Genomic DNA, 70,513 nt, shown 5'->3' with positions numbered 1-70,513 from the left:
GGTCAGGAAGTGCCAAGGACAGGAAAACCACACTGAGAATACCTGGCAGGGCCTATGGGACATGTGCTATGAAAGATGCAGTGTTGTTTTATTATTTTATTCGATTTTCGTACAGTGCTGTGCAAAAATAGACAGTAAACCTAGATTTGCTTGCAAACAGACCATTTGAATAAATATGATCAAAGATTAATACAATACAGTGTAATATGATGCGTGTGTGAGCCTGTTGGCTTATGTTGTGGAGTGAGGGCCTAGCATTACCTCTGAAGTTTGAAACCTGCTGTCGTTTTTGGAATTACACCTATACATTTGGTTAACGTAGCACTAATTGACTACAGCAGATTACAGTGGACTTCACATTGAAATAATGATTTTACCAGTGCAGTGTCACACCACAACAGATCCCATCCATTTTCAATGATGAAGTTCCAACAGAGACGATCCACTGCCCAGCTGGTGGGAAGCCCAAAATCAAATCCCTATCCCAGTTTCACTTCCCAAGAACCCTTTGGAAGTTATCACACACTCTGCTACACTATTAACCAACCCTGCTAGCTATTGGTAAACTGTATTAGTCTGATATAAACCTGGTAGCTAAGATTAGCTTGCATTAGATTTAGACTATTACAGTTAATAGCTGGGTTGGTCAGTATTCGTAAAACATTTTATCATGCTAACGCTGTTAGCTTGCATTAGCCCATTATGGATTGCATTAGAAAGTTATGATTTCTTCCTTATGGAAGAAGGGATGGAACAGGACAATTTTTATTACTCAAAGTTTTGAGTCCAGGGTCGGCTTCCTTGTGGTCTGTCCATTAAGCCGGACCCCCTTGTTGGCGTGGTGAATAATGTAAGAAAGAGAGGAGGCGGAGTGGAGCTGGGTGCGATGTACCTCCACTTATATTCATGTAGTGAAGAACATATATTATTTATCACTAGTATAACGCTAATGCTAGCACCTATATTAATTACACAGTGTTATGTTTGCATCAAGCTAACAGTGCTGCTTATTTTGCCAGAGTGATTTTTGTGTCTGTAGACTTGGACTCCGGACCATCCACTGATGGCTGACTAAACTCATTTATTATTAAATGACTGTGCATTTACTGATGACTAAAATGCTGAGGATTAAAATCTGACATTCTGGCTTAAATCATAGGTCATCCTGCTTGCCATCACTAACCGGAGTCTTGGCCTTGCTCTCTCAGGGATGGGTTAAAGGCACTTCCTCCCCACATCACTCCCAGCTGTTGAGCTGGGGCGCCATGCTTTCCTCCGAGCGCAGAAGCTACCTAGCAGTGCTGCATTAGTGTTGCATCAGTATCCTCCTAGTGTTGAGGCATTGCTAGTGATAGGGGGAGTTCTCCCAGAAATAAATAATCATAATACCAATACTAGTCCTACTATTAATACCTAAAATATGATGAAACTCTGTGTTACCACTGTTAAAAAAGTAAAAAATGCATGCAGAAAAAGGGTGCAGAATATTGTAAAAACAACACCTCTTCAACATTTTAGCTCAGGGGTGGGTCAATCATGTTTTGGGCTTGTGCCACAGCCAGTGGCATTGGGAACATTTCACAGGTAGAGGGAAGTGCTCTTGAACTACTTCAAGAGGCGTAAGCTGAAAATGGTGCCATGGCGTAAACATCACTGAAATGTGTGCATAGATCTTAAAAGATCCACAGTTTCCCATTCTACAGTGTGTTGGTCAGTCCAATGAGCACTGAATAGAAACAGTACAACACGCTTAAGGACAGATCCTACATTAGAGCTATAATGCTCCATCTGTCTTCCTGTGTTGAGTGTCTTTTTCTAGTCGTTATGGTAGCAGTCTGAATGTTGCCTGAATACTGCACAGTCTGTTCCAACACTGCTTTCATACGCACAAGTTGTAAACTGTTTGTATCAATTCTCAAAGCCTAACTTGCATCCATTTCATTCATGTTAACCAATGACTTGTGAATCTAGAAATGCTGCTCAGTGTGACTGTTTTGGACCTTGGCTAGCCCGCTCTGTCAGCAGGACCGGATGGGCTTAGGATGTTCAGGCTGAAACCACAAGGCTCCGGCACTTTGAAGCAGGCCACCTCGAGCCACCCACTGGCTGACATTATGCTTATGTTTTTCACACACTTACAGGATGTTGCAAACAAATGCAGTAAACACACACTGCAGCCCCCCTGCCACTGGCTGATTGACAGCAGTCCCTATCCTTACGATATACCCTACACGTTTTTTTCCTTCCCTTTTGTTCATTCCATTTTTTCCTCTTTCTTAGTCCTCTTCCTTTCTTTCACTTTCATTTTATTTTCTTTTTCTTCCTTTCTTGTTCTCTCTCTCTGTTGTATGTCAAACCCCCTCCATGTAAGCACCCCTTACCGACTGTTAAGCATGGGGGTGAATTTGTTAGTCTTTGGGTTTGTCTGGCAGCCAGTGGCACACTGAAAAACATTGCACTGCTAGATGGTAAAAATGCATTCCACTAAATATCAACACATGTTGGAAGCAAATGTGACACAGTTAGATAAAAACCCTGACGCTGAAAATAGCTGAAGAAGCTGGCTTCTACAACACGACAAGAATGCGATACATACCATATAGATTTCTTAAGAAATGCAAGCTAAAGCTTTTGGAGTGGCCCTCATAGTCCCCCGACTTGAACATTATTGAAAAGTTGTGTGGAGGATCTTACACATGCTGTGAATTGTGAATACAAGGTTGGCCAAGACTATTAGAAAACTGCGTTCTGCAAAGACATGTGGGTGAAAAATCCTAAAACAAGAACAGGAAGACTCTGAGCTGGGAACAAAAAGCCCTTGTAAGCTGTGATATCTGCCAGGAGGAGAGTTATAAGGTGCTAATCTACTAGGCTGCCCAAACATTTGCTCAAACCCACAACCCTGTTATCAATAGCCCAGCGCTCTAACCGCTGAGCCACCACTGCTCAGTGCTAGTAGTTGTTGTGTAGGGGCAGTGGTGGCTCAGCGGTTAGAGCGCTGGGCTATTGATAACAGGGTTGTGGGTTTGATACCCGGGCTTGGCAATCTGCCACTGTTGGGCCCTTGAGCAATGCCCTTTACCCTCTCTGCTCGCCGGGTGCTGGAGTTGGCTGTCCACTGCCCTGGGGGTGTGTGTACTCACTGCCCCTAGTTCACACAGTAGTGTGTGTGTGTGTGTGTTTTCACTACCACAGATGGGTTAAATGCGGAGGACACATTTTGCTGTGCACTGTACAGTGACAAATACGTGCACCTTTACTTTTTTTTTACTATGTGTGTATATATTATTTATTTATTTAATTATTATTTTTGTGACATTTGCCAAAAAATATTTTGATGCAGAGGTTGTTTTTTTCCCCCTAAAATCACGTGACCAAAACACGTGGATAAATACGTAAATTCGTGAAATCGTAGATTATTTATCAACAAATTACTAATCATTTAATAACACATTGGTGTTAAATTTCTTAGAATAACGTCTGAAATCAAGCTCATGAACTTCGATCTCCACTAAACCACTAATAAATAAAGAATTTTAGTTTGTTAGCAATGCCAGCCTAGCTTAGCAAACTTCAGACAGAGTAACGGTTGACCAACCGTGTCTGGAATTACTGATAAATCCTCATCTTTAGATTTTTCTCACGTTTTTCTGCATTCTTGAAGATGTAAACCAGGTTATTGAGAGTGGTGAAGTAACTAAAACCGTGAATCGCCATGAATATCCATCTCCAATATAGCCAATTTTATTGGCTGTCCAAAAATGACCATGATGGTGAATAGTGGTACATCATTCTGCTTAACAATGCGCATATCAGGCAGCAGTTTTTACACTACCTCACAGCAAACCCCTCTCAGTGACTTTGTTTACATTATAACCATTTGATTCCACTTTAATATAACATATAACACGGGATTTCAAACTGTTGAACAGTAGTCTACCACACACCACCTTCAAGACGCTACCAGTTTGCACTGACCCATGACTGTAGGAAGCGCTGACATGCAGTTCTGCCGCCATCTAGCGGCTGTTCAGGACATCACACGTTACCGCACAGTTACGACCGAAAGGAAAGAGTGCACAGAAAGACGGAAAAGACCAGCTGTAGCTGTCTGCATAGCTGCCCCACCTGCTTGCCAATCTAAATAACCCGTCCTTTGGAATTTAGCCCGGAGCTTAATCCAAGCTACTGTGATTGATTAACCATGTCTGAGGCAGTAAAACATTAAGTCCCAGCGCCAGACAGTTCAGCCGAGTCTTTGGAGCGCGGAGTAACAGAGCCGGTAAGTCAGGCAAACGCTCCTGAGCCCTTTCCCTGAACTCAGAATGGTCAGTTGGTCTGTTCGTATGGACTTGCGTGCTGCTAGCTGGCTAGTCTGCGGCTGAACTTGGGGGCTGTGTGTGCCGGTGGTAGATCACGTGCTCCTCCTACTGAAAAAGAGGTCCTGCTCAAGACTCATTCTTTGCTGGTAGCAGGTTTCTAAGCTGGCCATCCAGACCAAAACCAGGCCAAATCCAGGCCCTCTGCTGGTAAACCAGCTGATTTTGGCCTTGGTTGTCAAACTGGCCGTAGTGGTTGATCATGCTGGTCAACCACTATGGGCAACATGGTCATGCTAGTGAAGCACCTTAGTCATGCTTCTGACTAAGTGGTAGACCATCTAACATCTATAAAACTATGAAAGTGTTCCCATCCATAAGGGGAATTGTGGGCTGATAACCAGTGTATCCAATATTTCAATATAAGCTGCCAGTGTTGGGCCCTTGAGCAAGGCCCTTCACCCTCTCTGCTCTCTGGGCGCTGGAACAATGGCTGCCCACCGCTCCAGGCATGTGTGTTCACTGCACATGTATGTTAAAGGCAGAGGCCAAATTCCATCGGTGTCCAACAACAACAACAAAAAAGTCTTGTCTAGTTTTCAGACTGTTACAGCAGTTTCCCAATCATGGCATTTCTCGTGCATTGCTTTCTCTATTTTTTTAATAGTTTTGGACAGGTGTTGCCCCCTTCTTCAGTAGTGTTGTGTTTGTTAAATGACTCCCCCTATAGTTTGCACCTATGGACGGAGGTCCCCAAAACAACACCTAGGAGTGGCCCAGTGTACCTAGCTACATATTCAAATACTAAATGCTTGAATCTCTACTGACTACATAACCCACCCACCAGACTGACCACCAGGCTCCCCTGCTATCCGTGTCAGACTAGCTGTCCACCCTCTTGCCACTGCATTTACATGGACTCTGCCACTCTAACTATCTGCCACTATTATCACTATTAACCCATTAACCATCATTACTCTCATTTCTCATACCATGCTTACTATGATTACATGATCATCTACTATGATAATTAGTTATATTATGATTTTTTTGCACACATGAGCAGTAGAACAGTCTTATGTGGTGGTACAGTGACTTTTATCATTTATTAATAATTCTGATCAGAGGAGGATGGTCCGCCTTGGTTTCTCCAGCTCTGAGGGAGTTTTTCCTTGCCACTGTCGCCCTTGTCTTGCTCACTGGGGGTCTTTTTTGTGTTGTTATCTCTTGTCCTCTTACTGATTCCTGTATAGCTGCTTTGTGACAACACCGGTTGTAAAAAGTGCTATACAAATACATTTGATTTGATTTGATAAAGTACTCCTCCTTTCTCAGAAGAGGAGTAAAAAAAATCCACACTCTTTCTTGCTGTTGTCTTCCATATGGAGAAACCCACCATCGGACAAGAGGGCTTCTTTCTGAGAGCAGTCTTTGCCCCAAACTCAAAGCTGTTGTGAAGGGTGGGGTAGGTGTGGACCATCTGGATATACCTCTGATCAACAGCGTTGACGACACCACGACAGACATTGGTATGGCTCTGATGTTGGCATCTGCCAGGCAAGTCTGATGTTTTGCACAGAGAACTCTGTGTGGTTTTTAGTCTCTTTAGTCTTTGATGGAAAAAAAAATAAAATTGTCGTTACCTTTCTGGTATTAGCTTAAATGTTAAAATATAGTCCATCCATGCTCTTTTACTATATCCGTTTTGAAACTTAGCAAATAAATAAAGCTTCGTGTGTATCTTCAGCTAGACAAGAGAGATGACAGTCCAGGTCCAGTGTTTGTTAGCAATTTTAGGATAGCCTTTGTGCTGTGAACTCAAGAAGCAAACTGTAGATATCAAACATGCCATGGCTGATCGATTCCAACTGCAATAAGCCATAAATCATACCCCCCCCCCCTCTCCAAAGTATTACTTTAAGAAAAGGTATTCAGTTGTTTGGTGTGAAATGGTTAATTGTGAAGCTTACAGACTCTCTTCACGGTGGTAGTATAATATAAATCATATACATTGCAATGTCTGCAACACAAATATATAATTTATCATTTTTTATTAGTGTTTTTGTAGACACACAACATGAAGTTTATAGAGGCAGTTTTCTCCAGAACGCACACCAAGACAGGACAAGACCGCCATATTCACCATTTGGGCCTCCGCCTTTTACCCATCCGTGCAGTGAACACACACATACACGCTAGTGAGTGAGCACACATGACTGGAGAGGTGGGCAGCCATCGCTGCGGCAGCTGGGGAGCAGAGAGGGTTAAGGGCCTTGCTCAGAGGCCGGACAGTGGCGGCTTGCCTAGCCCGGCTATCGAACCCACAACCTTGTCATCAGTTGCTTTGTGCCCATCAAACCAAACCACTCTGAATGATTGTTTTAACCATTTATTTATGCAGACACTCTTACAAATGACCAATTTTCCAATATGTCTAGGGATTCTAGATTTTGTATTGCTTTCTTTGCTCCCAACACACCTGATGCTCATCAACAAGCCCTTTCAGAGTTGCAGGGCTGTCCTCAAGACCAGGGCTGAGAAACCGTAGTCTGTCACACACAGCCAATGCGACTCCATCAGTTGTGGAGTCCACTGAATGACTGGAATCGCTAACGCGCCCTCTACAGGGCACTACACGCTACTGCAGGGTTAAGGCTGAAAGGCCAGTGTAAACAGAAAGACCATAAGGACGAGCTGTAGGAATGTGTGCAGAATTGGCGACGCGGTTCTTCCCACCGTTCTGCTCTGTTAACATTTGATGCATTTGTAAATGACCCCTTGTCACTTTAGTGCCCTTTGAGTTTAGTCCTGAGTTTAATCCGAACTGTGATTGATTAACCATGTCTGAGCGTATAAAACATGCGGTGCCAGCGCCAGACAGTTCAGTTCCGAGTCTTTAGAGGACGAAGTAACAGAGCTGGTAAGGTAGTCAAACCCTCATCCTCCTTTCTGAAATAAAAAATGATCATTTAGCATGTCTGTAGTGGTGTAAGTGCTGCTAGCCGGTCAGTCTGGTGGCTAAACTTGAGGGCTGTGTGGGCTAGTGTTGGGTCACGTGGTCTCCCAGGTTGCCATCACTGAGGTTGTGCTGTCATTCTGTTTGTCAGTGAATTGCCCATATTAGAATCACTGGGTCTAAGCTGGCTTTTCTCTATGAGCAAATGAAATGACCTGTTTCTTGATGTTGTCTTCCATCAGCCCAGACTATGGAGAAACCCTGCATCCTGGCCACTATCGGACACGAGGGCATCTACCCGTGTTTCACGGCATGCATCGAGAAGCATTTCACCGTTGTTTCTTACAAGACGTTTGCTCAGAAAAGAGAGCACTTTGCCGACAAGATCCAGGTCATCTTCGTGTGGGGTGGGGCCTTCAAGGTTGACCGCAGCCTCCTGCAGTCTTTGCCCAAACTCAAAGCCGTTGTGAATGGTGGGGTAGGAGTGGACCATCTAGATATACCTCTGATCAACAGCTTTGGAGTGAAGGTTGGTAACACTCCTCATGTTGTCGACAATGCCACGGCGGACATTGGTATGAGTCTGATGTTGGCATCTGCGAGGAAAATCATTCAAGGTAAGTGTCAGTGTTGCACAATGTATTATTTGTTAAGAATCATCATGATTTGGGCCTTTGCAATACTGGCTGATCACAGGCTGCGATATACAGATGAACCCTCACAGTCATGTTGGTCTACGTATTATGTCTATAACCCAATGTATTTACATTTATTTGCCTAATAAGCAGACAGCAGTTTAGTCCCTCCCATTCAGACTGAAGTTATAAGGAGTGTTCAGTATAAGGAGTCTGTACTGTTTTTGAATGGGCCACATTATCGTGCAGCCCGTCAGAACAGAAGTCATTTACATATCTTATATCATATCAGTCTTAAAATAACAGATCCAAAACGGAAACGATTGGAAAATTGTCAAATGTAAAAATGAGTTGTCTTAGGGCCCAAGTGACCTGGCGCACTACCACTTATAATGCACAACCACTATGGCTCAGGGGTCGTGAATTAGAATCCCGAGCCATGCAGCTTTGCCATCAGTGTCTGGAGTACGAGAGAGCACAACTGGCTATGCTCTCTTCGGCTGGGTAGATGGCACGCTCTCCCTTAATCACAGTGATGGTTCCTGGCACAGGCATCTGTTAGCTGATGCTGTGAAGCTTGGGAACGGCGTCTTCCTCCAAGTGTGCTGTCTGCCCAGCAATGCTAGAAGTCTTTGAATGTATCGGAGGAGACGTGTAAAATCCTTACCCTGCTAGTTTCAGGAGAATTGCTAGGGCTAGGGGGAGCCACGAACCGGTGGGTTAATTGGCAAAACCAAAATTGGGGGGCAAAAAGGTCAAAATAATTTGACAAACAAATAATAAAAAAACCCAACAAAACAATTATAACTATTGTTATATAAAACCACACAAATGTCAGTAAGTATGAACTTACAGTTCAGAACTTAATATGAACAGGGCATATTCAGTATGTCGCAGTACTAGTATTTTGTCTATATTGTGCAGCCATATAGTGAGTATCCTTAGTTTTCTCATGTTAGTTTTGTCTACTTGGTGCATACATAGTGTCAACTTTTGTTTTTCCCATTTAGGGGATAACTTTTCCAGGCACCGTGAATCAAAAGACTTGCGAGAGTCCTCTTTGGGTAATGATGTGAGCGGTGCCACCCTGGGTATTATTGGTATGGGCAGAATAGGATATAAGGTTGCCAAGCGAGCCCATGGTTTTGACATGAAAATCCTCTATCACAACAGGAATCGAAGGTGAGGACTCTTTTGGGTTGCTGTCTAAAATCACAGAAAGTATGTTTACATGCACACAGAAGCCCAACATGTAAATACATCATGAGTTTAAACATTTACCAAAGAGCCCACCAGACATCTCAACACCTTTATCAGTAAACCATCTTCACGTCTACCTGGGTTAAACTCTCCCTCCTGAGAAAACACAAGCAGCCCTGAAAATGAAAAAGATATGAATAACTGTGCTCTTAACTGTATGCATACTTAAAGTATGCAGACACTTCACTTAATGGTTAGCCATATTGCTGCACTGGTTGACCTAGCACGTCTAAAAATCCCTCACTGATTTAATTTTACTGTGATTTCAGGAAAGAGGAAGAGGAGAGAGCGGTGGGAGCTGTGTACTGTGAGAAGCTGGAGGAACTGTTGCAGAAATCAGACTTTGTCATGGTGGTGGTCAATCTGTCTCCTCAGACACACAAACTCATTGGTGCTAAAGAACTGGCCATGATGAAATCCAGTGGTACCCTCATCAACATCAGCAGAGGTAAAGAGGCTTCCTGCATTCACCTTAAGAAGGGTCATAAAAGTGTACTGATTCTTGCCAAAACAGTAGCATGTTTGGCACTGACAGTTTACCCATTGGTTTGTAACTCTCCCTAGCACTAGCTCTTGAGACAAGGAGGGTAAGGACTTCACACATCTCCTCTGATACGACGGACTCTAATGTCTCTTCTGTTACATGCAAATTCAGACCTCTCGTCCAATACATGCAAATTCAGACACTGTCTCTTTTCCATCTGCTGCTGTTTGTGCTTTGCCAGCCAGCTGACACACTCTCAGAAAAACACTGGGTCCCTAGTTCCACTGCACCAGCTAACAGACGCTTGTGCTGGCCAACATTGCTTAACAGTGATGAGAGGTGAGAGTGCCATCTACTCACCTGGGGAAAGTATGGCCTATTGTGCTCTCTCTGACTACTGCCTCTGATGGCAAAGCACCAATGGCTTTGGATTTTAATTTGTGACCCCTGGGCCTTATTGGTACCGTGCTAGACTGTTGATCCGCTTGGAGCCTCAAACAGTACCATGTTTGCCCTATAATCAAGAGATCACAGGTTCAGTTCAAAACCATACGTGGCCAGGACTCCCAGCTAGCAAAGTTGGCTTTGCTCTGTCTGGATGGCGCCCCCTCTTTCCCATTGCTAAGCAGTTGGATGTTCCAAGTGTGTTCAGCTGTCCAGTGCTGTATTAGCAGCAAGTCAAAAATGAACTGTCAGCTTTGCCAAACTTATTCTCTGACTTTTGTATTATTCTCAGCTTTTCTACTAACAGTCAGCAACCACTGGCCCTTAGAAGCAACTTTCTAAAGATCTGAAAACCAAAGTAATCAGTGCCCACAAGGCAGAGGGTGGCTTTAAGAAGATCCAAGTAAGAAATTACAGTTCAATGGGACTGTGGAGGTCCAGATGTGATCTGGAAGCACAGGAAAACTCTCAGAGAAATGGTTAGTAACATGAAAATCAAGACCTTGATATGAACGTCAAGAATCTGCAGGAAGGTTTAGCTGAGTCAGGAGTGTTAGTGCATGTGCCACTGTGCAGCCTGCTTTGCTTGCACAGAGATAATCTTTATGGAAGAATCGTGTTGAATCCGCTACCAGCTCAGTTGCTCACTTTTGTAAAATAAGAAACATTGATGTTCTATGTAAACTTTGTTCATTACTGAACATGCCATTCACTTCATATAAGTTCATATAAGAGTGTTTCAGCTCTGCCTGCTTTTTGGCACAAGACACAATACTACTCAATATCACTTCAAATACCACATCTAATGTCACATGCAACATGTAAAGCCTTAAAAAAATAGCTTCCAACCTGCACTATAAATGAAATGACTCTATATTTGAGAACTCAATAAATGACCATGTATACATTTTTGTTTTTCAAGGACTGGTTGTTGACCAGGATGCTTTGGTTGACGCCCTCCAGAGGAAAGCCATAAAAGCTGCAGCCTTGGATGTGACATACCCAGAGCCTCTTCCAAGGTAAATTTAGAAACTACTCAGACTAAAGTAACAAAAACAGAACTCATAATTCACACCACCAATCTGTGCATGCGTTTTGCCTGTCAGGTCTGCTGTGATCCAGCACATTGCTGGAGAATATGCATTGCATTATTATAGTGAATGTAGCCACTGGCACGTGCAAGAAATGCAAAGGGCTCCAATTTCCGATTCTCAACTTTTGTGAGTAAGCTAACTAACATAAAACCTAACTTAGATAAAGCTAGTAACCAAAGTTTTATACAGTTACAGATCACACTACTTAAACTTCAGCTGGATTAGCTGTTAAGATGACAGCTACAAGCATTGCAGATGTTTTATCCTATTCCTTTAGGCATCCCGCTTGATTCCCCAGTGTCTTGTACCTTGCCTCAGACTCTCACCCCCAGGAACATCAAGAATGATACCAGATTTGTTTGTGTTGTTTAAATGCAAACAAAAGAATATGTGAACCCCAAAGCATTTGTAATCGCAACACTAAGGCTGAAGTGGTACATTATTTGTGCAGTGCAGGGGTGTCAATATTTTGCCCATGATTGTGTGATTATGTATGGTTGTACTTCATCAATGCCTAATAATAATAACAATAATAATAATGTTAAAGTTCATTGTCACGTTTTTCAAATTTCATTTATGTCTACGGCCTTGCAGTGAAGTAGGGCTGGGTGGTACAGTATATCATGGTATTTTAATTTATTCACATATTTATGTTTGCCAGGAACAATTGACCACTGAATTCTAAATTCCTATTAGAACCAGATAAGAGGGGGCTTACTTTACTACTAATACACATTTAACAGCAATATATTTAATATTTTATTGTGCATTGAAAGTTTATGAGTGAGAGTGAGAGTGTGAACGAGAATGCTCCAGTTTTTGTAATATTCTGCTGTGGTGTCTCTCACACTCTGCTGGTTGAAGTTTTCCAGCAGAACAAAGTTCTAAATTACACAGCGCAACAATGTTGTTGCACTTTGTTGTTGCATAACAATATTACGGTTTGTACAAAACTTTGACCATAGGACATGTTTTAAATGGTATAGATGGGTTTCTCTGCAACATCACAGAGCTGTGCACACAACCAGGGGGCAGAAAACAGCGAAAAGCAGCACTCGTCACACTAGCAAGCAAAAATGACACGGAGTAAACTGTACCAACCACAGAGAAAATGAATGGAAAATGTTCTGTGGGATCACATCCTTTTGTCAAAAATCATATAAAATAAAAAATTAACAAAAAAACAAAAAACAAATGGATCCAACTCTGAAACTGACTTTACAAACAGTACGAAATCTATGTTGATTGCAGCAGTTGACTAATATTACAACCCACAACTGGCTATGTTTTCAAAGCGCTTTTGCCACTTGGTCTATCCCGAAAGAACAGTCATACTGCCCAACACTACGCTAGAGTAATATTGCAGAATTGTACACAAATATGACTCGGGTTGTGCAGTGTTATGCATTTCTTATGAGACATGATTTTGAGCCAAGAAACTGTTTAGTCTGCTGTATGATACCTGATGCTGTGGTCTGGGTAACGTGCACCGTACCATACGAACAGCTTTTTTTAAAGAAACCAACGTATGCTTTTCCAAAAAACGTGGTGTTCATTCGGCAAGAAAAAAAAAGTTAAGTAATTGTGTCAGCTTGATCCAATTCTATGTGGACCTGTCATGATTGATTGTAATGTGCATTGTTACAGAGATCACCCCTTGCTGTCGTTTCCAAATGTGATTGTGCTGCCTCATATGGGAACACACACAGTGGAGACGTCCCAGATCATGGTGGAGAGAATGGTGACCAATGCCCTGGCAGCTGTGAACGGGGAACAACTTCCTAATGAAGTGAAGATATAGGACGGGCCTGGGGATCATGACGCACGTCTGCCCCCTTGCTTGACTTTTTACCCCAATTCCATTACTACTTTAAATCAGCACTGTGTTGAAATATGTACATGAACCCTGTGATGAGACTGTGATTACTTTAAAAGACTCACAAGTCACATCTACTATGCAGTAATTACAAGAACTGTATGATTTATGTAGACTACTTGGGTAATAATAAGGATTTTGGGCCTCTAAGCACATGGCCTACAGGCCTTCATAAAACCTATGGACTATTTTATTATTTGCTTACAATTGCAATTTTTTGACGTGCCTAATTATTTTAAAAATCTGTAGTGTAGCTTTTTTTCTGTTTGGATCTTTGAGGCTTCTTAACAGTTTTTCTTTTCCATTTTAACTGATTGCATCCATCCATCTTGTTGCTGGCTGTACTCTTCCTTTTTTGCCTTCAGCTGTTCCAAGCATACATAATCTTTTCGTAAGAACTTTTCACAATATTCCTAGAATAGGTGCTTCAGTTTGGTTATCTGGGTTTTTTTTGAGTAAGAGGTGAAGCTTGATTTGGTCAAACGTCTTTGCGAGCACCAAGGCTCCTCAGAAAACCACAGAAAAGACCACAGACTGGACTTTTAGTTTGTTTATAGCGTATGTAATATAAGTATTTACAACGTGTTGTTATGAAATAACTACATTTTGGGAGGAGGAACATGCCTGAAGCCTCTCCTCCCTAATCTAACCTCCTATAAATTCCATCTCTACCTTGTTCACGTGTTTACGACAAGTCTGCACAACCTTTTACCAACATGTCACCCCCACCCACTCCTCCCTTTTAACCTTGTAATCTATCTCTTCTCGACCAACGGGGGGAACTAGTCTGGGAACTAGCTTCTTACCACAAAGCAGGAGCCACCCAAAGTGTTCAGCTCAAAACTGCCCCCTCTCTCACGGTCTTCTCCCAATCATTATAAACTGAAGGCAATGTCCGAACTGGCAAAATGCAGCTTGAATAAATATTGTCACCTGGACCAGAGCACAGCAGCAGACAAGTGCTCTGTCCTGTAGCGCCTCCTAATGCCCTGAAAGAAACTGACAGACTGCTACCTAGCTCACTCATGCCATCTCCTGGGCTTCACCTCCCATTTTGCTCTGGACCACATCTGAAGTTTGAACCCAGTGGTTGTGCTGAAGGTGTGGGTGAAGTGCAGAGCCATAAGCTCTCGTTCTCGAGCTCAGCTTCAGCTTTAAGACAGCAGCAAGGGAGAGAGAGAGATGCCGCAACAGATGGGAAATGAGAACTGGAAAGTATGGTACGGTAATTTGGCTTTTGAGAATCTCTCTTTGTTGTGGTATGTAATTTAATAAAATCTCATGTCTGCTACCATCACTCTCTACTGTCATTTATTTCTGTGGGCATCCCTGCCACGGATGTCTATAAACTATAAACAAATGTCTATATTGCATGTGGATTGGCTGTATTTTTCTCCCTTCTCATTTGAGAAAGTGTCACTTTAGTTCTGTCCAGATACACATTTGCGTAATTTATTTTCAAGCGAACGTCGCCTCATGTTGGTTTGGGAAGGATCTTTTCTGCTGCTATGCATTACGTTTTGTCTCCAAGGACACATAGCAATCAGAAATCCATCAAAATTTTTATATTAAAGGTGCCATAAAATGCATTTATTCATTAGGTGCATAAGGTGCGCTTTGAATGTCTGGACTGGCTAGGGATTTGTTGACTGTCTCTTTTGGATTACTTGTTCAAAATAAGGTTCAGTCAAGAGAGTTGTCCGAAAAAGAGATCACAGCCTTACACAAACAAGGAAAAGGATACAAAAAGCAAAAGCACTGAATGTTCCTAGAGATACAGTTGGAAGAACAAAAGTTTGCAGGTTTACAGTTAAACGAACACTGCCTACGCTACCTGGACAGTAGGGTGGATACTAAACACTGAATGTCTCAATGTCTGTATACCTTGTATGCCTCATACTGACCCAAAAGCCAAATATGCTCAAAACCATGCAATATGTTTGGTAGAGGAAGAATGAAGCATACACTTAAGAACACCCTGCCTTCAGTGAAGCATGGCGGTGGCTCAGTGATGCTCTGGGCTGCTTTGCTTCCTCTGGCACTGGAAACCTGCAGCATGTGGAAAGGCAAGCTAGATTTAGTTAATCCTATGAGAAAACATTAGACCTTCTGTGAGGAAGCTGAAGCCTGGGTGTCGTTGGACCTTCCAAAAGGACGGTGATCCCAAGCATATCTCAAAGTCCACTAAGGCTTGGTTCCAGGAGAAGTACTGGTAGATTCTGGAGTGGCCGTCACAGTTGACTGACAAACCCTGTAGAAACTCTTTAGTGGGATTTTGGAGAAAGCAATTGCAGCATGCCAACTCAGTACTATTAGTGAACTGAAGGCCACTGGCCATGAGGAACTCAAGTCATAACAGCAACAAGGTACTCTACAAAGTCAAGAAAGGGTTGATTAATTCAAGGTTTGATTAATTCTGAAAGGTAGTCATTAAAAATGCCATTTTGTTATAATAAACACGTTATAATAGTTATATTAATACACCTAATCTGCAATGGGATTAAATAATAATGATTGCAACTGTAAATACCTTATTAGTTCTTAGGCAGCTGATTCTTATAGAATCCACATAAAATCCACATAAATCCCACCCAATGGAATTGCAATCTGCAGTGCATACAGTAGGCCTACAAATGCAATGTTATGAGGAGTTGACCCTTCGTCGTTGACCTTATACAATAATGTACTCTGGCAGCAGTGCTGTTATATTGGTTTCTATTACAGTTTGTGTAACGCCAAATGTGTTTTTTTTTTTTCAACGACAATCTTTAAAAAGTGTTGTTATACACCCACATTGAGTGTGCTCCAGCAGCTAGATCTCACTGTGTAATGTGAGTGTGGATGAAAAAGAAGTACAGATTGTAACAGGAAGGCATGTGATCAGATAATGACACATAATGTTACTCAGCTAGCCGTCAGGTTCCCCGAGGAAAAGCAAAAAGTGAACTTTTATGTTGTAGTCAGTCAGCGAATCAAAATAAAATACCCAAGTATAAACATATGATCATTTGGTAAAGCTGCAAGGAACCAGACCAAGGTATAGCATGTAAAGCTATTACATAAAATTATTAGGAATAAACAGTTCTTAAGTAAATCCCTTTTTTGGTGAGTTTTTTTTTTTTTTTTTTTTTACATATTTTCCATCATGGACACTACATATAAAACTGAGAGACACAGTTAGGTTCACTGGTAGTTTTTGTCATGGGCGCTGGTCCCATCACTACCACCACAGTAAAGAAACCAGTTGTGGTGCTCTGAATTACATTGTTTGCATGTAAACGATTAAATTTGACCCAATGAACAAATTGGAATATAAATATATATATATATATATATATATATATATATATATATATATATGTGTGTGTGTGTGTGTGTGTGTGTGTATAGCTATAGTATTGTTTAGTGTCGAGCATTGTGATACTACTACACATGGTACCTGTTTTCCTAGGAAGTAGTAAAAGCAGAGTAAAGCCAGTGTAGGGATAAGGCTGGCTCAGGGCTTGCTCAGAAGCTAGCAGGAGACGTCGGATGGATAAAGTAAGTTAGCGGCAGGGGAAGTGATGCCATAGTGATTGTTTAGAGCTCCTCCTCAGCGCCTCTGACAGACCCACGGTCTTGCTTTTTCCGTCCATTCAAGCGTAGCTCAAGTTAGTCGCGGGTTACTCACACAGGAAAGAACACACACACACACACACACACACACACACACACACAACAAAATCCCGCCACAAAGTCTAATTACCAGAGGACATGATCCGGACTTTCAGCAAATCCGTGTCTTTGCGCTTCTGCACAGTCGTCGAGGTCAAAAGCAAGGTAAGTTTACCTCAGAAAGGCTCGTTTTAAGCCTCACCTCGTTTGGCACGCGCTGCTGTGATGTGCCCCGACTGCGCTGGGTCGCTGGATCTACAGGACGGTGCTCTCTTTAGAACAACAGTAGAACCTTTTAGAACGTCCAGCATTTCTCAACATGAGGACTTAAAGTTTCAGTTTCTGGTGTAAAAACAAATACTTTAACGTGAAAAAGGTGTGAGAAACAGCAAGACAGAACAGAAGGAAATGGATCATGGGAATTAATGGTGGAAAAAATGGTAAAATGTACATGAATTTTTTTACTAATATGCACTGTAAGTGGAAATAGTGGAGTTTCCCAAGAATTTCCAAAGATAACATACAATTCCTACATAAAAGATCTTGTCTGTGATGCTGAAAAGGTTAAAAAAAAAAAAAAAAAAAAAAAGTACTGCAGTGCTGTGCATAAAATCATGTACATATGGGTCAGCAGCAATGTTAACATCAAAAACAGAATGGGGGAAAAATGTGACCTCAATGATTTTAGTGTGTGGCATGATTGCTGGTGCCACACAGGTGGATCTAAGTGTGTCATGACCTGCTGATCTCCTGGGATTTTCAGCACAACAGTCTACAGGGTTTACTCAGAATGGTGTAATAAAGAAAAATTCATCCGGTGAGCGTCGGCTCTACAGACAGAAACACCTCGGTGATCAGAAAGGTCAGCAGAGAATGGCCAGACTAGTTAAAGCTTCTGAAAGCTGAGCTGCAGTGGGTGCAGGCTCACCAAAACTGGACAGTTGAAGACTGCAAAAATGTAGCCTGGTCTGATGAACCTCGATTTCTGCTGAGGCTCACAGATGAAAAGGCCAACATTTGGCACCAATTGCATGAAACCAAGGACCCAACCTGCCTTGTGTCAACAGTCCAGACTTGGAGACTCGAGACCTGAATCTGTCAAAATTCACATGTGACTTTGCTGTGAGCAAATGCACATTCTACACTTTATGGCCACATGTCTGTGGATACCTGCTCATGTAATTTGCTAAAAATAAAAAATGAAGAGCATTAAAAATGTCCTCTCTCTGCTGACGTCAATATCTGTACTCTTCTGGTAAGGCTTTCACTTAAATTTTCTTTGAAATCAGTGACTATTAAGAGTCAAATTTGATTTAGCTGTTATATGGTTTCCTCTCTTTCCTTTTTTCAAAGTTTGGTGCAGAATTTAGGAGGTTTTCTCTCGATCGCTATGAGCCAGGGATGTTTAAGGACTTCCTGCAGCTTCTTTTGTCCTTACACAACTTGCGTCACGTAGAGATCTTCATCTGCTATGCAGACGTCCATGGAGAACTGCTGCCCATCAACAATGATGAAAACTTCTGCAAGGCTGTGTCTACTGCCCAACCACTACTACGCATCTTCATTCAGCAGCAAGGTACAGATGGAATAAACCTTTCAAAAGTTCCAAAATACTTTAGACTAGTGGTAAAAGGGCATTTATCTCCTTTTTTAGGACACCAAATATTTAGACCACAAATTTCACCAGCAAAAGCTTCTACATAAATAATTTATTGTACATGTATGCAAAATATTACAGATAAATAAATAAATGGAGGGCTAGGAAACAAATGATTGGACAATAAAAACAAACAGCAGTTCATTTGCACTACTATTATTGTTTTGGACTACAGTACAAAAACATTATCTGAGGTTTTTAATATTGTGCACATTTTTTCAATTTAATAAAGTGATTCATCAGAGTAACAAAATAATAATACCAAAATACTTTTCTATAGCTCATGATATTTACAGGCTACCTTTAAGCTGATTAATTTGTTTGAAGCTCTAGATAGAACACAGTTGAGTTTTCTATTTTTATTTGATTTAAATGTTGATATTATATGATATAGGATTAACTATGTTGATATTTGAATCACAGGGACTAATGTGGACACACATTGGTTAATTCTCTTTAATTACACTGCATTATTGGCAATATTCCATTCCATTTTTTCTTGTTTTCTGCAAATTACTCTATACCATAGTTTACATTAGGCCACTTGTGTTGAAATTGTTTAAATAATTTGTTGCTGTAATGCAAAAACCTCAATCTCAGTTGTTACCATTTTTCACTTTATGACACTCTAAATCTGATGTGTTTTTTCTCTTCCTGTAAAGGCCTTTGTGTGTCTTTCTGTACCACAGTAACCCAAAATGTTTATTCACATGAATTTAAGTATGCAGTAAAATTCAGTGATAACTATTGACTAGGAATGAAAATAGTATTGTGACATGCTACGTTGTCCCTGTTTACTGATGTGAGTCACAGGCGGTTTATCAGAATGTCCATCTAGCTGCGTAGTTTTCGGTCACAGCCTTTATGTCCGGAATAGGAAGCGAGTTATCTGGTCAGGAATTATGTGTACTTTAGTGTAATTGCTTCATGGTTCATTTTGGTGGGTTTGTTTGTGTACTGAAATCTTCCGGTCTTGTTCAGTTGGGCTTCTGATGATGTGAAGTGGCACATTTAACATTCTGGGTCTGAAGTTTGCTGTAACTGGGACTGTGGCTGTTACTGTATACACCAATCAGCCACATAAATGTGGTGTAGGTCCCCATCTTGTCACCAAAACAGCTCTGACCTGTCAAGGCATGGACTACACAAGACCTCTGATGATGCGCTGTGGTATCTGACACCAAAACGTTAGCAGCAGATCCTTTAGTTTAAGTCCTTTAGGTTGTGAGGTGGGGCCTTCATGGATTGCGTCAGTGAGTTGTCTAGTCATGACAATTTGGCTCTTGTCAAAGCTGCTTAGATCTTTACGCTGGCCCAGTTCTCTTGTTTCCGCAACATCAGCTACAGCTTTCAGTGCTTTTAATGTTAACTCATAAAGAGGGCCGGCTCTGTCCTGGGGTGCTTCTTAGACCCAGTGCAGGTGGTGGGAGACAGGAGGATGACAACCAAGCTGGCATCCATGCTGGAGAACAGCTCCCACCCCATGCATGAGACTCTGGCAGCACTGGGCAGCTCCTTTAGCGACAGGCTGCTTCACCCCAAGTGTGTGAAGGAGCGGTATCGCAGGTCCTTCCTTCCTGCTGCCGTCAGACTACACAACCAACACTGCTCCCAGCGGACCACATACACACACACTTAACTACACACACATGTTCATGTTCAGGGAATACTATGTGCAATATCCCACCCCCATGTGCAATTAAGAGTCTTTGCTGTAAATAATATTGTTTATTGCTTTTTTAATTCTTATCTATATTGTGTGTATATAGTGTAAATTATTTATTTATCTAAATTTTTGTAACTGAGTGTCCTGCTATCCCTTTCTGCTGTTACACTGTGAATTTCCCCACTGCGGGACTAATAAAGGACTATCTTATCTTATCTTATCTTATCTTATCTTAAGGCTGCATTTTCAACATTACAGGTGCATAACCATCATGGTTTGGGATGTCAGTTCTGGGCTGGTTTGATTTTTGTCTCTTAGTTTTAATTAGAGATAATTAAGCCTAAGAGTTAACCAGTACTTCCACCCTTAATGTCTGCTGGTCTGTCTCCCTCTCTTGGCATATTTGAAAAATGCACTTGAGGGAGATGGATAGCAAATTTGTGTGGAGGTGGGACATAGTGCGTCACGATGGTAGAGGGGAGGGTGCAGGAGAAAATGGAGGGATACAGCTATCCCTGTCAAGTAGCGTAGTCTCCTGCTACGCCCCAAACTGTGGAAATCTGTCATGGACATATACAGTTACTGTACAAAAAAACAGCACAAATGTCTATAATAAGGAAATGCATATGTATAAAGGATAGGGGTTCAGTTCGGTTTACACCACAGTTCGATACAAAGGGGAAAAAAGGCTTCTTTTAATAGATTCTTTTCATTTATTTTAAACAGGCAGTGCAAGTTACACTGACACAAGTTATGCTTCACCATTGTATATATTTATTTAAGCATCATTAAGCCCAGCCCTGATATGAAAGAAGCTGTTTTAAGCTAAGCTTCACTTCAACTTGTGTGTCTCACAAGTAAATTAATAATAAATAAATAAAAAACGTTTACCACCTTTTACCAACTTTTACCTACCTTTACCATCTTTACAAACTGATTTGTGGTTTATTTACATTTGTGTTCAGGTATTTTTAGGCTGTGGTGGGAGGCAGTATGACCAATGTAGATCAATAGTGGCGGTAAGAAAGGTGGGACATAAGCAGTTTTACCAGTGGCTGCATGTAGATGCAGGTACATGTAGACCAATAGCGTCAGTGAAAAGGCAGAGCTTGAACAGACTCTTTTAACCCCTTAACACTTCAAGGCCTATTACACCCTAAGGCATATTGCTCAGTATCTACAGGGGCCTCTGTACAAACTGGTGGGGCTGTTCTTTGTAAAAACATATTAGGCCCATCGACAGACAACAGGCTTTTTAAGTATTAAAGCTGTGAAAATCTACGCACAGATTGTGTAGCCTGGAAAGGGGGACGCCTGGTCACCTTAGTTGATCAATGTTCGTTCATAAGCTGCCGCATATTTTTATGTATTACTGCTTACACTGAACTGTAAAGTCCAAACTTTGACGATGGGGGGACTAATAAATGACACCAACACAGATTTAACATTCTGAATTGCTAATAAGCCAATGTAGGTGTTGGTCGATTACTAAATACAAACACAGTGGGATAAGTACATCACTCCTTATTGTATAAATATTTTATGTATACATTCCAATACTTACTCAGTTTCACTGAGCAAATTACTGGCCAGATTTTTATTCAAATGTTCACACATTTTATGTATATTGTTACAAACTAGGCAATTGTAGGTAGTAAGTAAAGTATTCTCTAGTCTTATTTTAAACTCTGATGTTTTACAGAGGAAATTGACCAGGCTTCTGCCAGAACAGATGGTGTGAAAAGGCAAAAGAAATCAGCAGCAGCATCACATGGCGATGATCCCAGTCGCAGGAGACCCCAAGTTCAGATCAGCATGCCGCAAAATTTTCGTCCAATCTCCTCTATAATCGATGTGGACATCCTCCCAGAATGTCACAGAAGAGTTCGCCTCTACAGCCAGGGCTCGGACAGGCCTTTGGGCTTCTACATCCGTGATGGAACAACAGTCAGGGTCACTTCGCATGGTCTAGAGAAAGTTCCGGGTATCTTCATCTCGAGGATGGTTCCAGGAGGCCTGGCCCAGAGTACAGGATTGCTGGCCATCAACGACCAGGTCCTGGAGGTCAACGGCATTGATGTGATGGGCAAGTCTTTGGACCAAGTGACCGACATGATGGTTGCTAACAGTTACAACCTTATAATCACTGTGAAACCGGCAAACCAACGCAACAACGCAAAGCGCTTTAGCTATATCTCCCCAAGCCCAGGACGTCTTCTTGAAGGCAAAGGTTCTATAAGCTACCCAGGACTGCCCATGATTATGGGAGCCCATATTTGGACAAGCAATAGCTATGAAAGCGATGAGGATTCAGACTTGATTGTTGACAGACCTGTCAAACACCCATCCCAGCGCTCCAACGCTTCAGGGACACCCCAGTCTTCTCGCTCCAGTGCTCATGATCGCTACCGATGCCTCGGGCACCACTGCTCACCTGACTACTGCCGTTCACAGCCCTCCCTCAATCACATGAGCCCTCCTGAGCCCAGCACCCCATTGCATCGGGAAATGATCCACCAGCATCACTACAGAAGCAGCCCAGCATTTAGACAAAGCACTTCCAGCACACAGGATATCTTGAGCATGTTGCGCGCAGACGTACGGCAACGCCTCATGTTGCCTCAAGGGGCAATGGAGGAGGATGGAATTGTTATTACTCTGTAATGCACATATAAAATACAATATATATATTTTTAGATTGATATTTTTGCCCTTTATTCATCAAATGTGTGTACAATAAATGTTTAGAAATAGTTTTGCTATTCTGCACATCTGGTTGGACTGCATGTACATTTAATGAGTTCAACAACAGTTATATAGTTGAGGTTGCAGTTAAACAGTTATTATCAGTATCTATGTTATTTGACTTTTTCCTAAAAATGGGAAAGAATGATAATAGTAAATCTTCATATGCAGTCCTTGTAATGAAGTGGATGTCAATTTATTTATGTAAACACAGATAAACAAATGCAGTGCTTTTGTATTATACCAGAGATACAGTAAATAACATTAGCCAAAAATGGCTAATAAATGCCAATAAACATTTTTAAATATATTTTTACTATATTTAAACGTGTGGACATTTAATCTTCATTTAAACAATATTGAGAGACAGCAGTAACATAACTAAATCAATAAAACTTCATCATTTGTAAAATGTCATAAATAGAACAGGCCCTTTCCAGGCCCTACTGCTGAAAAGCAGCCCCAAATCTTGACATTTCTACCTCCATGCTTCACAGTTGATATGGGTTCTAGTGCTCAAATGCTGCATCTGGGTTATGCCAGACGTCCTCATTTACTGTGTCCAAATAATTCAACTTTGGATTCATTTGTCCAACGCACATTGTTCAGATGTCCTGGTGTTCTCTGGAAACCTTTAGTCTTGCTCTGATTTTTTTTTCTGACAGCAGTTTCCTCCTTGGTTTCCTCCTTGCACACATCCCATAAAAAAAAATCAAACACAAATGGTCTTTCTGATGGTAGATGCTGACATTTTAGGATTGTTGGAGACTTATTTAAACATTTTGTAGTATGGTGTTGGAATGAACTTGCTGCCTAACCTAGCCATGTTGGCAGTTGTTGCACTTTTTTTTTGTTTGTTTTGTTTTGTGCATAGTGAACTGGCTGAATTCTGGAGGCCCTTTATCTAAAGGCCTCAGAGAGCTCTTTGGATCTTACCATGGTAATTACACGCACTTTACCAATCAACAGCAAACCAAACTAAATGTCTGAGGTTTAAATAAGACAAGCTCCTCCAACATCCCCTCTATTGATGTTCTAATTATCTGCTGCTAATCTGCAGCACCTAATTCTAATTTTAGGCATGTGATGTAGTAATAAATGTGGGGGTGCCCTAACTTTTTTCTTATTGAAAAATAATGTTTGTATAAATTACATTTTATAAATGATTTTTAAAAGATTTTTATTGGTTTAGTTATATTATCTTCATCCCGCAATATTGTTCAAATAAAGATCAAACATTTTTTTAATATATTAAAAAAGACAAAGGGTTTCTTGGGGTGTATTTTCAGTTCTTTTTCAGCCACGCCCCCATTTTGGGAAGCTGCCTGATCACATTTTACACATCTAAAAAAAAAAAACAGTTTAAACAATTTGTAAATTTTCTGAAATTCTTGGGACCCCTTTAGTCAATCTGTGTTCGTCTATCACTTGATCACAGGAAAGTTAATGATGTCAAAGTTAACAGATATGATGTTAAAGGGAGTGGTGTCATCTATTAAAATGTTTCATTGCGTTAATCACAATAATATTCTGTGTAGTTTTGAGAACTTTAGCCTCAAACACAATGAAGCTCGGACACAGGAGCTTTAATAGAGAACATGCTAAAACAACTTTTTAAGAAATAAATGGATGGATCAGTCATTGGGCTGAATTATAAGCAAGCTAAGAGAGGAGCAGCAGGGGGGTGTTTCTTTTATTTTATATTAACAACATTGATTGATCAGAATGATGTGGCATAACTGTATCGCTGACCGGCTGTAGAAGTTGAGCTCCTAATAATTATAAATCCGTAGGATATTATTATTTTATGCTGTTACATTGTTAAGGACCTCAGAATTACTGTTTACCACCACTCGATTTATGAGGGGCTACCTTTACCCCAATAAAGGACTTTGCAAAAGGGCAAAATGCACTGGACACACAGAAGCTGTTTCATTAACTGGATTAAATCTCAGCTCATGCTGATGTTGTGTGGCAGTTTCATGAATCAGACATTGAAAAGCTGGTGTTCTGCTTGGATATGTAAGCAATGTTTTTTTTTTAAAAAGAACCATCTGATAGAAAGAAAGTTCACAACTTTTTACCTTAAGTAATGACTCAAAGCGCAAATTACGCTTCCCGACTGTAGAGAAGCCCAGTAGGAAGAAATGCCAATTTTTCATAGCGTTGCTTTTAATAGCTTACACTATGAGGCATACAAAAAAAAAGTCTATGACCGCAATAATGCTGCTTTCAAGACTTCCTCAGATATTCCTACCTACATTCTTTGAGCTCCAAAGTGTGATGTGCCATTCTTTTCAAGTGATTTTGGTGGGAAACAACATGAAGCAACATGATAAACATGGTTGTTTAAGATAATCCTTTATTAGTCCCACAGTGAGGAAATTCTCATTTATATCTGTACTTGCCAAACAAAAAAAGAGCAAGCATATTTGGCACTGCAAAGAGCACAGTATGAGCATTAGGTGAGCAATGGTTTTATTCAGTAAGAGGCTCCACTAGGATGTACTTATCTTTTTTAATTGTTATCATTATCATGATGGGCCTCAGCAAAAAAAATGAAGGCCTGACATTTAGGGCAGCCATGGTCTAAAGTTTAGAGAAGCAGGCCTGAGACCAGAAAGTTGCCAGTTCAATTCCCTGGACCGAAGAAGAGGTACTGAAGTGCTACTATGACAGTAAAGCATGCCCTCAGGTGTCTACACAAAATATGATAAAATATAGAAACTACAAACAGCAAACACGTTGTTAGAAGTAATACATCCAATAAAGAAAACTCCTGACAGGAAATGTAGTTTCTTTAGTGTGTGCAACTGTTGCCCAGCAACTATTTGCAGCTACCTCCACTGCATATTACACTTATTCCTAAAATGTTGTTCATTTTTTGTCACACAATAATGAAAATGTCATAAATGAGCATCAAATTCATTCAGAAACCTTTGCTATGTCCAGCATATTAAATTACCACCATGACGACAGTGATAATAATGCTAATAATGGTCATTTCCATTAGCACCTCTATGCAAGCAGCAGACTTTTATTCTGCTATTTATCTGCTAATGCAATCAGCTTAGTTTCTGCCAATAAACCAGGTTCTTACTTCACCTACACAACTGATGGTCCATGTGAGCAGCATAACAGCCCATATACAGCACAATTGTGACTTGGAGCATTCATACAGAAACCAGTTTTGGTGTGGCAGTCAACATAAAAACTTCCCTGAGGTCTCTCAGATGTCCAGTAAATGGTAAATTTATTTATGAATATTGATTCATCAACATTGGACATGCCCTAAGCTCCACAAGTTTTGGAAGTCTGTTTTTTCTCCATCTGTTTGCCAAGCCCCTTAGTTGCATTACTGGGAATAATGCAGGAAGGACGCATATATCTCTGTAATAGATTGATACTTAAACAGTGAAAATCAGAAGCTTTATCGTCATTTGAAGCACGGATCAGAGATTTTGGTAAAGTGCTCCACTTACAGCACCTACAATGTAGTTTATCTGATAGACCATTTTGCAAAAAAAATGGCAACCAATACACGACCACATAGAGCAAACTTTGAGCTTGACTGGGGCTAGACTGAAAACGTGGTCCAAAAAGCAATGACTGGTTATATTCCACACATTATTTAATGTTGGCGCATTAGAGCAGCCCTCAGTGAAGATTAGTGCTCTAACGGCGGGGCTTTTCTACTCCAGTCCTGACTGCAAAAATGCTTTGTTATTATAGGATTATAGGATTATTAGACAGACAGTGAGCATCACTGTAAGAGCTTTTTTTCTATTTCATTGTGCATGTTTACCCATATACAGAATATTCAGAACTAGAGATATCCCGATCAATGTTTTTTTGCCCTCTGACCGTTGGCCGATACCAATCGGATCTTTGTGTTTCTATAATATAGTCTGTGGGATGATGACTTAGGTAAGATGTGCTGTTAATTAACACTAGTAAAGTCCCTGTTTTAGTGAACATTCTAAACTCATTTATTACTTTGTTTGGTAGCAACTTATTTTTACGGTTTAAAAATTTCTAGTGTTTAATATCTTATAATCTAGTCTGACTTGCCACTCAGCTACCAGTTCCTTTCTAACACTGCATTCCAATCACATTGTATGTCTGTGTGTGTATAGTGATACACACTCTGGACTGATAGTTGTTGCTGTCTGTCAGTTACTGATGTGTAATAAATAATTTATTGTATTCTCCCATTGGTAGAATGGAGCATTTCTGACCTGGCAGAACATTGATTGTTGTTGTTATTGCATTATGTTTACAACAAGTAAACGTCCTAATAGCCCAACTGAAGTTGTCCCCTTACCCAAGCTTTCCATTCCACCTTAAATGACGCAGCCGTGGCATTCTGCTGTTGAAAAGTACACAATGTAACTGCTGCACTATTTAAGGTGAAATGGAGAATTGGAAGTAGAAACCAACTTTATATTTTGTTTTGGCTACTATCTGGTAACGTCACCTGCTTAAATAAAGCTCTGTTCTTTTTTGCTCACTTAAACTCTGGCCGATTCTGAATCTGCGCTCCTGTCTGGACTTGTGTTCCTGTGGACTTGTGAAACATCATCAGCTGCAGGCCGAGTACTGTTCCATTTAAAAGTTTACATCCAGCCAAGTACAGTACAAATGTCCAGATATGTTCTTGCTCCGCCTTTGTTAGTAAGGAAATTTGTGTTTGGTAGCTTATTTCTTTGTTGTAACAATACTTCTTGGCAATAAATCATATACTGCTGTAAAGCCTGTTAATTTCCCTTTTAAATGGGGCCACATTTGTAAGGAACATGCATTTGTGGGATGAGCAGCAGAGCTGAGTATGTGGGGTGCGCCCATGAAAAAATTGCCACCACTTAAAAGGGAAATTAACAGGCTTTCCAACAGTATCATATTTATTGCCAAGAAGCATTGTTACCAAGAACAGAACGCTGAGGCTGCAGTGAGTACACACTCACCAAAACTGGACAGTTGAAGACTGGAAAAACGGAGGCTGGTCTGATGAACCTCGGGTCAGATTTTGGCACCAACAGCATCAATCCTTGAACCTGGCCTGTTTTGTGTCAACAGTCCAGGGCTGGGGGAGGCAGTGGACTTGTGTAGGGAATGTTTTCTTGGTACATACCAATCAATCTTTTCTTGAATGCCACAGTCTGTTTGAGTATTGCTGCTGACCCTGAACGTCCCTTCATGACCACAATTTACCAGTTTTCTAATGGCTACTTCCAGTGGGATAATGAACCATGTCAGAAAGCAAAGGTCGCCTTAAACTGGTTTTATTAAAAAGTACACTGATTTCAGTGTTCTTCACTGGTCTCTCCATTCACCGGATCTGAATCCAATAGAACTGAAAAAGTTTCGTTTGAAGGGAACTTTAAAGTCCTGATGTATTGAGTGGTGAAAGTTCCTCTTAAAGTCATGTCCATATTAAAGGTGCTATATTTATGAATGTATGTATTTATTTTTAATATTTATTTTAAATTGTTATGAAAAACTACAAAAAAAGGTGTGTAACTGGCTGGGGAGAAAATGCCCAGATTCCGTTTTACACACCCATTAACAACCCTAAGCATTGACCCTAAAACGACAACAGGACGTTTTTCTGATCGTCTGGTTCACAGCGAGGCACCGGCATGTGTCACACAGAATTAATATATCTTGCCACAGCGTTACCATAGTCATAAGTTTAGTTGTAATCAAATTCTAGCTGTTTAGTGTTGTAATTATTTTTGACCTTACTCCGGGCTTACCGGACAGTGCAACAATCCTGTTAGCTAGCTGAATGGCCTCATGGGGAATGCTGCTTGGCACATGTTAGCTTTTAGCCTAGCACCAGTTTGCTTACGCAGCTTTCAAACAGGAATGTTCATATACATTTTGCACATGATCGCATGATCCACTGAATTACGGGCTCGCTAACAAGTCAACTGTTGCCTCACATAAGCTAACACTGCTCTTTGCAAATAAACAAAATGAACCACTGCATTGGATTAACCCAAAGTTAAGGCTTAAACCCAGAGCCTATAACTGCGCCTACGACATGCGTCTGCAAACCAATCAGCTTTGATTCCCTCACCCCAACTGTACTGATGGCCATTATCACTCTCACTATCCCAGTCCACCAATCGATTCTACGGTCATTAATTCAATCACCCCCTGACCCACAGCTGTTCTGACCACAGGTGGGGCCAAGAGGCCAACAGGTAAGGCAACCAGCAAGCTCGAGACCAACAGGGAGGAGTCGATGTCAGTCAAACGGTTCCAAATGCGTAGCCCCGCCCACCGCCCCTGATTGGCGCGTTCTTGCCATTCAACATGCAAATCATCGACGTCACTTCCCTTCTTCCTGTCCGCCATGTTTTCCAGCAGGAGTATGGCGATGTTTCGCTGAGGTGCAAACAAAAGAGGGCGAAAATCTCCACATCTCAGGACTACCCGGCATCCCGCTCGGCGGCCAAGCGAGGAGAGAGACGTGACGGAGGGCCGAGGCGAAGCTTTGCACTGGAGATGCGGCTTCTCTCCTCCACACTGCGCGCCTTTCAGTGACGCCGGAAGAAAACAGAGGAGGCAGCCGCTCCTGACCGCCTTCTGCCCGGGACGCTGAAGGTAGCGCTTAGCTTAGCTTTTCAGAATCTCCAGCGAGCGAAAATAAAACACTAACCTCAAAAGCCTAGTCTTCCTTCAGATGTAATACTCAGCAAAAAACACTATTTTACCTCAACAAAACCCCTTATTCTGTGTGGCTGTGGCTCGTATTATGAAAAAACAGCCAAGTTCACTTGGCGCCTCCGGAGACTGTCGTTATTATAACAGTGTTATAGCTTCTGCGAATTTTTGTACAAAATACTCGGTTTCACATGTAATTTATATATATATATATATATATATATATATATATATATATATATATATACACACACACACACACACACAAAAACCAGCAGCATCCCGAGTCTTTGATTTAGTCCTCTGACTGTAGTGGATTGATGGCCCTGAAGCTGGTAATCTATTCAAGTCTAATAGTAGTTACCAAATATACGTATATCTATACACAGCTTCACCTTGTTTTGTGTCATAAGGTGGCGATTTCATTTGATTTTCGATATATTTAAAATTGCATAGTATTATATAGACCTACTTATGCTCCACATATTTGCTTGGCTTAGCTGAATGAAAAAGTCGTTTCAGTGCCCCCATTTGCCAGCTCATAAACAAAATATGCCCTCTAAAAATTAATAAGCAAGTTCTAGAAAAAACAGACCCAGCCCTGTCATTTGAGCATTATTGGGTGCATAGTATTAGCCCCTCCTCCGCCTTGCCTCTCCACGCCCACTGTACTCTGATAGGCTGCATCCAGATGGCTAATGTTGATCACTGTTTCCACTAAAGATGGTACAATGACAGACCCTCAGAGACTGAGGGGAGTATCTGTAATGCAGTTGTGAAGGGAAACTCCACTACTGTCTCAGTATTTGTACTTTCACAAACACTTTAATTCTAGAGAAACATAGTCAGAGTTGATCACAGTGATGTGATGGAAACCAGGCGTTTGAAGCATTTTTCGGATGTGATTAGGTTTGCATAGGGAGGTGGGGTGCTGTAATTGTTACCGGTGTATGTCTGTGATTTTTGTCCTGTCTGAATCCACCATAATCAGTCATAATCAGACTGCGCTTCTAAAAATTGAGATGTGCAAATAACGCCTGGTTATATTAACCCAGTGCAACTGGTGAAGTTGGTAATTATTCCATCATGCCCAGTGTAAATAGATTGTTTTTCTCAGATTTACTCAAGTATGGAGGTGCCTAAACAGGCATGTGTGTGTGTGGGGAAACCTCAAGTGTTGTACAACATTCAAATCTTGGTGGAGGTGGAGCCCTGGTTAGTTTGGTCCCCTACACTCACAAACAAATGAAGATACTGGACTGTCAAATGAAAATCAGCAATGAACGGTACATTCTTTGGTAAAATGTTACCCCACCTCCCTGTGTAAAACGAATCCCGTCTGAATAGGGTTTTAGTTACCTTGCAAAGATGCAACATAAATGGGTGCAGATATACTGCTTGATGCCTTTTTTTTTAGATCTATTTAGAGTGGAGAGGTACAGTGCATGTATACAACACGGCATCTTTTAGATCATTCAGTTTATAGATATAAATATTTATTAGAACTTGTTACCCATGTGAAAAAGTAATTGCCCTATAAATCTAATGACTGGGGTGCCATCCTTAACAATTGCATTCAGATGCAGTGAGTCTTTTACATGGATGTGGGGGAATTTTGGCCCACCTTTTGTGTGTGTGTGCAAAATTGTTTTAATTAGGCTGCATTGGAGGGTTCCCAAGCATGAACTGCCCATTTAAGGTCTTACCACTGCATCTCATTAGAATTCTAGTCAGGACTTTGATTTTGTTTATGAGCGATTCAGAGGTGGGCTTGCTTGTGTGCTTTGGGTCACAGTCCTGCTGCCTAACCCAACTGCTAGGTCGCAAACTAATGGGTGGATGTTATCCTTCAGGATTGTCTGATGGAGAGCACAATTAATGTTTCCATCAATTGACCACTATCCTCTAGATTGTTGGACGGAGTGTTTCTCAATCCACAACTCTGATTGTTGATTAGTTGAATCTGGTGCTTTCCCTGCTCCCAAATGTGCAGGGTGGGTTGCCTCCAGGATCAAGGCTGAGACACTGCTCTAGATGTGTTTTGGCAAATGTGAGATATGCCTTTGTGTTCTTTTTGGTCAGCAGTGATTTGCGCCTTGCAACTCTCCCATGGATGCCATTTTTGCTCAGTGTTTTTTATGAAACCATGTACATTTAATACTAACTGAGGCAGGTGTGGCCTGCAGTGCTTTAGATGTTTACCTGGGTTGTTTTGTGACCTCCTGGACGAGTCACTGATACACTCTGTGATTTTTGGTAGGCCGGACAGGTTTGGAAACCACCAGGTTTTCTCCATGTGTGCTCACTGTGGTTTGCTGGAGTCCCAGAATCTTAGCAAGAGCTTTGTAATCCTTTCTAAGCTGGTAAATTTCAGTAATTATCTGTGTTTGAATCCCTTTAGAACATAGCATCATTTACTGCTTTTTGAGACCTTCTGGCCTGCTTCACATTACCAGACGGGTTACATAGTATCTGTGTATTGGTTTATGAATCTGTCATTATTTATGTATTTTGTTCACATGTATTGCAGTAAATATTGAGTGTCTTTAAAATGTCTTAAATATTGTGATATTGTATTTTTTACCATATCACTAGTGTAACTGAACCCAATAGTCAGTTGAATTCGGTTAACTGGTTTTTGGTCTTAGTATTAGTAGCTAATGGTGCAATTACTTTTTCACATGGGCAATACAGCTTTTGAATAAATCTATCTTAAGTATGTGAAATAATCATGTAATAGCCAAATTAGCATGCCCTCTTATTTAAAAATGAATTGCATGATCTGAAATAATAAAATGTGACCAATATTTTAAAATAGAAGTTGGAAAGGAAGTCAATACTTTTCACAGCACTGCACATCCAGGATGTTGGCTGGCACAATACTAGCCAAAATGTTTACTATCACACACCTAACCAGACATATGTCGATTCACTGGAACTTTGGGTGGTAAATAAAATGTCTGGTTCCTGTCAGCACTACTATATAGAGCTGACTTGGTAAGCTTCTCTACAATACAGCATTTCATATTCAATTAGTCTTAGCGAGTTTGTTTTACATATCCAATTCTAATCCAGTAGCTAGGAATCCACCATCAAACAATGCTATCAGCTCTGTTAGGGTGAAGGCTAGTTTTACATGGCACACTACTTCGTTTATTTAAACTGCAATTAATACATTGCCACTGGACAGCTAAACACGCTGTCTCTTTACCTTCTCCGAGTAAATGGTCACCCACTCATCCAGCCTGGCCTGCTGGAAGACCCCCCCTACCTGCGTCAGACCAGCTGCCACCTAACAGTCAGATCAATAATTGATACATATTTCTGACAAGAGGAGGATGGGTCCCCCTTTGTGAGTCTTGGTTTCCTCTCAAGGTTTCTTCCTCCAGCTCTGAGGAAGTTTTGCCATCTGTTTGCTCATTGGGGGTCGTAGGTTTTTTTATGTCTTTGTTATTGATTTTTTTTTCTCTTCTTTTACTAATTACTAATTGTGTAAAGCTGCTTTGCAACAACAGTTGTAATTGCTATACATAAAGTTTACTTGACGTTTGGAGTAGAACACTAAATGCCAGTTCTGCTGCATCAGCTAACAGCCAGTGCATATGTTTACCGCCAAACGATGTAAGGAGAGGGGGACAACCATCCTTTCCATCTAGGCAAAGCTAGGACAAATCACATGCTAAGCACAATCTCTTGGTGATGAGGATGCTGCTTAGATGGTTGTACAGCTTTAACACCCCTGGCCATTATCTTTACGCCATTACTGTTAATGCCTTAAATAAAAGTCAAGGCAAGTTTCAGTCACTCCTTATTTCTTCTTGTATCAAAACATGCATCCAGTTGAGACATCACTGTGTTGTATGTTGCATTCAGAATTTGTGTAAACCTTTTGCGGTTTTCTTAGTTACAGGACCAAGAAAATGTATCAAGTACCAGTAAAGGATGTGGCCAAACTCAGAAGGTCAAGAAAACGAGTGAAAAGCATCCTGTGCGACATTGCATTAGAGGACTGTCAAGAATTGGTAAAGGTAAGTGCTCATGCACATGAACATTTTCTACAGCTGTCACATGCTTTGTGTGAATAACCGTTTAACTTGGGCTTTATCTTTGATTAATTATTATTTTTATTTTACAGAAATTCAAACCGTATGATGCTGGTGAGCACTGTTTCAACAACACAGAGTGGATTGACTTCACAGATGGCAGTCTTGGCAAAAGGAAAAAAAAGGTATGCACTTACTCTCACATCTCTGTCCTCAGTTTTACCTTCTAATTAGGACAGTGTTTGATTTATGATGCCATTCAGATTCATGATTTCAAAAAGTAATTTACTGAAAGAAATGAATGTTACAAAAGCAGTTCAATTAATTTGTGAATTTTAGTCCCAAAAGTTCTCTGAAATTTGTTAAATTGAAGTTTGAACATGACTTTAGGGGGTGGAAAGAGAAATTCATTCTGATTCAGTTCACAAATAATAATCATTAGATATTTATTTAGGTGATGCATTTTCCTACTGATGGCACACGTAGACATTAAATGGTACACATTGGGGCAACCTGGGCTTGGAGGAGGACAGAAAAGCAGGATCTTGATAGGAATGTGATGAAAAAATCTTACTTGTAATAACTATAGTTATATATATATATAGTTTTGATATGATCTCAATATTCAATTTAAGGTGTTTTTGGTGATTTCTTTGATGAGTCTTATTCTGCATAATCATTGGTTTCCTCTATGTTTGTTTTTAGGTCTGGGGTATACCCGATACTCTAGACTATGCACACGGAGTATGAAATGACAGAGCTGTTTAGGTGCTTAGACTTAAACCTGTACAGCTATACAATCAACTTAACAAATGTAATGCCAATGAAATAGGAATGCGGAGATGCATTCCTATTTTTAACCAGAAGGTGAACAGGCTAATCCAGTAATGTTTTTAGTAAGACTGTAAGATTAAAGATTTAGTGAAAGATTAATTACAACATAATAATGTTACCTGTCATTTAGTAAAATCTGCATGAGTCAATCTATGTTAACTTGGAGCTCCGTACATAAATGACCAATAGCGTAGTGTCAACTTTGAACAGTTTATAAACTGACTGGATTGTCCAGCTGCTAATTTAATAGCCGATAGTCAGTGGACACGTGTAGATAAAACCATTATAATTTGTAAACATGGTGCATGCTCACTTATATGCTTCCCCCCATCTGTTTTTCTTTCTTCAGTGGCGATATCGCACTCAGGCCCTGTGCTGCAGCCTGTGTTGGTTTTCCACACGGTCGTTTTACACCTTCAGAAGTCATGTGCAGCGGTGTCATGAGGAGGAAATGGATATTGCCTGCCTGTCTGCCTGCCCCAAATGCACTTTCATCAGTCACCCGAAAGTCACAGAGCAGCACATGAAGTTTTTCCACACTATGCCTCCAAAAGCTCCAGCTGGTCCATCTGCCACATCCACTTTATCCACTCCATTCACCCCGTCCACCCCCATCCCACCCATCCAGGCTTTCGGTCACCCAGCAAATGCAGTTGCACTCACTGCAGCTGTAACAGCTGCTGTCTCAGCCTCTGAAACAGATGGTGATAGGTATACATGTCTGAACTGTGGCTACCATGACTCTTTACTTTATGTGATGAAGAAACACGTTTTGGTCAACCACTATGCTACACTGCTGAACCGCTACTTTGGCCACAAGGTAGAAAATGCACAGAAGGCATTTGGTTCAACAAAGAAAGCCTTCATTACGGCTCCTAAGTATTATTGCAAAGAGTGTAAATTGCCTGCAGAGACCATAGAGCACCTACTATATCACATCTTGAGCTCGGAAAAGCACATTGATCTGCTTTGGCATATCATGCCGTTCATCCGGGAGAAATTTATCCCGAATCAAAAATATGCTGAACAGCAGAAATTCCTGGCCCCGAAAGTCATGCAGCACTCACTTATGGTTACAAGACCCAATTTCATGCAACAGACCAAGGCAGTGAAAGGAAATTTGGTGCCTAAATCTAACGGCACCATGCTTGTTGCAGGGCCAGCCAACACAACTCTTTTGTGCCCTTCAGCAAGACCCGTATTTCTCTCATCGCAGCCTTCAGCTTTAGTACCTGGCACTAGTGTGAGTACCCTTCAAAACGCCCATCAGCAGTCCTCCACTTTGCCTACGTCCACAGCTGTAAACTCTATAAACATGGTGGTTCCAAGTATGTCGCAAGACCCCTCCAATCAGGTACCCGTGACCATGGCGGTGCCCACCCTCCCGTCAGCTCAAGCAGCACAGCAAGTGCTTCTTCCACCAGGGGTTCAGGTCAACCTCCCGGGGAAAATTGGCGTGCGTTCGCCTATGCTGATGACTCCGAGACTAAACCTTAATCAGCCTTCTCCCAGACAGTCACTTATGGCCTCTCAGTCAGTCAGGCTCATTCCCACAGGTAACAAAGTGAACGGAGTCCCAACTTACACACTGGCACCTGTTCAAGTCGGGTCGGTACAGGCAAATTCTGGCCAAGTAGTCAAAAGCACACCAGTGGTTTTGAGTCAGAACGGATCTCCAGCTCGCAGTCCCCCTGAGACCACTCTGCTAGATGCGTCCGTAGGGCCAGCCAAGGCAACACCTTCAGGCCAAAAGCAGACGATGCGTAAAATAAACAAACCAAATGAGTTGGCTGTCCTTGCTCCATTCCTCAAGATACAGAGCAACCACACTGTCAAATGCCTAAGGTGCAACGTGTTGCTGACTGAGCAATGGATTTTTCAACATTTGTTGCATGGCTTGAAGTGTCTGTTCTGTCCCCTTATGTTCTACTCCTTCAAGCAAATCATGGACCACACCAACAAAGAACATAACTTGAAAGTAAAGAAGAACAGAGATTTCATCAAAAAGGAATTCCAACTCAGCTGTGATGATGAAGGCAACCTTGTGTTTGCCACCTTTAACTTGAACACCGATGTGCCCAAGGACCTGCTGGACAACCGGGAGCTAAACCTTGTGCTGGTCACCAGCACTCAAGAAAAAATCTACATAAAGATGTATCCACACTCTGCAAAGGCAGTATACCCACCCACACAGAAGTCCACGCCCACAGACTGTCCATTTTGCCGAGTGAAGTTGCGAAGCTCTGAGGACTATGAGGTACATTTAAAGACGATGCACCATATCGTGCCCACCATCCATGCCATATTGAAATCTCCTGCTTTCAAGTGCATCTACTGTTTTGGTGTGTATTCCGAAAAGTCCACCCCTAAGACCATTTCTATCCATGTACAGCGTTGTCGGTGTGCTCCCAAGAACGTCAAGGACGCGGAGAGGCAGCTGAATCCTGATCCTACTGTGTACTTAAATGGAAATATACAGAATCCCATCCAGCAGAGGGGTAATTCGCAAGCGCAAAGGGGAGAGAAAGAATTCGGCAAACTGAAAACAGAGGGCACTTCAGAGAGAAACGGAAGAGGACGAAACTCCTCGAACGCCTCTGTTGTGCTTGAGCTGGACCCAACAGGAATGGAGATGAAATCCTTTGAAGACAGAAAAGAGTTCCTCACAAAGTACTTTCACCGAAAACCATACCCGTCAAGAGTGGAGACTCAAGTTCTGGCGAAACGTTTGTGGATGAACAAAGCTGACATACTCTTTCACTTCAGCACCAGGCGTACCAGATGCATGAAAGTAATCCAAAAGAAGACTACTGCGGTACTTCTTGGGTTCAACATGACCGAGGTGAACAAGGTCAAACATAACCTTCTCATTCCAGAGGTGGCGCCAATTATGAAATCCGAAGTCAATGAGTAACAAGAAATACTGTCGTTCTGTAAGCATGTTCTAGCTATAACATTAGGAGGGTCAAACGTTTGTTTGGGACAAGTGCATCAACAGCTTGTTTTCCATGCTCCAGCACATCTGTCATTTGAAGTCAGAAAGGCCTTGATTAGCTGATGAGTTGCACAGGGTGTATAACAGTAAGAAAAAAATGCTGAACTATAAGGACATGGACCCTTTGAATTGGAATTCAACACCCCTGAATTACATGTTGACAAAGTAATCTTGCGTTTCTGTATTGTCTTTGAGAGAATGCAAGGAATTACAGATAAGTCATTGTTTGGGTACCTTTTATGATATTCCTTAAGCCAGTTTGTAAATAGTTTGCACCTCTATGATGTTAAAATAATTTTTTACATAGCTAGCTATCCTGTTTAAAAAAAACAAACAAAAAAACCCTACTGTATGGATTCTTTTTTTTGTACATTTTTATGTAAATGTTGTGTTTTTGTTTTTGTTTTTGTTTTTTGGCTGGGGCCTGAATGCATTTTGGCAAGTCTGCAGTGAAATAGTTCTATATGAAAGAAGATAAGTTTACCTTTAGTACCCTGAGTCAAGTGTATGGTGCGGTATACTAATTGGCAAATTAGTTTGCATTTTAATACAGTTAATGTTCTATGAAATTGACACTTTGGGATTTTTTTTTGTTTGTTTGTTTCCTATTCTGAATACAGTTGTGTGTGTAATGGTTCTTACATTTGACGAGCAAGGTATGCACCAATCTTAGCTGGGATAAAGTGGGTAAGGCACAGTTAAAATGCTTGGAATAATCAATGCTATTGAAGAGTGTATTGTAAACATTAAATGTATTTTATTTCATATGAAACAATATTTATCTACTAAAGTGGTTCACCAATGTTTTGGCTTTGATGTGATAAGTTACATAAATTACATGGTTAGCTTGCTAAACATTTTGTGGACGTTACTGTTTATTATGTATTACAGCTGTCCCCGTCGAATATGGTAAAAAGCTATTACCATATAGCAGAAAATCCTGAATTTGATATAGGCAGTTGTTTTACAAGAATTCGCTCTCTCCCGTCTGGCTTTGCACACATTATTTTTTTTTTTTTTTTGTCTTAGATTTTGTCCGCACAAACCTGTAATTTTACCAAAGAATCAAATTTGCACAATTGTCCCCTTACCTTAGGCCGTGATGCGTCCTGATTGCTTCTTTTAGTTTAGCTAACAATTTATGAAAGTCCCCCACCCACCAATGGTATTATTTAGAATCATGTATACATACAATGTTGCTTGAAGACCATCTATCTACCTATTTATTATGTATCTATTTTGAACTATTAATTTAAGTTTTTTGATGTGACTCCTAAGGAGTCAGTGAGTGAGTTTTTAAGATATGTGGTTTATGTTTTTGTTGTTTTTGGCGAATCCATTCTTCCATCTAACAGTGAAATGTTTCACTGGCTGCAACACAAGCCCAAAGCATAATCAGTCAAACCCAAATGCTCAGTCACCTTCTCTCATTACAGCCTAAAAAAAGTTCCATTTGAACTTTTTTAAAGTTAAGCCTAACTCAAACCTATTCAATGGGAGAAGGAGCTGTGAAACATTCTTATTGGATAAACCTGAACTTATCCCATTAACATCACTGTAAAGCTGTCAAGAAAAATAAACATACAGATGTATGTTTGTAACTTGTAATGGTAAGTGCCTGATAAATATTAATGTGTATTGTTGCAAAACTTGGGTCAATAGTAACAGATGGCGGTTTCATTTTGGAGATGTTCCTTAAAGCACCGCTCCCTTTAGAATGCATTTTGTTATTTATGAACAATAGTCAGTAGATGAATCTCAAAATGAGTTGTAATTGAGATCGGGGAAATGATGGTCTAATGGGTATAAGACATTTTCTCTGCTTTGTGTTTGTACTCTGCTGCAGTGGTCTTGTGAATAATGTATTACAGCAGTCCAGACATTACAAAATGGAAACATGTTTAACGCAGCAGTTAGCGTCATATCTTGTTTTGCGTAAGGATTTTTTAAAATATTATTTTGTTTTCTTTTTTTTCTACATACTTCAGTTCTTCACTGTCATATTTAACATTAGTTTCATATGCCCTAAAATAGGACCCTGTGGGATTCCATGAGATGTGCTTAAACAAACCGTTGCTAAATAACCAATGGTTTAATTTTTATTTGAAAGTTTTGCCATTTTAAGGGGAAACAAGCTAGTCTTATGCAATAGTTTGCTCATCCCTGGACTATTTTTTTTATTTATTTTATGAACAAATTCTTTACAGAAAACAAATTTGTATGGCATTTTCTGCACAATAAGAGCACAGTTTTAATTAACTGAATTTAACAGAGAGAAAATGTCATTACTTTTGTACACCGCACATTTATTTATTTTCAAATTAAGCCAATAAACAGTACTTCTGCATAAATGTGTTCTCCAGAGAGGATGTGAACTGTTTTTTTTTTTTTTTTTTGTTTTGGTTTTTTTTTTTTTTTTTTTTTTTAAATAATTAAACCTATTTTTACCAGGGGTGTCCAGATATTTGCATAAGACTGTATGCTATATATGTAAATATTATTTTACCCTGAAAACTATATGAAATAAGTACTACACATTTAGCGCAGAAGTAATCAATGCACAGAGTGAACATTTCAAAGACATACACACATTTTGCTTGGCCAGATTATTTCTAAATATTCAGGCCTGGGTGTATTTCTGTGCTTTTGGGTCGGTATAGGTGGCACAACATGGAAATTAAGGCCATTCGGGAAGCTCAGCTGGGTCCCAGTAAAAACATGTACAAACCCTCTCGCAGCCTATTCAAGTCCCACATGAGCATGTTGGCTGGGATCTGTCAAAAGGGTGGGCTCTAAGTATGACGCTGCAGGTGAAGCTGTTGCATTGGAAGCAAGAAAAATGAGCAAGTGTAAGGATCAGATTCACTTTGACGAGGCAAACAAGATGACTGGGTAAGAGCATCTCAATAACAGCAATTCTATTATTTGTCATTTAATTTGTCATTAAAGTAATTATTGCCAAATGTTTGTGGACATCTGTTATAACAAATGTATTCAGCTACTTTAAGTTACACCTATTGTTGACACAGATGAGCAAATGTGCACACACATGCTGCTTGTCCAGTCCCTGTAGAGAAGTGCTGCCAATACAATGGAATTCTCTGGGGCAGATAAACAAGAACCTGTTGGTACCATGCCTAATGCCAGGTGTGGGCTAGAGGAGTATAACCCCCCTCTAGAATCTTCCTGGACATCTTCTGAAACCAAGCCTTGGTGGACTCTGAGGTATGCTTGAGATTACTGTCCTGTTGGATGGCTCAATTACATCTAATCCATCTTGCCTTCCACATGCTGCAGGTTTCCAGCTCCAGAGCATCACTGAACCACCATCATGCTTTACTGTAGGTAGTGTGTTCTTCATAGGATTACAAATTGCTCCACAGAACAGAATCCTAAAGCTTCTGTAGTTTATATGGTTTTGAGCAGAATGGAGAGGTGTACAGTGGGGCAAAAAAAGTATTTAGTGAGCCACTGATTGTGCAAGTTCTTGATGAGAGATGAAAGAGGTCTGTAATTTTCATCATGGGCACACTGCAGACCTGCAGATCTCCTCTAGAGCAGTGATGTTTGGGGCTGTCGCTGGGCAACACAGACTTTCAACTCCCTTCACAATTTTTTGATGGGGTTGAGGTCTGGAGACTGGCTAGGCCACTCCAGGACCTTGAAATGCTTTTTAAAGAGCCACTCCTCCGTTGCCCAAGCGGTATGTTTGGGATCATTGTCATGCTGGAAGACCCAGCCACGTTCCACCTTCAATGCTCTCACTGATGGAAGGAGGTTTTGGCTTAAAAATCTCACTATACATGGCCCCATTCATTCTTCCCTTATCACGGATCAGTTGCCCTGTCCTCTTTGCAGAAAAACAGCCCCAAACCATGATGTTTCCACCCCCATGCTTCACTGTAGGTATGGTGTTCTTAGGATGCAACTCTGCATTCTTCTTCTTCCAAACACGATGAGTTGAGTTTTTACAAAAAAGTTCTATTTTGGTTTCATTTGACCACATGATATTCTCCCAGTCCTCTTCTGGATCATCCATATGTTCTCTGGCAAACTTAAGATGGACCTGGACATGTACTGTCTTAAGCAGGGGGACACGTCTGGGATTTTTGTTCACTGTTCTCATGATCATTTTGACCCCACGGGATGAGATCTTGCGTGGAGCCCTACATCAAGGGAGATTATCGATGGTCTCGTATGTCTTCCATTTTCTTCCTGGTGTCCTTCGACCTTTTGGACAACTCTCTTAATTTGTCATATTTCTAACATGCAATCAAACGTCATCGTCAATAAACCTCGAGCCAATCCCTGTATTCTGTGCACACCTGATGCAACTAATAAAGCCCCTGATTTGCAAATGTGTATTAATTAGCTGGCTATAATAATTGTAAACCTGTTATGGTCATTCAAAGTGCCATATTGTGCTGGATTTGAAGAAGCCACTTGTCATATTAGTCGTGATGAGCTATTTAATTTTATTTTGTTCTTGCTTGAATGGTTTAGTACAAAGCTTAAAGATTTGTAAGTTTGGCTAATAAACCTAGCTAATTATTTATTAAGCCATTAGCCATTTCGATTGCAACTGCACGTGTGTGTATGTATATATAGTATATATTTGTATATACAGTGCTAGTTTAAAACCAAACCAATCACACGTGATTGAATGACACAATCCCCCTCGATTTAGGGCACCTTACGAAAAGATTATTTATTATCACCCCTATTATAACTAATATTTACCATCTGATCTTGTGATTTAGGCTCTCAAAACATTATTTTTCATACTGAAAGTTTTTTTTTTTGCGAAGTGATTAAGCTAGGCGACCGACCAATCGATGCTCTCTGCTATCGCATAGTTTTCCCTGTTCGTGGCTAGCTGTTTGTCCTCTGTTAGCGATGAGACGCTAGCGTGGTGAAGTACTCTAGCTGTTGCCCTGTCCGGTCCTGTACCGTCATGTTGGCTCTAAACAGTCATTTCTGGATTCACAAATGTTCGTTACCTCGATATTTTAGCGGCGTGGTCGCCATGGTGGGGGGGTCGAAGCTCGCGACTCCACAACAGCAGCAGCGGGTGAGAAAATGTGCAGCCAGGCCGGCCGGAGTCCTCGGAGTACCAAACTTCCACACTTCTGCGTTTCAGTGCAAAAATTTACTGGCGAAGATGTTGACCAAGAAGAAGTGAGTTTGGAAATGTGTGCATGAATAAATACACTTTAATAATAAATGGTTTTAAGGTGCTGAGGACTAAGCTGCCGGACACCTTTCTCTCCAAAGTGCCTGTAGTTTAAATCCTCTTGTTTTCTCTTCGCAGGAAGAAGCGGTGGTATGAAAGTCCTCCGGTAAGCAGACCAACAGAATAACCAGTCTAAACTCTCCTAAAGTCATTTTGGCTTCCTATTCAATAAAGAAGATTTTAATGTGATGTGTTTTTCCCCCTTCCACCTTAAATGTTGCAGCAACAATTTGTGTGTTCATTTTTAGATTCTTAATATGAAAATATGAACTTAACATATCATTGGCCTCATTGTATGCACCAAAAACATTATTGCAGATAAAAGTAATATGTGATCAGTCCACAAAACAAGAACATTAATTTATGAAACCTTTACCCCCTTATCCATGATGGGGTGGTGCCTTGTGTCACAGGATGCTGTTACTGGATGGTAACATTAGAGACATTTGATAATTCTTCAAACATCACAGACCCGAATGTCTCCCGTTCCCTGCAATGATTTAATTGTACTGTATTTAGGAATTTATAAGTAGCGTAGGAAGTGGAGTATGACCATATGTTGGTGTGTTGTGATAATTTTTGCTATTGTGTTACACTGTGCTTAGACCCACTTAATCATAAAGATAATTTGTCCTGTTAATCTGGATGGAGTGCAGTAAAGATCATTGTACTAGGTATAGTTTTGCATAGCAGTTCTAAAATCTGCCTCTACCAGGACATTTTTGTCTGTGGGCCAAAATACTAAATATTACGTATCATGAAAAATGTTTGAATATTGTTATTTAATGTAGTAGAAATTAAATTTCTGTTAGGAATATATCATGGCTATGTATCTCCAAAGTGGTGACTTTCCAGGAGAAGGCAAAAATGTTCTTAACTCTGAAAGGAAGTCGATGTAAATAGGAATAAGAGTTTATTCCGAGTAATTTCAAGCATTTCTATTGCTCTATTCATCCAGAAGTATTGACACAGTGTACAAAGCAGCTACAGAGTTCAATCAATGGAGGAAAAAAAAACAAACACTAACCAGTCTTGTGATTGTTGCATCTTCTCAGCCTGCACGCACTGGTCAGCCTGGCTTTCTGACACCAGTGAAGAAGAAGAAAGACCAGCAGGATAGTCATCGAGTGCGGACACTAAACATTATCGTCTACAAAGCAGTTTTGGACCTGCTGTCCTCTCATGAGGTCAATGCAGAGCTTCTCAGTTACAATGTTGAGATTACCAAGGTAAAAGAAAGTTTCACGAATTGTCTGACTAGCACTGGGCGATAGTTCGCCTCTTCCATGATCTGGACATAACGTCACATTGCTCACTGGTTTAAGTGGGGTTTTATTGAAGGATATTTATGTAATGAGTCTTACGTATTTGCTTGTGAATTACAACCCATACCGAGGTGTTCATGGTATTTGATTGTAAACCTGAACATAATTACTTCCATTCTCTGATTTGTTGTGCTGACATGTGAGGCCTTTAGTCCAGCTCCTGAAGTCCTGCCAAATGAGAGAGCTCGCCTGACTGTATTTGCCCAGATATCACAAGAAAAAAAATCCTGATTGGACAGTTCAGTGTTTCAGGATTTTATGAGCTTAAATACAAGCACGATGATTATATTTATTTAAAAAAAACAAATGCCATGAATGACAGGCTTTTTGTTTCTAACATTTGTCAAATGTTTATTTAGTGAGTAAAATGCTTTGTTTAGGTACTGAGCAGTTTGCCTAACAAACTCTTCCCCTTTTCAATGCAAGGTTTCATTCACAGCTGATTTCACGTCTTGTCGAATATACTGGATGACGAGTTGGTCCGCTGACAAAGACCGTAAGATCCAACAGCTTCTGGAAAAAAGTGCCCCTCGCATACGGTCTGTATTGTTTGTGTTTTTTTTGTGTTAAATAATAAAACATTTGGTCTGTTGTCTAGAGCAAAATTAACTGCTGGTTTATTTGTTGGATATTTCAGATACCTTCTCATGTCACTACAAATCCTGAGCAACGTTCCCCCTTTAAGTTTTGTCAGAGATAGAAAATACGCAGCTATGAAAGAGGTAATTGAGTTTATTCTCATTTGGTGGTGTATAATAGCTCATGAAACTAATCTTGATCTTCTGGCATTAGGTGGAAGACCTTCTTAAGATCGCAGATTATGGTCCAAATGAAGAAGAAGAGGAGGATCTGTATCATGGTGGAAAAGACATTGAGTAAGTGTTCAGCTTTTAATAATAGTCCATTCATTGACCTGCAGTTACAACATTTTAGAAACAGTTAAATATACAATTATATTCACTTTTAGCTAAGTTGTGATCTTAATGGTACCTTGGCTAAATTTTGTTTTGCTTAGAGCTGCACCACATATTTAAGAAAATTGGAAGGATTAATAAATATTGTTAAATATTTACCGACTTATACTACTTAGTATAGTGGTAGAATGATCTAAAACGACACTCATTAAAAATAAAGGTGCTACAAATGGTTCTTTGAGCAATAACATAGAAGAACCACTTTTGGTTCCCTTTAAAACAGTTATTGTATTAGAAAAACAATTTAGATTGTTAAATAACCTTTACATGAAGTACAGATCCTTTAATCCTATCAAAAGGTCTTCACATCCACAAATCTCTATTACAGAAATGGTTCTTAAAGCTGAAGTGTCCTTATTCTCCCTTAAACATATATTAAAAAGCATTGAATATGCACTGTATTTAATACTGTGATTAAAATCTACCCATGGTCAGTATGCCCATCTGCATACTTCACTATAGATTTGTCATCACATGAAATATGGGAATCATATATAGACTGCACTAGGAAATACAAAACTCTCTGTTTAAGGTCTTGTCACAGCATCTCGACAGGATTCATGGCAGAATTTTGACTCCAGAACCTTATTTATTTTGGATCATTTAGAAGTAGGCTTGCTTGTGTGCTTTGTGTCATTGTCCTGCTGCATAACCCAACTGCGCTTAAGCTTTAGGTCGCATACTGACATTCTCTCTCAATTGCTAAACATTGCCAGACAGCTTATAATTAAGTGGGGTTAGATTCAGTAGGTCTGGCAGACATCATTCCTGGCTGTGGCTAGTGAAATTAAACCTGGTTGTCAATTGATTTTTTTTGGTTGATTTAGTGGCTAAGGGGGCAATTATATTAGGCAGTATGTACTGCGTCAGGCAGTACATATTAATAATGTATTTCAAAACTCTTTGTGAGGTAGGTTTTACAGGCAATACAATTAGTCAAACGTCCAACCACCACCACACAAATGTACAGTGTTTATCTACAAAGGAGCACTCACATCAAACAATGCTGAATGTCATTGTTTACATCCAAACCATCTAACTGTACAAAAATATAGAACTTTGAAATGAATAATTTGTTTGTAATTCCCACAGTACAAGACTGCACCTTATGGAGCCGTTGAAAAAGAAGACCTTGTGGTTCAATATTGACCATGATGCCCTGTATAAACAGATTGAGGACTATAAACAACAGTCGAGTGACTCTTCTTCAGAAAACACCAGCTCACCGGGATTAACTCAGGAACAGCTACACTTATTAGCAGAGGTCCGGAAGCAGAAGCTCATTGAGAAAAAGAAGCAGAAATCAAAGAAGCTGATAGATGATGATATCACCCCTAAAGCTTTTCTGCTTGCAAGACAACTTCAGGAGGAGAAAGAACAGGATGAAATACAACATAGTGAACGTGACTTCAAAGACAGCCATGTTTCAGAACTGATGACAGATTACAACAGAAAGCAGTGATGAATGTATAACTTTCAGGGACTAAATATTTTGTCTTTGACCTACGTGACCTTTCCATGCTGCCCAGATGCCCTAACTGTATTAAATGATCAAGTGCAAAAGTTAACAGTTTTCTTCTTTTCTTTTTTTTTTGCAGAACTCTGCATATTTACACATCATTAAAATTGTTGTTGTTTTTTTAATTTTGTGATCATCCTGCAGCTGTTTTCAGGGTGATGCACTACATGAAAAAATGTATATGGTAAATAATCAAAACTCTATCAATAAAAAAATAATTTAAGAGACTTTGCTGTGTTCAAATGGTTATAATAACCAAGCAAGACTGAAAACAAGCTGAGCTATTCGCTTTGAGTCATTTTGGCTTTTTAAGCAAGATCTTTGCTCAGAACAGTACATACAGTGAAAAGTAGTGAAGGTGTCCGGTGCAGATATATATATGTATTTTTTATTTCTTCTTATTTTTTTAACTCTTCTGGGAAGGCTTTCCACAAGGTTTAGGAGTGTGTTTATGAGAATTTTCGACCATTCTTCCAGAAGCGCATTTGTGAGGCCAGACACAGATGTTTGATGAGAAGGCCTGGCTGCTCTAATTCATCCTAAAGGTGTTCTATCAGGTTAAGGTCAGGACTCTGTGCAGGCCAGTCAAGTTCTACACCAAACTTGCTCATCAATGTTTTCATGGACCTTCCTTTGTGCACTGGTGCAGTTACGTTGGAACAGGAAGAGGCCATCCCCAAACTGTTCCTGCAAAGTGTGGAGCTTGAAATTGACCAAAATCTCTTGGTATTAAGAGGCTTTTTAAGGGGCCGAACTCCTGAAAAACAGCCCCACACCATAATCCCCCCCCCCCCTCCAACTTTTCACTTGGCACAATGCAGACAGACAATATCGTGGCCCTATCAAATAATATCTAACGGAAGTAAAGATAAAAGATTTATCTTCAAATTACAAAGAAGTAAGATATTCCGCAAGGCTCAATTTTAGGGCCGCTATTATTTACATTATACAGGTTACCAATGGGCTCAGTTATAAGCAGACGTGTTAATTTCCATTTTTATGCGAATAACACACAGCTCTATATATCAGCCAAACCTGACGAAAAATTTAGATTAAAGAAAATTGAGCACTGTGTAAAGGATATAAAACTCACATCACATAACTTACTTCTTAACAGTGACAAAACCGAGGTTCTCCTAGGTCCAAAAGACACTAGAAATAAACTCAGTAAAAGCAGACTTAATGTTAGACTTAGGCTGATGCTTCCATTATTCCTGGTCTAGCAGCTAAAGATCTTGGCGTCACATTCGACTCAGATTTATCATTTGAGCAACATGCATATTAGTAGGACAGCCTTTATGCAGCTTACAAACATCACCAAACTAAGAAACTTCTTATCTCTACAGGACGCAGAAAAGCTAGTACACGCTTTTATTACCTCAAGGCTAGATTACTGTAATGCACTTTTGTCAGGTTGTTCCAGCAGGAACCTTAAAAAACTTCAGCTGGTTCAAAATGATGCAGCCAGGGTCCTTACTAAAACTAGAAAATTTCCATATCAGTCCAGTTCTATCAGCACTTCATTGGCTCCCAGTTAAATTCCATATTGAATACAAAATTCTTCTATTAACATATAAAGCCCTACATGGCCTCGCTCCTGAGTACCTGCGAGATCTTATTACATATCTTACGAACCATCAAGATTACTTAGATCTCAGGGTGCTGGCTTCTTACTCGTACTCAAAATTTTTTGCAGGTCCAGGGGTTCACGGACACAAGGAATAGTATACTATTGTATACTATACTATTGTATTGTAGTATACTGAGATGCTGGAGTGGTCGTCTCGCTGCTTGCACGCGATCATTTAGGTTTGTGGATGGTGGAGCAGATGGACGCTAGCGTTTCAGGATGCTCCCATGTCTGTGTTACCTTCTGGCTCTCTCCTTTTAATTAATCCTCTCAGAACTAACTTTCTCTTTCTCTTTTTACCTTCTCCGGGCCACCCAGCCCGACCTGCTGGAAGATTGCCCGCTGAGGTCCCCTCTACCTGCGTCAGACCATCAGGCCCCCCACCCACCACCTCCCATACCAGACCAGCAGCACACCCTCCTTCCACTGCTACCTGTTTAATGACCATGTTAAACTATCGAAACTATCTGACACTATTAATATCACCACTATTAACACTATTAAATCTGTTGTATCCGGTTTGGTCATTTTTATCAGTAATTTATAAATAGTTCTGACCAGAGGAGGATGGGTCCCCCTTGTGAGTCTTGGTTCCTCCCAAGGTTTCTTCCTCCAGCTCTGAGGGAGTTTTTCCTTGCCACTGTCGCCGTTGGCTGTTCACTGGGGGTCTTTGGTCCTCATGCCTTACATTATTTCTTTTTTTGTCTGTCTTTTACTAATTACTAATTATGTAAAACTGCTTTGTGACGACAACAGTTGTAAAAGGCGCTATACAAATAAATTTGACTTGGCGAATATCATTACCGTACCGTAATCTGAAGGTCACATGAAGTTTGGAGGTCTGTAGCAATTGACCGCAGAAAGTTGACAACCTCTGCGCACAATGCGCCTCAGCATCCACTGCCCCCGCTCTGTCATTATACGTGACCTACCACTTCGCGTCTGAGTTGCTGTCATTTCCAATCACTTCCACTTTGTTATTATACCACTGGCTGACTGTGAAATATTTAGTAGCGAGGGAATGTCACAACTGGACTTGTTGCACAAGTGGCCTCCTATCACGGCACCACGCTGGAATTCACTGAGCTCCTGAGAGCAACCCATTCTTTCACAAATGTTTGTAGACGCAGTCTACATGCCTAAGTGCTTGGTTTTATACACCTGTGGCCATGGAATTGATTGTAACACCGAATTCAATGATTTGGATGGGTGAGTGAATACCTTTGGCAATGAATTGTATAAGTTGCCAGAGTTCTAAGTCTGCTGTTTTAGCTTCTATAGGGGGGAAATGAATTTATATTAATGCCAACGACTTTAGAATGGAATGCCATCAAAGCTCCTGTAGATGTAATGTGCAGGTGTCTGAATTCTTTTGTCCATATAGTGTACCTTTGGTCATTGTAGACAAAATTTCATTTTTATTTCTGCAGTCCACAGCACTTGTTTCGTAAAATGTCTCTGGACAGTGGTTTGCAGATAAGGATAAGTTCCAGGTAAGGTTTTTTTGTGATTACTATAACTATAACTTGCATAGTTTGCTTTGTATTATTATGAGCCACTGGTTCTTTTCGAACTGCCAGCAATGCACCATCACTAGTTAAAAAAAGGTAAAGTAAAGAAAATGTGTTAAGAAAATGTGCCAAATTTGTCACTGTATTACAGTGAGTCCAAGAAGTATTTGATCCCTTGCTGATTTTCTTCGTTGGCCCACTAATAAAGACATGATCATTCTATACTTTTAATGGTAGATGTATTCTTACATGGAGAGACAGAATATTAAAAAGAAAATCCAGAAAATAAATCTAAGGAATATATATTAATTGATTTGTATTTCATGGAGTGAAATAAGTATTTGATCCCTTAGTATTCATTAGCAGTTCTGGCTTTTACAGACCAGTTAGATACTCCCAATCAACTTGTTACCTGACCTGAAGCCACCTGTTCTCACTAATCACTTGTGTGAAAAACACCTGTCCACAGAATCAGACAGATCACACAGATTTCAAGTCTCCAACATGGGTAAAACCAAAGAGCTGTCACAGGACCTCAGAGTCAGAATTGTTGACCTTCACAAAGCTGGAATGGGCTACAAAAAGATTAGTAAGGTGTTGGATGTGAAAGTAACAACTATTGGTGCAATTATCAGAAAGTTTAAAGAGTATAACATGACAATCAACAGACCTCGGCCCGGTGCTCCAAAGAAGATTTCGCCTCGTGGGGTGGCAATGATGCTGAGAACAGTCAGAAATCGTCCTGCAACCACTCGGCAGGAGTTAGCAAATGACCTGAAGGCAGCTGGGACCACAGTTTGCAAGGAAACAATTGGCAACACTTTGCGCAACAATGGATTCACATCCTGCAGTGCCCGAAAGGTACCCCTGCTGAAGAGAGCACATGTGGAGGCGCGCCTCAAGTATGCCAATGATCATTTGAAAGATGAACCAAGTTATTGGGAGAAGGTTTTGTGGTCAGACGAGACCAAAATTGAACTTTTTGGCCTCAACTCCACCCACCATGTGTGGAGGAAGAAAAATGCTGCCTATGACCCCAAGAACACTGTGCCCACCGTCAAGCATGGAGGTGGAAGCATAATGTTTTGGGGGTGTTTCTCTGCCAAGGGTACAGGGCTACTTCACCGCATCACTGGGAAGATGGATGGAGCCATGTACCGCACAATCCTGAGGGACAACCTCCTCCCCTCTGCCAGGGATCTGAAAATGGGCCGTGGTTGGGTCTTCCAACATGATAACGACCCTAAACATACAGCAAAGGCAACAAAGGATTGGCTCAAGAAAAATCACATTAAGGTCATGGAGTGGCCCAGCCAGTCGCCAGACCTCAATCCGATCGAAAATCTATGGAGGGAGCTGAAGGTCAGAGTTGCCAAGCGACAGCCCACCAACCTTCATGATTTAGAGAGGATCTGCAAAGAAGAGTGGGCCAAAATTCCCCCTGGTGTGTGTGCTAAACTTGTGGTTAACTACAACAAACGTCTCACCGCTGTGCTTGCAAACAAAGGCTTTGCCACTAAGTATTGAGTGTGTTTGGCAAGAGGGATCAAATACTTATTTTCCTCATTGAAATACAAATTAATTAAAATATATTCTTTAAAATTATATTCTGGATTTTTGTCTTGATATTCTGTCTCTCCATGTTAGAATATATCTACCATTAAAAGTGCAGAAGGATAGTGTCTTTATTAGTGGGCAAACAAAGAAAATCAGCAAGGGATCAAATACTTCTTGGACTCACTGTATGTACAGCAAAATGTGTCCTCCGCATTTGACCCATCAGGGGTAGTGAACACACACACACACTAGTGAACTAGGGGCAGTGAGCACACAGACACCCAGAGCGGTGGGCAGCCAACTCCAGCATCCGGGGAGCAGAGAGGATGAAGGGCCTTGCTCAAGGGCCCAACTGGTGCAGGTTGCCGAGCCCGGGTATCAAACCCACAACCCTGTCATCAATAACCCCGAGTTCTTACTGCTGAGCCATCACTGCCCAACACACGCAGAGAAAAGTGCTGGATCCCAAGTTCTAATACATCAGCCAACAGAAGCCTCTCCCTGCAAGCATGACACTGGGAGTGATGAGAGGGTACCATTTAATCCTGAGAGGACAAGGCCAATTAAGCAATTAAGCACAGAGTTTGAAGAAGCAGAGCTTTTATTACCCTGTGGAGTGGTCAACAGCAGAAATCCTACTGACAGACAGTGAAGGCCTAATATGGTCAATTCAGAGAGTCGTCCAAATTGTTTTTTTTTTTGTTTTGTTTTGTTTTTTACTAATTCTGATATTTGCAGAAATGCAGAACAGGGTGTTGTATTTTTATCCCCCGCCCCCCTCTCCAATTTCCATGTTGCATAAACAGGCTGCATATTAAGAGACATCCAGAAGTAAGTTGTAAAAATCCATTTAATAATTTGGGTATTCATAACATTTACAATCTTATAAAACTACAAAACAGTGGAAATGGCAGGGGCAGCACTGAATAGTTTCAGTTTTGGAGGCTTTTTTGCCTTCTCCAGATAGAGAAAGTGAACATTTTGAGACATCTTTTAGAGTAGTCTTGTATTATGTTCTCCAATAGCAGATAATGTAAAGTGATTTGTCCTTCGTTTGGGTGTGTAGTGCATATGACCTCTGGGTCGTCAAATATAAATTCATTACTGCTTCAGCGTGCAACCCTTTGTAAGGCATATGGCATGTGTCCAGGAGTTGGTAAAGATAGTTTGGCAAACAAAAATCTTTTTTACACAAAGCTCAACAAGTAATTTAACACTGTATGGCATGTTTTTGTCCATTTTATAGATAGTGTTATGTAGCTAAAAACAGAAATAGCAGCTATCTTGAAACCTGGTGTGCTTTTGTCCATTCCATAGATTAAATGAGCTACACATTGTCAGAAACCACATTAGCAAGTCAATTTGAGATGACTTATCTAACTACAGTGTGCAAGTTTTATGTTTATGTAGACTAGATCTGCGCATTGCTTCCATTACGTGTTAGCTACATTAGCCTTGTAGCTTCAGTGCAAAACTACAAAAAGAAACAAACATCAGACACCTTGGTTTGTCAACTAGATTTGCGGTTAAATTGGGTAAAATTGACTTTTCGCCCAACTGACACTTTGATGTAATAGCTCAGTGAGGAAAAAGCACACACTTTTCCCCTTACCCCTTATCATCTAAAACATTTTTTGTGCCCAAATTTTGCTTCTTTAGTTCTGTAGCTATGATGCTAATGTAACTATCAAACACTTCAGATAAATAGTCGCCCAATTTGTTTACATAAAAACATGCAAGCCAACTTCTCTTAATCCACATATCCAGGTCTTCGTTGAAGTTCAGGCAACAGATGCAACTTCCCAAATAATTATATATTCAATTTGGAAATTCTACATTAACCTCATTATCTTATTGACAGATAGAAACAACATTCCTGGCTGATGTGTGCACAGGAAGGAAAGTTTGGGTTCAGCATGGTGTAGTTTTGTTCATCTCATCTCATACTGTGCATTAAACCATGTCAACAAGTCTGTGTTTGTTAGCAACGGTAGCCTCTTAGCTCCAGTGATTAATAAAGCAAGCAAGCAAAATATGGACACCGGACATGTCTTGGCTGATTGACAATTAACTAATGTGGAGTAAGGAGAAACCTGCGTTCGTTTTGTTTTCTGCACAGCCATACCTTGCTTTGCTTGCTCAAGTCTGCTTATTTTGAGCCATGTTCCTGAGGCCTTTCAAGCCACCTCTGTGGTGGTCTCCTCAGTTTGCACAGCCTCCTGAACGTAGACTATGAACTGAGAAGCATCGTCGCCCTGCGTGTACACCGTGACCGTCTTTATGCCCTCCACATCGTCTGAGGACACCACTAGGTGGTGCTCTTCTCCCAAGCCCACAGAGGCCTGCTGCATAGCATCCTGGATCATCATGGCATGGCTGGTCTGCTGCTCCTCCTCCGTCACCTAGGATGATGCACAAAAGACGGTCTGGATGTTAATGTGTTCTGTTGGCCAATGCACAATATACTGGTTTGTTACTTGTTCTTGTGACACTAGTCTTCACATCACTTTTGCAGAGGACTGTGACATGCCAGTTGGAGTGCATGTGCTTTAAATAATTATATAATTAAATAATTATAACGGTAATTATAATAATTAACCGTTGCTTGCAAGACCTCCACACTTTTTAATTAGTGCTCCCCAGCTACATATATTCTAATATTCTAATTTCTCTCTTAATCTAGTATTTTAATGTGTTCCTGTTTGCAGGAGCTAGCTAATGTTTACTCCACCTTGAGTTCGTTTTTTCTTCCTCACTCCCTTGTGCAATGCATGCATGCGCGCACACACACACACACACACACACACACTCCCTCTCTGTTACTAAAATAAAATACTTTTGACATGTTGCGGTTCTCATTTAAATGAAGTTAAACTCAATTTATAATGTGAGAGAAGTAGCACTTAAAGGCATCTTCTGGTTTGATCAGTTGTTGTATATTCTCCACACAGAACAGCATTTCAACACTGCATCATATTTTTAATACTTCTAAACTGTAGATATAGAATTTAATTTCAAGTTAACTCCACACTGATTACTAATAAAATGATATCTGATCATTAAGTCATAATTATAGACAAACACTAACTAAAATGGATGTCTTTTATGTTTGAATCAAGGCCTGGTTCACAGTAACCAGTCTTTTTTGACAAGAGCAGATCTGTCAGTAACAAGGCTTTATGTGCCTTTAATGGCATCTGTGAAACCCACACTTCCAGCACCTTTTGGCAATCTGATCATGGAGAAGTAAATAACACAGAGTCTCACTTATTCTTTCTTGCCTGCACTGTGGATGTTTACGGAGTGTGCTCAATAACATACACTGGGAGGTATGAAATGTTTCGAAAAACCAACAAAAAACATTGGCCCGTAATGTGGCTAAAATATGTGTAAATGAGGACATCCATTAGACTACAAGACAAACTGCAAGAGATATTCATGCACTGCTTTGTTTAAGGTATTACAGACTTGCCTGCTCCACTACAGTGACTGTGCCAGGTGCCATGGCAACCACAGAGGCCACCGTAGCATCAGGGTTCTCCGTGCCAAGCTCAATTATTTGCTGAAGAATATTAACTGACGCAGGGTCCAGTCTGTCCGCTGCAGTCGCCGACACAACACCTAAACAACAAAGCAAGAATGTGAGATCAGTACGAATTTCACAGAGTATGTAGTTGCCACATCCAGAGGTAAAGAATGGATGATTCTGAGGGGACTGGAGTTGGAAAGAAAGGGGCCCTGGAAAACACCAGGGATTACAGATGCCATTCTAATAATGTTACTGTGTGTTACTTTGTGAGCTGTTCTCATTGGGGCTAATTCCGGATTTCCAGATCCGGCCCTGGCCAAATTTTTATACTGACCATTCTGGGTGTTAAATCGAAGGTTCTGCAGCGCTGACACAGCAGCCTCCGTTCCCTGTGCGTCCTCAGTCTCTGCAATCTGAAGATATTGCGTGCTTGGCTCCCCCACTGACTCTACCACCTAAGCAAGCGTAAAGCATCAATTTCAGCTAGTAATGGGTATATGATGAATCTGCAATATTGTAATCCTGGAAAACTTACCTCCCACTGATTCAGCCCAAGACTGCTGTTCTCAACCACTTTGAGGCCATGCTTGCTCTTCAGGTGTCTGTTCATTTCCCATTTAGTGCCGTAAACATAGTTACAGACTGGGCACTTCACTCCGCCTGCAAAAAACCCAAAAAAACAAAAACGTTACATAATAAATGTTTTTTTCCTATAGGCAGCATAAGCAGTCACTTACAAATACTGGGGTGGGGCCAGAGTATGTACATTTTAAAATGAGTAAGTACACTATATGTCCAAATGTTTGTGGACACCCCTTCTAATGACTGCATTTAGCCACAACAAGCTGCACCTATTGCTGACAAAGCTGTACAAATCACACACATAGCTTGTCTAATCCCTGTAGAGACGTACTGCCAACAGAATCGGTCTCTCTGGAGAAGATAAACTTGAACCAATTGGCACCATGCCTAAAGCCAGATGTGGGCTAAATGGGCAGAAAGCCCCCAGCATTGAGCTGTGGAGCAGTGGAGCTGTAGGATGATGTTGGATTAGAGGATGAGGTGGGGTGATCATCCAACATCCTGACCTCACTCTTACACTAACACTCTTTTCCCTAAATGCAATCAAATCCTCATAGCTATGCTCTACAATTTATTAGAAAGCCTTTTCTGGACAGTTAATCCAACAAAAGCAGAGTATTTTTTAATATTATTATTTTTTAAAGTAACAATGAATAAGCAGGAGGTATTAATTATTTTTGTTGCATACAAAAGAATATGACTAAAGTGTTTGGGAACTGCCCCGATTATGCATTACGCCTGTAAATGATGTCCATAAATGAGCTTCATAACCATTGTGCAGATAAATAATATTCAGCTGGACTGGATTTGCGAAACTGCAATTTCTTACTGAGGAAAGGAAAAACAAAAAAAACAGAAACCTACCTTGCTCGATCACAGTTTCTGAAGAGGCTGTTCCGGGACCCGCATTGCAGTATTGCTCCCCGGGATGCTTCTTGTTATAATGTCTTTTAAGAGAACCTGAGATATTGCAGGAATAGTGACAGTGTGCGCAACGGAATGGCTGTGGAAAAAAAATCAATAAAAACATCTTTACCACTTGAACTGTTTGGATTCTGTCATTAAACCACATTAAGCCACTGTTATCTATGTTAGACCGCTTTGGCATGTTATGATTAATATATTTAAATCTGGTTATTTAATAATTGGCCGAATATAATGTGTATGTTACAGAGGCTGTTTCATTTACCTTAAAAGAGGCGTGCTGTTCCATGTGGCGGAGGAGGTGCGGCCTCTGTGCCGCAGTGAAATCACACTCAGTACATTTGAACTGCTTGCCTACGGTAGAACAAAACATGCTGCAGTTTTAGAATAAATTTACTTCAAATAAAGTACTGTGTCTTTCTTCTGGAGTCTTGTAGCTGAGGTGGCACACAATGTGCTATCTGGGACAAACATAGGGCCGAATGCCATCTATTTGACTGGGTCAGCAAAGAAATGTTTGGTTTCTGAAGTTTCCTAAAGCTTCCTGAGTTTTGCACTGGTGTCCAAGATCAAGTTATTTTGCCCCCAAACGAGTCAGAGTCTGTTAATGCTGAGTATCAGCTAATTTTAATCCGATCTGATCCAATCTTTGTGTTTGTATAAATAATAACTTATAGATAAAATGTGCTGCTAATAAATACAGAAGTAAAATCTCTATTTTTAATTTATTTATTTTTATAATGAGACATTCTGGACTGATTGAATCAGTTTAGTAGAGAACTTTCTTAAAATTAATATAGTTTAGTTTTATAGTGTGTTTAATATCTTATAATCCAGGCTGACTCTCCTCCCTGACCAATCAGCTACCAGCTCCTTTACAACACTGCAGTCAAGTAATTTCCTGTGTGTGTGTAGCGGTACACTCTGGATTGGTATCTGTTGTTGTTGAGACACCAGATGGTGCTCTAAACACCATGGTTAAAACAAAGAAACAGAAATGGTTTGGGATTAAAATAGCCGGTACCCAATCTATTAAAAATATGCCTGGTTCTGCCCAGATCCAGATCCTCCTTTCTATCATGATTAAAGATATAAACCTTCCCCCTTACCCCAGAGCTGTGCTGATTTGTATCTCTTTAATTCAATGTTCCTTGATAAATACTTTCAATTTAATATATTAAACTTAAAGATTAAAACTGAGCATTCAACTTTGTCATAAACTTTGTCATGAGAAAGTTCTCAAAGTCTGTTGAGATCTAAAGGGTTAAAAAAATTGAGACCTAACGACAAAATACATGAGATTTCAGACTATTTGGACCAGTCTATCTATTTATCTATCATAACTGGTGGTCACGAGTGTCCATGTTAGTTACGTTAGCCTTGTTTGAAACTAAAGAAACTGAAGATATTAGACACCAAGGTTGAGGTTGAGGGAAAGTGTTAATGAAGTGAAAGGGGCTCACCATCTGCGGAGTGCATTAGCTTGTGGCTCTTGAGAGTACACTTAGACTTGAACTTCTTCCCACATAAATCACAGAGGTGGGTCTTCTCAGTGTTGTGCCTGTTCAAGTGAGCCTTGAGGTTGCTTTTACTGCGGGAGGCGTAGTCACAGATCGAACACTTGAAGGGTTTCACTCCTGTCAGTTTATGTACAAATTAGCAGAAGAAACAGTCAATAGTGCAGTATTATTAGAGATGTGGGTTCACTCCAATTTTGATATTCGAGTTTCTAGAAAATGGATAGCTGATTACCACAGGAGAGGGTAGAAAAGACAAAAGGTTGTGGCGGTGTAAACTTATTGATGCTGCCTTTTTTTAGATAAGCTAATCAGTGTTGGATGCTAATGAAGACTTGTTCTTGATTTTCTACCTGCACTGTTTTGTTCTTATGGTAATTTGAATAGAATATGTTCTCTAAATATATACTTTGAATCTGGAAATTTTATGCTGAAGGAAAATTGCTTCAAAATCACTTAATATTGTAATATTATATTGATTTCCACTGTTATTTAGGAAGGTCCTTCTGTAAAGTTACCCTTTTGAATATACAAGGTTTTGCAGAAAAGAATAAGAGCTATTTTATTTACTATCTAAAACAAACAGTAAACCTAAATGTGTCTGAGTTGAATATGTAATGAGGATGGTGAGAATGGTAAAACAGTGGTACATTTGTATTAAATATTATATATAAAACATTTTTAGCCATAAAAATACTGTATGTATGTAAATAACCATCAAATAGTATTGCTTGACTTTGGTAAATATTGGTTTCATGATGAACAGACATTTTTAGAGGCTTTTTTTTATGAAGTCAAGGTGTGCTTATTGTGGCAATTTTGCTGTGCACATGAGACATCAGACTCACCCTCATGTGCCCATATGTGTTGTTGCATGTCAGTTCCATTCCTCGTAAAGAAGCAGTCACAATACGGACATTTGGAGGCTCGTTTCCCTATTACTCCTTTTACATGTACACGTATCCCCAGTGCTTCTGAAATAGTACTCCATGATGCATCTAACCAGTAAAGGAACATATCCATTACTCTCCTACTCTTTCAAAAGCTCCTGAAAACAAAATGAAATTAAATGAAAATGTCCTTTACCTGGATGGCTAATTTTGATATGATACCTAAGTTTGTCTTCTGGAAATGACTCCTTGCAGATAGGACAAATATACTGCTTTTTAACCTGTAGAGGAGAAGGAAAAAAAACTTGCCTGAGTTTGTAAAAGACTGTTTGTTATACTAAGATAAAAATCTCAGGTACTCACAATTTCTGTATGTGTTTTTACATGGGCCTGCAGCTTGTACTTGTCAGGTGTGCAGTACTGACACTCTTCCAAAGGACACTTGAGGAGGATGTTGCTGTGTTTTTGGATGACATGCCGCTTCAAGCAATTTTTGGTGATGGAGGAGTAGCTGCACTGGGAGCAGTAATGCAGGTGCTCACGCGTGTGTGTTCGCACGTGCATGTTGTAGTGCACCTGGTACCAGAAGAGCTTACCTGGGAAGAAAAAAACATGACATAAAGTATTTAAAGCCCAGAAGAACGGGGGACATGAAGTGAGAAGGTAAAGACTGAGGCCTGAAACATACGGTGCGCAAGGACATAGATGCAGGTGCTTTGAGCTATGTAGACTGGGTTTCATGTCATGACACATTTAAAATCCTCTGTACGGATGCTACAGTGTCAGCCGTGGCGTGCTTTTCCACTCAACTGTACAAATAGTTTTAACCACCACAGTAACGCAGGATCATGCGTTTGCAGAGCTTCGGCGTACTTGCGTTTGAGTATGTTTCTGGCCTTATGGAAAGAGCCTTGTGTATGAAATTACCACAGTATTCACACTCCAGGTCTCCATATATTTTACGTATCCTCTCAAAAAGTTCCATGTTTAGTTGCATTTTTTGCATTTGATCTAAAATCTGCAAAAAAGCAGATTTGTCCTCTTGGTGTGTGGTGGCCAAGTCCTCTGCACCACTAGGGGCAGTGTTGCTTTGAGTAGCTTCAGTGAGACAAGTTTCAGTCTCACTTTGAGCTACTGACATGCCAACGTTGTCTGTGGACAACATCTGCTGGTTTGGTGGAAGGACTGCTGTTTCAGTTATGGGACTACGTGAAGACAAAGTCACATTTTCATCTTGACTGGGACTGTCGTGCCCTGTTGCACTGCAGTCAGTGTTTGGCAAATCACTCTGGGGTTGATCTTTGTCTTCACAGACCACACTGCACGTCTGAGTATCAACAGTTGACCCAGTCTCAATTATTTGGCAACTGTTGGCAATGTCTGCTGGCGGTACACCTTCCTGGGAATCCTGTTGTAACGCGTCTATCTCTGCTGGTACACCCTCAGGACACTGAGCTTCATCGTCTTGCTCTTCTACATCCGTGCCTACATCCGTGACAAGAACTTCTTGCACGTTAAGAAGGGACAACTCCTTCGTAATGTCCAGCTCCTCTTGTTTTGACATGTCCTGCTGGATATCATCTCCAGGTTTCAGCAGGCAGAAGCTGCTCTGGATTGAATCGGAGAAAGCTGTGGTCTCGTCCACTTCAGGATGGGACTGCTGGAAATGGGACTTGAGGCGCACTGAACTGACAAACCTCTGCAGGCATATGGCGCACACGTACACAAAAGGATGCTTCCGAATATGGGCCTGCAGTGCCTGGAACTTGGTCGAACCGTGATCACATAGTTCACAGCCAAAGGGTCTCTTGCTACCATGTACCATTAAGTGTCGATCGCGGTCCAACTCGTTCTTGAACTTACGGTCGCATATCTGACAGTCATACAGAAGCTGTCTCTTTCCCTCCCTGGTCTGGAGCCTGTACTCATCATAGGACTCTTTGACTTTCTTGTCTTCCAAGTCATGACTTTCGCGAATGTGCTTGAGCAAATTCTTGACATCAGAGTACTTCTTCTTGCAGAAGCGGCAGTACTGCTTCACTTTCTTGTGCACCCTCTCCACATGGACCTTGAGGTGGCCCTTACTGAGGCAGCTGAACGAGCAGTGCTCGCAGCTGAACTTCTCTCCAGTGTGCTTTCTCATGTGAACGCTAAGATTCGCCTTGATGGTGCTGGCGTAGTCGCACTGGGTGCACTTGAAAGGCTTCTCGTTGGTGTGGATTCGCAAGTGGGCTTGAAGCGAGTGCTTGAACTTGAAGACCTTGTTGCAGTATTCACAGGTGAAAATCTTCAGCTGTGTCTGCCCTAACCTGTGAGAAAAGACAGTTGTAGTTACTGCCAAAAACACTCCATACACTGTGAAGTAGAATAATTGTATGCATTCAGTGGACAACATCACCTATGACTAGGAGACAGCATCTACAGCACTGGTCACCAATCCTATTCCTGTAGGATTTACCTTCAGCATCCAGGAGCAGGGTTGGTGACCACTAGCAGTAAACGCCACCTAAATAATTGTATAGAGAAACCAGAGTCGTGCAGCAACTTAGCAACAATTTGCACCTGTTAGATTTGAGAGGCACCTCGTAAGCAGCTTGCTGGATGGCGTATTCTTGATAACCTTTCTTCGGTTCTGGCTCTTGAGAGCCTTCGGTGGCATCTGATGGGATAACTGCCTCTGCAGGTGCGGCCTCAATTGGAACTATTTTCGTGGCACCTATAGCAAAGCAGGACTTTTAGTGGATATTGTAATCTTTTGTTTAATAAACTACTCCCATATTAAAATCTTTTTTTTTTTGATCACTGAATTACACAGAAACTTGCATTTGATTGATCTCACCAGGAATGGCTTCATGTGCTGCAAGAACCACACTAACAATGGGGTTTTTAATGCAGCTTGTCGACTCTGGGTCTTTCACATTAGAGGCCTTGTCAGTCCTCATTGTTCGTGCCTTCTTTGGTGTAGACCTTATATCTTCTTCTCCATCATCTGCCTTACCAGTGTCAAGATTGTGACCTAGAGAGCAGAGCATTATCTTTTATAAGAATGAGGAGTCTGTTGATTTCTGTTTTGTGTAGTTTTGTGTAGAAAACCAGATGTTTCAAAATCAAATCCCCTATGTCTCCAACACATTACTCTTGGTAATCTGGCAATACAGCGTACAAGTTTGCCTGTTATACCAGCTACGTTTATGAAGGCTCCTACCCTGGTTCTCATCCTCGTCAGCAGCTTCTTTGAGTCCTGCAAAACAGATGTGTTTGGAAATTTGCCGTTTGTTGCTGAACTTCCGGTGGCATTTTTTGCACTCCAAGCCAATGTCGTCTTCACTTTGTTGTTCAGCCACAGATTCTGGCTGAGCATCGGGTGTCTCTTTCTTTGACTGACTGGATGCTTTGTTCGACCTGACTTTGTCTGCTTGGGCTTTCTTGGTGGAACCTTTTGGTCTGCCGCGTTTTCTTTTCACAACACCATCTACAAAAACAAACATTTGAGTTTTATGTAATAAAGGAGCACTACAGATAAAAAAAAAACTCAACTGGTTGACATAACATTTTAAAATGTCAGACTTTAATCCATTATTTAATTCTAGCTAATGTGTATGCATACCTGGTAATTGCCTACCTGCAGATGGTGCTTGTGGTGACTGTAAAGGCTTGAGTGGGATAATCACTTCATCAGCATCATCACCGTCCTTGGTGTGGGTTTCGAAGACATGAGACAGGAGCAGCGACTTGCTGGGGGAGAACAGGTTGCATATTTTGCACATGAAGACAGGAGGACCCTCTGTAAGCACAGCAGAAGCAGAGTTAATCATTTTACATATAAATTAAGCTTAGTTTAAATGTCTCTAAAGATGACATTTTTGAAAAATAAAAGCTGCATTAAGGCAATTAATTTTGAAATCAGACTTAGACTTTTAAATGTTTTATTTATTTATTTATTTATAAGTATTCTAGCTATAATGCCCTTAGTAGTGAGCCCTTTTCAAATCACTTTTGTGTCAGAGCAGCTAAACCTGCTTGGTACAGCTGCAAAGGTTAGTCAGCAATGCTGAAATACTTATTCAGTGAAGTTGATCTATTTAATGTCTTGAATGCAGCACTTCTTTGAAGAGCACTGCACGCAAGAAAGATTTTCAATTATTTTAACTATTTCTAATCATTTTAATTATACTCTAACATTTTACAAAAGTAAATAATTTACTATTCTTGCACAGACTAATGACAGAGTTTTCCACATGGGTGCCCAAACCATGCAACTGTATTTTTAATTTTGAAGACTTTCACTACAAAAGTATATCAAACAAAGGATTACAGTCTGCAGAATTATGCTCAAAATGTATCCTCATCCAAATTAAGTTATAAAATATGAGTGTTACAGTGCTCTACTCTAGAACTTGCATTTTCCCCAATGGTAATATATTTACTGGGCTAGCTAGCAATCGATTCCACACTCAGATTCACAGTATTTCTTTTTATTGTACCCCAAACAATCATGGTAAATGATTCTAAGACCTTGGTAAAAGTTTTTTTATTCTTAATTCTTCTAAATTTTACTCTAATCTTGTTTAAAAGAACTTTTCATCTTTAACTGTAAATTGGCCTCTTCCACTTCACAGACTTTTGTCTGCCACTGTATAACAGCCACCACACTGACTGTTGGGTCAAGTATTCAGGCCTGTACTGTTATCTTGGTGGAAGCCACACATGCACTCTCCCACTCTTGGTGAATCTCGGTAGACCACTGTTTGTGGTTTCTGCATCTCTTGAACGCTTTCAACCACAAATCCTATCCATATTTACTGACGTCTTTCCAGGAGATCTTAGAGACAGAGGTTGCTTTAATCAAACAGCAGCCAGGTAAGCTGTCTTTTTGGAGCTTCTTCCATCCTAATCCTCTTTCAAAAACACATTTATCAGTTCCTTTGGTCTTCTTGATCCAAAATCTGTCAACCAGCCCACTCTAAGCATTTTAGACATGCTTTAGTAGAGCATGCAGTACACCTGCCTAGAAGCAGGTGGTTTCCATTCATTTGTCACCCATCTTTATTAAATGAGGTTGTACATTAGTGCAAATTCTTATATAGTGTACATTCTTGCAGCTAATGAAGGTATGGTAAATATAAGCTAGCTAGCTAATATTCAAAGGCTTGGTATTAGGTATCAAGGTATTACATTTTGGAAACTGGGCCATACACAACTAATTTCACCGATTATTTCAAACTACAGCTTTAAACTATGTTAAACTAAACATCTTATTATAAACGTGCATTAACGACTAAACTATTCGTGGGTAGTTTGTTTACACTTTTTTCACTCACTCAGCTGTCAGCTGTTAAACTAACCATGTTAAACTAGTATACTACTTAAAGCACTCGAGAAGCGAAGAGCATCTTTAAACTTCTTAAAATCCACCCCAGTGCAGAAACGGTGACATAAAAGTGATAAATTCGCGTTCAGGCGGTCATTAAAGACCCCGGTTTTGCTGCTGTTAGCTAAGTGCTGCAGGTCGGTTCTGCTCAGCACCGTTCGCTCGCTGCTCATCAAATCATCGGAATTGACTGTTTTCGTACGAGGCTTGAGTTTCACAGCCTCTTATTCGACTGTTCCGTTCCACCTTAAACAGCGCTGCAGTTTCATTCTGGACCCCGGAGGCGCCAGAACGGGACTGCTGCACCATTTAAGGTCGAACGGGCCATTGGAACACGAAGCTGGGGAATCCGAAGCCAACTTCAGCTTCGCCTGTTTCTGTGCGTTCCTGTAAACGGGATGTTGTTGTTTTTTCTCCGTTGCCTACCTGCTCGCGTAGGGTCCATCGTTCTCAAATAAATCCGTGGTCCCAATCCTTCAAAAAATGTTCCTAATCTTTGTTTTGTGTCGCAAAGATCATTTTAAAGGAATTTGATTATATTAAAATTACTTTAACTGCCGTTTCTGGCGAATCTGCGACATCACATATGGCGGGTTGAATCTCCTTCTTGGAGCTGCACAGGCTGAAGGTGTCTCGGTGTGAGGAGGGCGCCCCCCTGAGGCTTGGAGGGTTTCCTTCAGAGATAGTAAGACTGCATTAGACCTAATGTACACATTTATTGTAAGTTTGGATTTGTTTTTTTTTTTATAAAAATGTTTTTCATTTGGTTTTATTGCAACATCCAAGGTGCACCAAAGAACATAAGTCATGTGTGATATGTTAGCTACTGTATTGTTAGCATCCATTAGCGGCAATAAATATTTCATAAGTCTGCTAGTGTAAAATCCAGACACATCCCTTAAATATGTTCTTGATCAAATGCATAATTTAATGCACAGCGTTATATGTTATGTAGTTGTGGTCAGAAGTGTACATATGGTTGCTGTCACACAAAAAACTTTCTCTCTGTAAGTAGCCTTGTATCTTCAACATGGCAACTAGAGACTACAGGAATAGTAGTAGGACTCATGAAACTTTGATACAATGTAGAGAACAACTGCCAGACTCAAATTATGTTAAGAAGTCAAACACAGCTAACATGGAGATACAAGACTTTTGTGTGACAAATACAATAACATTCTAGCATTATGCTAGAATTGGTATTTCACCCCTAAAGGACACACTATAAACGTTACATGAAATAAGCATGTAGTCTGAAGTGTAATAGAGTAATAATACAGGATTTTACATGAATACGACTCTGGTTACACATTATTATGTAGTTCTCGCAACATAGTGCAGTTAGCAGCGTGCAAACCCAGATTGGGAATGATAGAGATGCTGTTCACCCTGTTGCGGGTCAGTGGAGCATGGAATGATTTGAAGCTGTTTCAAGGTACAGTGCTACTTACAATCTCTTAGGGTGATTTTGCCAGGCCTTTACTGCAGACACCTTGAGTTGTGTATATACACTGTATATACATATAGTGTATTTCTTTAAACATATGTTTGGATAAACAGTTTGGGCTAGTTTCAGCTTGTGATGGGTGGATTTTAAGCATACTTTGGGCTGTCTGTCTGTCCAAAGCCTAGCATGGTGGTCTTCTACAGCTGGCACAAATGCTGGAACAGCATTAGGTTTAGCGGATTTAATTTTGCATGAATTATATTGCTCAATCCCTTCCCTATTTAGTGACAAAATCAATTAAGGTGCACAGACCAGTAAACAGGTTAAAAGGTTGAATGAGCGGCCATCGTATTAGTTGAATAAATGCTGTATTATTACAAAAGCATACAGTGTTTATAGGGATATACATTTTTTATAACTGAAACATTCACCCATTCCTGACCTAATGTGTCCAAGAGTGAACGTTCATCATTGGTTTGGAAATCTTTATTTCCACTAATGTTTAACTGAAGTTGGTGCCAATAAGTGAACTCATTCTGTTGCATGAATGTGGCTTTACTTTATGTCTGCATGTATTAATAACATAGTAAAACATTGCAAATCCCAGAGAGATGCTAGCAGAAATGAGCATTATTGTTGTGCTTATCAGATACTTACATTTTTTTCTATAGTAAATACTAATAATATAGTGACATATTTGACCAAAAATGCCATTAGTTTTAAACACATAAAACACATTTAAATACAGAATGTCAATTTATGTTTCTCATATATAAATACATGAATTTATGTCAAAACGCATCAGACAGATACTTCAGACAATTTACAAATAGCCTTAAAAGTCATTTTAAGGGTATTTTTGTCTATTATGAACATTTAACACAAGACAAGCCACAAGATGCAAGGATCAAATTCCATCATCATGAAAAATCAGAAGGCTTCTGCTTGCACCGCTTGGTTAGAGGGATTAAAATATTAAGCTATTATACATAAATGTCTTATTAGACTGAAGATGTACATGCTTTCTGGGGCATACCAGGGTCTTGCTGTTCTAACATAATTCAGTCGAGTTGGACACAAAACCAATCCCCATATTTCATAAGATTCTATTAAATTTAATGTGCGTGAAGATAGAAAGAAAACTACAAACGAAACCCTGGGCAGATTTTCAGTCAGATAAGTCAGTCAATATTCAATTCTCAACTTCTATCTCTAGCTTCACCAACCAACAGCTTTCAGTTTTGATTTTCTTTTTCACCACCTTTGGCTTTCATATTAATTCTGCCATCCTTTAGTGATGGCCAATTTCCAATGACGGGCCCACCATCGTCTAGATATTTTTTGGTTGAAGGACTATTTTGAATTTACGTTGAAAGGAAGGTAACTAGGCCTCTGTCCAGGAACCTATAATGCATGAAGAAGTTCACAAAGTGGAAAGGATTCTTTAAAAAGTAAACAATACATTTAAGGGTTGAACTCCTGCCAAAAAATATTTTTCTACAGTCAGTCATAAATGTTTTAATGCTGTGAAGCAATTTATTGAGATCTTACAACACATAACTTACAAAATTTGTCATAAAACATGAATTATGCAAACTTGAATGGTTTGTGCTTCTTTCCGGTTTCTGTGTGATTCTCCAACCAGTCAAAGCAAACATCCTCCTCTCAGCCGTTCTGACACACTAAAGCTGAGTGTAGGATGTTTACAGGGACTGCAGCTGGAATAGGTCCAAGCTTGAACATTGCAGTTGAACATTTCGGAAAGCACAGGCCGCTCCACATGACGACCCCCTGTCTACATTGCCATTTGCTCATGCAAAGCAAAATCATATACAATCAGTCAGTGTTCTGTTGATTCTGAAGTCAACAAATCTTCTACAGAAAACCAACAAATGACATTCTGCTCAATTTTTAGAGGACAATTTAAAATTTCCCCCCTGCTGAATGTAACAGATCATAATTTCAATACAACAACTTGTCTTTCTCCTGTAAAGTTTTTAGTAAAGTCGATGATTCCAAGTCATTTTAGATGTTTTCTTTTGGCCCATTCATCATGAAATTGACAATATATACAACTGCCAGATTTAAATGATCTCAAACACTGCAAAGAGTTTGTTTTTTTGCACGACAGTGACGATATATTGAACACCAATTGGCAAACACAAGGTTTTTAATTCCCATTTGCAGAAAATAATTTGCAGATAATTAGCAACACTGGACTGGATGTATTTACCCTGAAAAGGCTACTGTGTTAGAATATGCCCATTTTACTTGTTTTACTGCATTTGTTATTGCCACTCCAGGCTGGAACACTGCTACAGCACTATGTAACTTTGGTGGAGCTGCACAAGACCTTGCGCATGCGAAACAAGAGCCATATTTGTGTGAAATACTATCTACCATGTCCGATTTGTGTTTACAGCAGTGGTTCATTACTGTGAATTACACTCTCCAACTGTAGCAAAAAATACCCAATTCTTACCCATGTTTGCTTTTCTGATACATGCAGTTGTTTTAGAAGTGAACACCCTAAAATAGAAATTCTGGGCCAATGGCAATATCCAATATTAATGTACTCATGTGCAGATGTTGACACATTTACAAAATGTAGGAATGGGACCAAGTTTGCATGGATCTGCATTACAGAGAAATAGTAATTGTAATAAAATATGCAGTCGTCACAGTTTAAATACTGATGAGATCCACACTATGCTCAGAAATAACTCAGTTAATCATAATGTGATTAAACGCTGTCAAATTGCCCACCTCGATCTAGAAGTGCAGACGATACCCACAATATGATACCTATATCATGACAATCCCATCATATCGCCCACCTCTAAACACCATCTACCATCACATATGGGTAGGATGTCGATGTATATCCAAGGTCAGGAGGTCAGGAGTGGTCAGCAGCAGCAAACATCCAACTGAAAGCTCGCCAGAGTTCTCACACAACTTCCAGTCGGGGATGTTTACAGTCACAAACAACCAGTACAGTTAACACCGGCCAGCAGAAAGAGAAGAGACACAAGCTGGGAGGGGGAGAGAAGGGGGGGGGCGTTATGGTGTGTTGGCTGCCCTCTAGAGTTCATATTACACCAGCAAAACACAGCTTAAAAGAGACGAAAGTTAAAACACAGTGTCAGTGACGTGGTGCACACGACGCTAACATCACCTTTACGAACGTAGCGTATCTTTTCGACTGTTTATTTTTTTAGCTATCTAGCTACGAAGATTTTTTTTTTCTCACACGGTTTGGCCATTTCCCCAAAACCTCTTCGCTTCTACTTGTTTTGCCCTTGCTGACTTGTTCTCATCGCCGCTGTAGAAAGCCAACACTTGCAAAATCCTCTTCTTGCTTAAGAGAGAGAGCGGCCTCAACGGCAGGTCAAGATCACCGTGTGAAAAGCCATAGGCTGTCAAATAACTGAGATAAAGGGGCTGCCGTGAGCTACCGTGTCCGTTTTCGACTGCTATTAAGTACGAAAAACACTTTAAAAAGAAGATATACGCGACGAGAATCGGTTATAACAAAACCCTGTGGCTGAAAAGGTCGAGAAAATACGTAGCTAAACAACTTTGTTTTTTCGCTGCCGTTAGCCAGGCGAGAGCGGGTGTTTTGTTCCAGTCCCAAAGTTAGTCGAAGAGGAAAGCGGACGAGGGAACTAGCTAGTTTCAGCCGCCCGACCACTTTTCTTCTCGAAAATGCTCATTTCGAGTTCGTTATCGCCCGAAAACCTACAGCTTAAGTGTCAGCGAGTGTCTGGACACTGGCTGAGGGGGTCAAAGTCGTCCTGCTGGGTGACCCAAACAGATGATAGCCCGCTGTGTGGCTACGGCTAACGGTAGCTACGCTCCTGCTGACCGGAGCGAAGCGAGCCGCGTCCTTGCAGCCACCGGTACCGCGGCGTATCGGAGCGTCCCGGCCACTTATGCCCAAAGCACTCCGCGTCGAGTCGCTCGCGCCGCTGTCATCTTCTCCGGCTACTCGCTGCCAAACGCCGCCGAGCTCTCCGCCATTCTGAGCGCCGCCTCCTTCCGTCTCTCTCCGTCTTTTAGTTTGACCTTTAGTTACCCGCCCGCACTCGACGCCAACGCTGACGTAATCGTCATGGCAACCCGAGCCCGCCTCGTGCGCGTTCACGAGAGGGGTCTGGTGGCGTCCGGAGCAGGGAAGGTGTCGTTCATCTCTCAACGGGTGTGTGTAGTTTAGAGGTGGGCTGAATAGTAAATTCACTGTCCTAAAATCTAAATGTTTTTAGTAACGATGTTGTGACTATAAAAATATAAAAAGCACTCAAATGTTATTAAAAGTCAGTTATGTATTCCAAATGCCATGTAAGTGTCATGCAAAAGTTTGGGCACCCCAGTCAGAAGTTAGTAGAAAATGATTAAAACTGAACTCAAAGTTAAAGGCAAAAAGTTAAAGATAAAAGCATACAATGAAAAAAAAAATATTTGAGCTCTCAGATAAGTTTGATATAGATGCCAGATCTTAATAGGCTTGTTACAGCTATGTGTTGAATCATCCTTCGGAAAGGCCAGGTGATGCAAATTTCAAAGCTTTATTAAAAAAAAAACTCAAACTTTGTTCCAACCATCAGCAGCCATAGGATTCTCTAAGCAGCTGCCTACCTATCTGGAAATTTAAATAATTGATGTCTTGAAAGCAGGAGAAGGTTATAAGTAGAACTGGTCATATGATTGCTAGAAAGCCAAATAAAACCTCGTACTGATTGCACAATATTTTCCTTTTTGTTATTGTAAAAGATGGAAGTAAAAAAGTTATCTTACCTAAATTATTGAAGAAATCTCTAGATTTTTCTTGCTTAGTTATTCTCAGAAGTTTACACAGAAAATTAGTATGTTTTGTTGAACCAAATATAAGTAAAATGTATACAAATACGTCTAGATAATACATAGGTGCTGACACATGCAAATGAAACAAAGAATCCCCGGTTAATCAAATTTGTTTGGTAATATTTTGGCTTCCAAACATAAAAAGCCACTGGATGTTTACAGTGCTCATGCTGACTGTGCAGAATATTTATCATTAATAATTGAACTTATAAATTCATCATATAAATAATTCAGTAATATTAGAAGATAAACCAGTTGGTAAATACCATCAGGGAAAATGAGCTTTTGGCATGTGAACTGCAGGGTG

At 40.5% G+C, this 70,513-nt stretch overlaps 5 protein-coding genes across 14 annotated transcripts; 4 read left to right on the top strand and 1 right to left on the bottom strand.

Annotated features, from left to right (window-relative positions):
- Positions 1-4,229: 4,229 nt before the first annotated feature.
- Positions 4,230-14,331, top strand: LOC140555701 (glyoxylate/hydroxypyruvate reductase B). Of its 3 annotated transcripts, none has more exons than XM_072679002.1 (6): positions 4,230-4,282; positions 7,518-7,892; positions 8,921-9,092; positions 9,440-9,618; positions 11,021-11,117; positions 12,840-14,331. In XM_072679002.1, the coding sequence occupies exons 2-6, from the start codon at positions 7,526-7,528 to the stop codon at positions 12,991-12,993; spliced, it is 969 nt and encodes a 322-aa protein (XP_072535103.1). In that variant the 5' UTR covers positions 4,230-4,282; positions 7,518-7,525; the 3' UTR covers positions 12,994-14,331. The 3 variants fall into 3 exon arrangements, with proteins under 3 accessions (XP_072535103.1, XP_072535104.1, XP_072535102.1); XM_072679003.1 differs by lacking the exon at positions 4,230-4,282 and adding an exon at positions 5,713-5,848; XM_072679001.1 differs by lacking the exon at positions 4,230-4,282 and adding an exon at positions 7,177-7,239.
- A 2,404-nt stretch (positions 14,332-16,735) lies between these two features.
- Positions 16,736-23,072, top strand: pard6ga (par-6 family cell polarity regulator gamma a). Its single transcript, XM_072679000.1, has 3 exons — positions 16,736-16,887; positions 18,076-18,298; positions 21,748-23,072. Exons 1-3 carry the CDS (start codon positions 16,822-16,824, stop codon positions 22,707-22,709), a joined length of 1,251 nt encoding a protein of 416 aa, XP_072535101.1. The 5' UTR covers positions 16,736-16,821; the 3' UTR covers positions 22,710-23,072.
- A 6,084-nt stretch (positions 23,073-29,156) lies between these two features.
- adnp2a (ADNP homeobox 2a) lies at positions 29,157-38,191 on the top strand. Of its 3 annotated transcripts, XM_072680344.1 has the most exons (5): positions 29,157-29,402; positions 33,367-33,490; positions 33,598-33,690; positions 34,689-36,596; positions 36,732-38,191. In XM_072680344.1, exons 2-5 carry the CDS (start codon positions 33,383-33,385, stop codon positions 37,251-37,253), a joined length of 2,631 nt encoding a protein of 876 aa, XP_072536445.1. In that variant the 5' UTR covers positions 29,157-29,402; positions 33,367-33,382; the 3' UTR covers positions 37,254-38,191. The 3 variants fall into 3 exon arrangements, with proteins under 3 accessions (XP_072536445.1, XP_072536444.1, XP_072536446.1); XM_072680343.1 differs by having other exon boundaries at positions 34,689-38,191; XM_072680345.1 differs by lacking the exons at positions 29,157-29,402; positions 33,367-33,490 and having other exon boundaries at positions 33,619-33,689; positions 34,687-38,191.
- A 3,966-nt stretch (positions 38,192-42,157) lies between these two features.
- Positions 42,158-46,612, top strand: rbfa (ribosome binding factor A). The gene is made up of 7 exons (XM_072678997.1): positions 42,158-42,512; positions 42,646-42,673; positions 43,623-43,796; positions 44,319-44,431; positions 44,530-44,614; positions 44,685-44,767; positions 45,959-46,612. The coding sequence occupies exons 1-7, from the start codon at positions 42,289-42,291 to the stop codon at positions 46,326-46,328; spliced, it is 1,077 nt and encodes a 358-aa protein (XP_072535098.1). The 5' UTR covers positions 42,158-42,288; the 3' UTR covers positions 46,329-46,612.
- Positions 46,613-51,701: 5,089 nt separating this feature from the next.
- On the bottom strand, positions 51,702-64,450 carry zfat (zinc finger and AT hook domain containing). Of its 6 annotated transcripts, none has more exons than XM_072680338.1 (16): positions 64,323-64,450; positions 62,148-62,309; positions 61,731-61,997; positions 61,365-61,541; positions 61,088-61,241; positions 59,453-60,834; positions 58,889-59,121; positions 58,722-58,806; positions 58,484-58,633; positions 57,582-57,755; positions 56,384-56,472; positions 56,059-56,197; positions 55,148-55,272; positions 54,947-55,067; positions 54,556-54,704; positions 51,702-53,485 (listed from the first exon to the last, which is right to left on the bottom strand). In XM_072680338.1, the coding sequence occupies exons 1-16, from the start codon at positions 64,339-64,341 to the stop codon at positions 53,261-53,263; spliced, it is 3,651 nt and encodes a 1,216-aa protein (XP_072536439.1). In that variant the 5' UTR covers positions 64,342-64,450; the 3' UTR covers positions 51,702-53,260. The 6 variants fall into 6 exon arrangements, with proteins under 6 accessions (XP_072536439.1, XP_072536440.1, XP_072536441.1 ...); XM_072680339.1 differs by lacking the exon at positions 64,323-64,450 and adding an exon at positions 63,847-64,088; XM_072680340.1 differs by lacking the exon at positions 64,323-64,450 and adding an exon at positions 63,871-64,088.
- Positions 64,451-70,513: the final 6,063 nt, after the last annotated feature.

This window comes from Salminus brasiliensis, chromosome 5 (assembly GCF_030463535.1).
Source record: "Salminus brasiliensis chromosome 5, fSalBra1.hap2, whole genome shotgun sequence".
NCBI lineage: Eukaryota > Metazoa > Chordata > Actinopteri > Characiformes > Bryconidae > Salminus > Salminus brasiliensis.
Note: the sequence above shows the minus strand (reverse complement) of the source record. Positions and strands in the feature narration are given on the sequence as shown.

Excerpts from the sequence above, each read along its gene's own strand:
- LOC140555701 (XM_072679001.1), top strand. The coding sequence starts at position 7,179 with ATGCGGTGCCAGCGCCAGACAGTTCAGTTCCGAGTCTTTAGAGGACGA. Across the intron at positions 7,893-8,920 it reads TGCGAGGAAAATCATTCAAG|GGGATAACTTTTCCAGGCAC; the intron begins GTAAGTGTCAGT and ends TTTCCCATTTAG. Across the intron at positions 9,619-11,020 it reads CCTCATCAACATCAGCAGAG|GACTGGTTGTTGACCAGGAT; the intron begins GTAAAGAGGCTT and ends TTGTTTTTCAAG.
- rbfa (XM_072678997.1), top strand. The coding sequence starts at position 42,289 with ATGTTGGCTCTAAACAGTCATTTCTGGATTCACAAATGTTCGTTACCT. Across the intron at positions 44,432-44,529 it reads AAAAGTGCCCCTCGCATACG|ATACCTTCTCATGTCACTAC; the intron begins GTCTGTATTGTT and ends TGGATATTTCAG. Across the intron at positions 44,615-44,684 it reads AATACGCAGCTATGAAAGAG|GTGGAAGACCTTCTTAAGAT; the intron begins GTAATTGAGTTT and ends TTCTGGCATTAG.
- adnp2a (XM_072680343.1), top strand. The coding sequence starts at position 33,383 with ATGTATCAAGTACCAGTAAAGGATGTGGCCAAACTCAGAAGGTCAAGA. Across the intron at positions 33,491-33,597 it reads ACTGTCAAGAATTGGTAAAG|AAATTCAAACCGTATGATGC; the intron begins GTAAGTGCTCAT and ends TTTATTTTACAG. Across the intron at positions 33,691-34,688 it reads TTGGCAAAAGGAAAAAAAAG|TGGCGATATCGCACTCAGGC; the intron begins GTATGCACTTAC and ends TTCTTTCTTCAG.
- pard6ga (XM_072679000.1), top strand. The coding sequence starts at position 16,822 with ATGATCCGGACTTTCAGCAAATCCGTGTCTTTGCGCTTCTGCACAGTC. Across the intron at positions 16,888-18,075 it reads TCGTCGAGGTCAAAAGCAAG|TTTGGTGCAGAATTTAGGAG; the intron begins GTAAGTTTACCT and ends CTTTTTTCAAAG. Across the intron at positions 18,299-21,747 it reads CATCTTCATTCAGCAGCAAG|AGGAAATTGACCAGGCTTCT; the intron begins GTACAGATGGAA and ends GATGTTTTACAG.
- zfat (XM_072680336.1), bottom strand. The coding sequence starts at position 62,340 with ATGATTAACTCTGCTTCTGCTGTGCTTACAGAGGGTCCTCCTGTCTTC. Across the intron at positions 59,122-59,452 it reads CCTGGAGTGTGAATACTGTG|GTAAGCTCTTCTGGTACCAG; the intron begins GTAATTTCATAC and ends TTTTCTTCCCAG. Across the intron at positions 58,634-58,721 it reads TATCAAAATTAGCCATCCAG|ATGCATCATGGAGTACTATT; the intron begins GTAAAGGACATT and ends TTTACTGGTTAG.